General features: G+C 44.4%; 1 protein-coding gene and 1 long non-coding RNA gene across 9 annotated transcripts; one reads left to right on the forward strand and one right to left on the reverse strand.

The window, feature by feature from the left end:
* Window positions 1–509: 509 nt before the first annotated feature.
* Window positions 510–9,764, reverse strand: LOC103541931 (uncharacterized). 2 transcript variants are annotated; one of them, XR_542588.2, is made up of 5 exons: window positions 9,652–9,761; window positions 8,715–8,821; window positions 7,752–8,016; window positions 3,709–4,204; window positions 510–2,430 (listed from the first exon to the last, which is right to left on the reverse strand). It is a non-coding gene; the product is annotated as an uncharacterized lncRNA (long non-coding RNA). The 2 variants fall into 2 exon arrangements; XR_011531325.1 differs by lacking the exon at window positions 8,715–8,821 and having other exon boundaries at window positions 9,652–9,764.
* LOC103543644 (S-methyl-5'-thioadenosine phosphorylase) lies at window positions 9,144–57,435 on the forward strand. 7 transcript variants are annotated; one of them, XM_070589707.1, is made up of 9 exons: window positions 16,891–16,927; window positions 18,128–18,313; window positions 25,258–25,344; window positions 31,430–31,597; window positions 31,919–31,965; window positions 45,511–45,629; window positions 49,504–49,743; window positions 53,732–53,854; window positions 56,478–57,435. In XM_070589707.1, exons 6-9 carry the CDS (start codon window positions 45,537–45,539, stop codon window positions 56,514–56,516), a joined length of 495 nt encoding a protein of 164 aa, XP_070445808.1. In that variant the 5' UTR covers window positions 16,891–16,927; window positions 18,128–18,313; window positions 25,258–25,344; window positions 31,430–31,597; window positions 31,919–31,965; window positions 45,511–45,536; the 3' UTR covers window positions 56,517–57,435. The 7 variants fall into 7 exon arrangements, 4 of the variants coding, with proteins under 4 accessions (XP_070445806.1, XP_070445807.1, XP_070445808.1 ...); XM_070589706.1 differs by lacking the exons at window positions 16,891–16,927; window positions 18,128–18,313; window positions 25,258–25,344 and adding an exon at window positions 9,150–9,326; XR_011531322.1 differs by lacking the exons at window positions 16,891–16,927; window positions 45,511–45,629; window positions 53,732–53,854; window positions 56,478–57,435 and adding exons at window positions 9,156–9,326; window positions 41,207–41,382 and having other exon boundaries at window positions 49,504–49,712.
* The last annotated feature ends 220 nt before the right edge of the window (window positions 57,436–57,655 follow it).

Below are 57,655 nucleotides of genomic sequence, written 5' to 3' on the forward strand. Positions count from 1 at the left end.
ATTCTTCCTTTCTTGCAGACCCACGTCTCCATCCTCTGATACAGGACAATGCTCCTGTGAGTACTTATAATTCCATCCCCCTAAGATTCTCTGGGATCCTGCCCTCTTAGCTATCCCTCTCTATCAGTGTCTTCCATTTTTTCTTCAGTTTGAACTTCTTCCCCTCTGCTTACAGACATGTTCAAAGCTCTCCCATCATTAAAAGGAAGGGGGAGAAAATAACCATTGACTTTCTATCCTCTTCTTATCATGTCCCAACATCTTCTCGTTTTCCATCCAAACTTCATGAAGGAGGTGTCTGTTCTCTCTTTTCCTCACCTCCAGACTGTTCCTCATGCTCTTCAATCTGGCCAGAGTTTCTGCCCTTGGTGGAATAATCAATGTGAGTTTTTTAGTTTTATGTTTAATATTCCAGGAGTGAGGGCTCCGTATGTATAAAGAAGCGTTTAAAAGCTATTTGGTTTTAAACTTAATATTCAATTTATTAAGGTCATAAAGTCAAAAACAAGTTTTTCTTTCTTATCACTTTATTAAAAAATTAGAAACGTCAGAGAATATTCAGGTTTGTCAAGTAGGTATGAAGTCAGATTTCACCATTTTAAGATAGATACACTAAGGAGTTTGACTGTTAAAAGTTAAAAATCCTATCCCGATCATCTAGTACATATATACAGCCTGTGGAAAGTAACTTGACACTCCGTAATCCTGAATTTTCTTCTCTATAAAATGGGAACAATAATCTCTATCTTATAGATTTGTTTTGGAGATTAAATTAATAATACAATTGACATGTAATTGTAATGCAATTGACATGGTAGATATTATTTCAATAAAAGTCCTGTCAGATAATGAGTTTTCTTTCTAGTTCAAGTTATAAAGAATAGCTGACTATTTATGTAGAACTAGGATTTAAAATTGGGGTTTAAAGGGAAGTATTTACACATGTATCCATCTGTTAAATGTGTTTTCAGTTTAGAATATGGATCAAATCAAAACACTGAACTATGAATGGCCAACAGGCATCTAAGAAAAAGCTCAAAAATACAGGTCGTCAAATAATGCAAATTAACTACAAAATGGAATTTATATTTATAAATGTAATACTTATTATTGGTGAGTGTGTAGGAAATTGACAATTTCATTTTCTTCCCAGGTAGTGCAATGTGGCAGTAGTTCCCATAATTTGACTCAGTATAAATTGCCCATTCCTTTTGATTCCTCATCTCCACTTCTAGAAAATTATCTTTAGGAAAAAAATTCTATTTATACAAATACTCACATAAAACAGCTAGAAAAGACATGAACATCCAATGGAAAGAAATACTGATTGATTAAATGTACAAAATATACAATCTGATATTGTGTAAAAACTTATAGTCAAATTATCTTTGGCTTTTGGCTTCAAATCAAAATTAATTGCTCATTAAACTAGAATTACAAGGATAATCTGTGAAATTCTATGTATTTTTATATACTTTACAGAGTCTAAATAAGAAATACAGAGCTTTACCCTAAGCTTACCACAAAGGTATTAATACTATGCTTGCTTTATTTCATTTCTTTATTTAATTCAAAACTTTTTTAAGGTTGTAAGGCAATTACCAATGGTTACCATAAAATTTGTTTTCTAAACTGGGACACTTTTTTTTTTTTTTGAGGAAGACTAGCCCTGAGCTAACATCTGCTGCCAATCCTCCTGTTTTTGCTGAGGAAGACTGGCCCTAAGCTAACATCCGTGCCCATCTTCCTCTACTTTATATATGGGACGCTGACCACGGCATGGCCTGCCAAGCGGTACCATGTCCACACCCGGGATCCAGGCCAGCAAACCCTGGGTCACCGGAGCGGAACGTGAGAACTTAACCGCTGCACCACCTGGCTGGCCCCATAAACTGGGACACTTTTGAGATGGAAAGTGGGAACACTAACAATAATTCAAATGAGTTAGTTGATTTCTATCAGGGATCTCAGGATCGTCCACGCACACCAGACCACCTCATACCACCCCATACTTATCCCAGCACGGGGAGCAGTTTACAACTGGGGTGAGCAGAGCTTCCTGGGTCAGTGTCCGTGACCACAATATGACCATATAGGTCAGAGATTTCAGACCAGGTCCCAGGACCGGAGAATCCCCTGCTTCCTGAGTGAGTCCATCTGTGCTGGCGGTAGACCTGCGAGGTCCCTTTACAATTGCTGCGTCACCCAGGGACTTCAGGCTTATATCCTTCATAGGGATTTTGTGATTTATACCAACTGAGTTCTTACTGAATTCTTCCTTGCTTCCTTTTGTTGTCTGATTTGAGTAGATTGAATTCTCCACCACCAACATCCTGGATTCCTTTTAATGCTTCTGACCAGCCACAGCTCTGACGTCATTTTCATATCATCTCATTGGCTTTGGTATTTTTTTCACATTTTTTTCTGGCTCTGAAATGATAAATTTTTGTTCATGCTAAGGATAAAGGTCACCAACAACTTCCTAATAATCAAATCTGATCAATCATTTTTATTCCTAATTTTAATGGGCTACATCATGGTCAATTATCTGAACTACTCTCTCCAGCAACTTCAGTTTCCTTCATACATCTTCTCCCTCTATCTCTGTCAGACACACACACACACACACACACAGACACGCTGCTCAACTCCCTAACTTCTTGGCTCATCCCTTAAGACCCAGCTCAGATATCACTTTCTCCAGGAAGACCAGGAAACGTGCCCTGCTCTGTGTTTTCACAGTCCTGAGTGGCAGTCTCTAACCTCATGCTCAGCACACTTTCCTAACATCTGACTTCTCTTTCTGACTCCTCTCACCTGGGAGTTCCATATAGGCTCAGAGTGTATAGGCCATACATCTTTCTGTCTTCGGCACTTAGCTTGAGGCCCAGCACACCGTGGGAAGAACAGATAGTAATTAAGAGATCCGACTCTGTAGTTAAGACAGATTTAGGACTGAATCCCGATCACCCGAGTTACATAAGTTTGAGAAGACTTCAAATGTGCTGAGTCTCATGCAATAATAGTGATTATATCACCTACTATGCGCTTCTCAAGCATCACATTCCACCTTGAGTTTTATTATCTTAGTTTGTTTGCATCTCTGTAAAGTTCACGGACCCCTGGGAGAGGTAACATTTTAAGCTGATATTGGACATTTACAACTTGCAGGAATGAAAGGTTTGATTGATTTTTTTTGGTGGGGAGGAGAGAGGAAAGACCACAAGGGCCCAAAAAGACAAGGAAGCTTTTGAAAGAAGCAATAAGCACAAAAGAGAGGTGAGAAGGACTCAACTTCTCTTGGTCTGCTCATCAGAAAAACGGGGATTAGAGCGGCACCCGGGTGGAAAGGTGGCTGTAAGGGTTAAACGAAGAGTATATGGTTCTCAGTAAATACTAGCTATTTTTAATGTTGCTCTTGAAGATGCTCAGAAGACAACCATGACCCCATTCCCATTTATTTTTAAGTCTTTATTTGCAGACAACACATGGATTTAGCAAGGAAAGAAAGAAATGCTCTTACATTATTTCTTCTATTTTAATTTTTCTCTGCTGCCCACAGGTGTGCCTTAAGTTCTAACAGTAGAATGAGGAGCAGAGGCCACTCAAGGGCCTGTCTTACGAGTCTCTCAACGTCTTAGTCAGTTGGGGCTGCTATAAGAAAACACCACGGGCCAGGTGGCTTAACAGCAAGCCTTTATTTCTCACCGTTCTGGAGGCTGGAGTCCAAGATCAAGGTGCTGGCAGACGCAGCGTCTGGTGAAGGCCTTTTTCCTGGGTCGCAGACAGCGCTCCTCTCGCTGTGTCTTCACATGGCAGAAGGGGTGAGGGAGCTCTCTGGGGTCTCTTTCGTAAAAGCACGAACCCTATTTACGAGGGCTCCGCCTTCACGACCTGATCGCCTCCCAAGGGCCCCACCTCCTAATACCATGACGCTGCTGGTTAGAGTTTCAACACACGAATGTGGGAGGGACACAAACATTCCGTCCATGACACCATCACAGCTCAGTCCTGACGTACTGAGCAGAGCAGATTATGTTTCAACTGTAAAGTTAAAATACATCTGAGTATCTCTAACTTCTTGGTCCTTTTCTATACGGAGGACAGAAAGTGAGGCCCGTGTCTCCTTAGAGCAAGGCTGAACATTCTCCCTTCACCAAGGGAGGGGTGTGGGGTTTAGGCTTCATCTTGTAGTTTGCTTGTCCTATAATAGAAATAATAATATCTATTTCAAAGGATGTGAGGCTTCTAGGATTCCAGGAAAGATGGCCATTCTGTCAACCAGAATATCTTCTTAATGCACAGCATTGTTATAGGGAGAGTGGAAAGTTGGACAAGATTTTTCTTCACTGAATCTCAATACGGGGAATCTCCAACTATCTGGAGCTCACCACATTCAAAACAGATGGTCACAACCGACCCTGGTGATCTCAATTCAAAGCAAGTGGCTCTGCCCTCAACCAGAAATACAGATGCCACGTCATATTTTATTCTTGGACACTCCACTCTTATTAAAGGTTATATAAGGAATCGCCCTTAAAATTTGCTGTAAATATTTTTTGAGAAAGTTAACTTCTAATTCCCTCTATAAAGTACTCTGCAATAAATGTATTGCAAAAATTAGACTTAAGTAATGTTTTCTTTGATTATGACATTACTGTGGGTCTTTACTCCAGTAAGAGTAGATTGGAGCATTTTTCTTTTCTCTTTTTCTTATTTTCTTAAAATTTCAGTCTAAGTAATAATCACTTACTGAACTATAAGGCAAGTATAAGAAATTTAAGAAGGTCCAGTTAATTAGGCTTTCTGTGACAAAATAAACCCAATTCTCTAGTTACTAAAATGTTAATGTTAAATGATATTAGGCCTATACTGTATAGTGTCAGAAAAAACACACAGTTTTACTTTTTCAAAAACTAATAAAATAATTCATTAAGTTATTTACCACAATCAGGAGAGTTAAAGAACTTGGACTGTAGATAAATCTTTTATTTATTTACCAAATAATATTAATTTTTTTAACAGAAAGTTACCTTCAGGCTGGCCTGGTACATATTTTTATATCTTTTCTTCTCTATCCTAATAAACACCAGCCACTGTTTCCTTTTAAATCCATTTCTTTCCCCTAGAGGCAGGGTAAAGAGAAGTTACTTATTTTGACAACTTTCTGTAGAAAAATTTCTCTGGATACAATTTTATTAAGGTTTGTTGTGTCTATTTGGGAGTAATCTTTTTTCTAGTGACCACACTGTGTGCAATGATGCCAGTGAGGTTTTTGAACCTGGATTTACACCAGTGCAGACATCTCTGGGGTCTTTATGCCTTCCTGGGCTTGCCTGGCTAGGAATTTGAAGGGGGGAAACATTTTTTACATTTATTATTATTATTATTATTAACTTTCTTACTGTCCTCTTAAGATACTTTGTTGACAGTGTTCTGCTGTATCCAGAGTGGCTACTTGCTACCAGAACTTTCATCTTTTTCCCTAAGCTTCCAATGCCAGACTCTAATCCACTGACAAAGTAGTGGCCAAAATGTCCCTACTCACTGCGACTCCTGTGATACGGGAGTATCATAACAAGATCTGAGTCACACGCTATTGAGAATCTGCAAGGACCAGGTTGTTTAGAATTTTTATTTTGGCCCAAATTTCTATAAGGTGGTGTGGACTTATATGCATGACTTCAGCCATGACAACTCGACAGCTTTAACACACCTAGCTGAGGAGGGGTTACCAACCAGCTTGGGCTAACTTTGTAGCACCTGTCCAGGCCTGACACATTCAGGAGGAGAGACGGGACCACTCAGTGGGAAAGCTGATATGCTTGGCTGAGATGATACATTTCATACATTTGTATGAGTATTTCCTCTTGAATATTTGATGATCCTGGAATGATCTGGAGAAGCCTTCAAAATTAGCGTGCAATTTAGTCATGTTTAAAGACATAAATTATCGTAGGTTCTCCCCCTCCAAGGCAACTGTGGGACACTGATGGATCATTGCTTGAGACCTGAAACGGACAGCTATTGGCAACACCAGCTCAGCAGCTTGTTGGCTAGGAGCTGCAAGTTGGGGAGGTATGTATGAGGGATTATCTGAAAAAAGAGGAAGCGACTGAAATATCCATACAGTTTCATAATTAGAATTTTTGTAAGGTGGCCTGAGTCCTTTCTTAGAATTGTCTTCAGAAAAACAAGGGTACAGGTGATCAGAGGGAATGTATAGGGCAAGAACAGAAGGGAAGGGCAAGATGCTACTCTCAGAGAGAGACTCTAGATCCTTCTGTTGTCCTGTTGAAGATTCCTCAGACCAAGCAAAAAGGGAGACCACTGATTGTTAGAAAGTTTGTCCCCCTTTTATTCTAGGGCTTGCTATGAAAAAATTATCCAAAACTTGGAAATAAGCCAAAAAGACTATTGTCTGTCTTTTCAAAGACACATTAAAGCATTGTCCAACAAGGGTACCCAACAGCCATCTGATTCTGGAAGGAGAGTGGAAAACAATGGCCCATGTCCTCAGCCAAACCAGCTCTCCACCTGTTTCTTCAGAGCTTCAAACTAAGAATGGTTTTTACAGTCTTAAGTGGTTGGGAAAAAAATCTAAAGAAAATAAAATGTTTTCTCATGTGAGATTCAAGTTTTAGTGTCCATAAAGTTGTACTGGAATACAGCCACGCTCATTTGACTAGACATTGCCTACGTGCCCGAGCTTCACACACTCCTATGTTGTTGCCTCTTGGTAAGCAAGGTTTGCTGACCCCTTACCTAAGCTGTAACTTTTATTACTTCTTATTGAGAAGGGTTCAGACTCGGGCGTCAGATATCTTGTTTGAGAAGTTACGCATTTTTTTCACTGTTAAAGATGCACATGGTATCTGTTCACAGAAAAGACAACCAAAAGGGCTACAGTTTTATTGCCTTGTGAAACAAAAATCAGTTTTGCATCTAATTTTTCCATCTCATGCTAACATTCTTTTTTCTGGTATTTCGGCTTCTTACATCCTCTTTGAACCAGCTTGGCCATCCCGCTGGTGCCTTTACTGAGTTAAATACAGCTCTGACACAGGCTGACTGTATATTTGTTTGAATATTGTGTGTTTAAGTTTCCGAAAACTTATTTGGACACATTCTTCTAAAATGGACTCGTTAAGAGAACCCTGTAGGGGCTGTTGTGAGTTCGAATCCCTTATGGCTGGCCATGCCACGTGTCTAAGTATGTGTGTGCTTTTATTCACGATGCACAATGAAGGAAACTGCGAGAGTCCCCTTGGAGGTGGGTCAGTTGGTCTCGAAGGACACAGCCCATACAAAAGAACAAAATAATGCCTGACAGCAGCTGGTGGGTGGGTGTCTGGTTTCTCAGAAGAGGTTAGAAAATTGCTTAAATTTTGTCTGGAAATGCTTTGTCTGAAAATTTCTTTCCAGAAATGGCTGTCAATTACATCACTCAAAAAAACCAAACCAGACTTGGGAAAAGTTTCCCTTCAAACACATCACATAATCAAAACAAGTGCTTGATCCCTGACCTGAAGGTTATGGCAGAAAAGTCCAGAAGTCCAGTTTAGCCCCTTCTGAGTTCCCAACTCCTTCCAGCGTAGGGGTCTTCTAAGGCTCACAGGCTCTCACTTGTTACAGGGACTAACTTTTGGCAAGAGAACGTGCCGAGTAGAAACTGGACTTGCTGGTCACATCAAAGCATGTAAGTTGGTGAAGACCCCATAATTAGGAAGCGACAATAAAACTGAGGGTACCTGTGTCCTGCAGTGGTTCCCCTGTGAGTAACGGGTCTCCTGCTCCCCAACACAGCGATCAGCAGACCGGCTCCTAGAAAACCACGTCCCTGAAGGGCTTGCTGGTTGGCGCCTTTCCACCAGCCTGCGTGCAGCCTTGAAGCCTGAATTTCTTTTCCCTTGACTGTCTGGACTTTTCTCTTTAGTTTTCGTCTTCAGCCTGCATTTGGCCTAGTGAGGCTGGATCTTGATGTTTGGACCTTGACTTCCTGGGAAAGACAGCTCACTCACATAGTAAGGAGGGACAGAAAACCTGGTTAGTTTTAAACAACAGTTGATTACGTTGAATATGCCCAGACGCCGCTAGCAAAGCTCATCTCAAAGTTTGTGCTCTGGGGAAGATTTTTTAACTTTTTCCTTCTCATTTCACTTCCACAGCCATGCTCCCACCCCCAGAGTAATCCGCAACATTTCTGCATCTCAGAACATCACTCTCACCCATTCTGTTTAGGAGAGCTTAATCCATCAAAGGAGGGTAAATTGGATTATCCCAGTAGGGAAAGGATGGGCATTTTGAGAGTAAGGGATTATCCCAGCGGAGGGCTGGTGGTGGTGTTGGGGTGTGTGTCTGCGTGTGTGTGTGTGTGCGTGTGCGTGCGTTTGGGGCAGGGGGCGGGATGGTGGTGACCAGCCAGTGTTGAATGATGAAAATGTGACTCTGGATTCTGAACCTAGGTGTCTGGGCCGTTGTCCGAGGTGGGAGGGGTTCAGGATAGCCGGGGATGTGAGCGAGGCAGCGTCTCATGCCCTTTAAAAGCCTCCTCCCAAATTGAAGATGAGTAAGCCATAGTTGGTAAATCAAAAAGTTTACCCAGCAACATGTTACTCTATTTCCTTTTTGTCATTCCTGAGCCTCGGGTCAACCCCATTCCTGCTCTGTCCTCCAGGAATTCAGGCAAAGGAGCAAACCCCCGGTCGAATTACTGTGGTAGGAAGAGCAAACCGCGTCCCGCCCCGGGTTAGCAGCTGGAGGGAACCTTCGGGAACCGCCAGTTCCTTCTTCTGGAGGATTCTCCCTTCCGTGAGAACTTCTGGAAGGTAGATGTACCTGATTTTACAGACAAGACCTTGGACCCAGCTAATGCTGTAGGGTTCTCGTGAAAGTTAACAGGGCTGATCAAAGTGCAAAGCACAGAGTCTGGGACAACACAAGCGCTCAAGAAACCATCTCCGTTATTATCATCATTGACCCGTTAGTTATAACCGGGGGTGGGAAGAAACAGACAACGGAGAACCGGAAAAATCTGCCCAAGCAGCGGGACTTGGGAACCTGGAACTCGGAACGCAAAATTGAGGACGGGGGTGGCGGGGGCGATGCCACACAAGCAGCCAATCCAGCTGTCCCCGGAAGGAAGAGGAGGAGCCAGCGCCGTCCGGGGACTCCGCTTGGCTGTGTCCGGCGCTGCGGCCTTGGCCCCCCTGTGCTTCTCGGCCCCACGCGCACCCGCCACCGCAGCCTGCTCCTTGCGCCTGACGAGGCCACCGCGCCCTCCTAGCGCAGACATGGCCCCAGGTGCCAACTCCACGGCCGTGAAGGTGAGATTAGCGTTGCCGGCGGCTTCGGTCCGCCCTGCCCTGTGCTCTCTCGTTCCTGCCCCGGGGGATCGCGCCTCCGGGCCGTGCGCCGTCTGTGCGCCCTCGTCGCGGCGGGGAGGGTCTGGGGCACCGCATCCCGGGCCGGTTCCCGCCGGGGCGGGGAGCGAGGGGACAGGGAACGCTTGCAAAGTCGCACAGCTGCAGCCGCACCAGGCAGGGCGTGGGCTGGCCCTTTGGAGACGGCAGTCTGGGGGCTGCGCCCGGCCCCCAACCCTTCCCAGGCGCCACTCCCTTCCGGGGAGATGCGCCTGGCTGAGGCTAGTACCTGTGCCAGGTGAGGGGGGCCTGCAGCTGGTGAGACCCTCTCCCTGAGCGCTGCCAATTTCACGCTTCCGCTCTGCTAGGCTCCCTGCCCCGCGGACCACGTGGGAGAACTGCGTGCTTGCTCTTTTGCAAGCTTCCGCCTGTGTTTTTTTTCCTTCCCCAAGTAGCCCTTTTCTGTTCTGAGGTTTTCCCCTGCAGCGCAATGCTTTGGGGATTCTGAGATTTCTTTACAGCACCGAAGTGGAAGACAGTCCAGGGCTCCTCCCTGTTTGGAGGACTCTGGCTTTAAACTGCTTTGTTTGCAACCTGGAAAGTTAGAAGTCAGTTTTCTTGTGCCCTCGGACCTCAGAGGTCTGCGTACAAGGGATCGCCTGCGGTGGGAGCTTGGGCCAGAGGAGGGCGTGAGTCCCGAAGGGAGCCGCGCGCGAGCTTCCCTGGGGCTTTTAAACAAACACTTCTTTCCTGGTTGGTGCCTGGGAAGGAGTGAAGAGTCACAGAGCCAAGGAAAGAACTGGTGATCAATCTTCAGATCTTTTCTAGGCTGTTTGTGATTGGCTAAGAACCACCTTACTTCTTAAACTTGAGAAATTCTTGGCGGATGGGATAGGAAGGTCCACCGCCTTCTCGGGAATCTCTTGTGATTCCCCGCTTTGTGTTCACTTCTCCAGGGAGAAGACAAATCTCTGGGGTCAGCGTGTAATGAGCCAGAGGGATTCATTTATTAGGTCCTTGCAGCTCTTAATGAGACACTTATGAGGGGGAGAAGGGGGGGTCGCAGTCACACTTCCATATGAAACTCCTTTTGCCATTTTGAAAAGGATCTTGCATTCAACAGATATTGGTGGAACGCTGTTCCCTCACCAGTCACTGAGAACAAGGCAGAAAGCGTTTTTATGAAGCTCCTGTGCAAAGGAAGCGAGGTCCTTAGGTGCCCATCTGTAAGTGGGGGTTTTACCGTAGGGTTTGCTGGGACGTTTAGACTTGTGTTGTCTGCCCAGCACGTGGTTGAAACTTATTAAATGGTAGTGCTTCTAAGTGGGGGAGCTGAGAGTAATTTTGAATATCTTTTCTCCAACAATTGAATGATCATGATAGGTCTCATGAGCCCCCAGCCTTCAGTGGGCAAGCAGGAAACTCTGACCTGTCCCTTACGGGAATGCAGTTCAAGTGATATTGAAAACAGAGAGGGATGCTATTTATGACAGTGTCGCTTTAATCTGGTTCCTCATTCTCCCTGCACCCAGGGGCCCTGTGATATTGGGTTGGTGCACTAAGTGCAGAGTGGGCGCTGTGGTCGAGCCCCGAGGTGAATATTGAAGGAGGCAGATTTTTGGTCCTGGCGAGCCACTCACTATAAAGTTGAGGTCCACGTAGTGCCGGGCCTGCCTGCTGCTTTCTGTCTCTGAGGATGGGAAGGAGACTGCTTTGCTGTTGAGAATCCATGATGCCAACTGCAGTCCCCCGATGGCTGAGCCAACATCCCACGTAGAAAACATGAGGTGCCAGTGTCCAGAGCAAAGCAGGCTTATAGAAGCCATATCCTATCCTCAGATCGTGGAACGTAGAGCTGGAACGTTCCTTAGACCATATAGCCACACAAACCCCTTTTTGTGGACTTAAAGCTGAGGCCCAGATAGGTCGACTGAGGTGTCCAGACTTACACAGTTGGCCCTAGATAGTGACAGAATTGGGCCTAGAGCCTGGCGTTCCACCAGCTGGATGTTCTGAGGCATTTCTGAAATGTGACGTGTGGTCTCTGCTCTGTTTCGTTGTGGAGTAAGGAGATCCTGCAGCCTTAAGGCAGAGGGAGTGTGGAGTGAGGGCGTAAAGCAGGCTGCCTCCCTGTGCCCATGGGGCGCTCTCCCGTGGTGTTGAGAACAGCCGTTTTCTGGGTGGACCTCAGGGAGGCGTCGTCCTCATCAGCCATGGGCAGGTGGTGTGCTTCACTGCGCAGAAGGGTGAACCTATCCTTGGCATCCGGACAGGGCATTCTGAGGGTTCCTTCAATTGGCTATGGCTCCGCCAGGCAGCTGCCCATCTTTTGCTCTGGAGGATTAAAAACAAATACGATGTAATCCTGGTGCTGTGGCAAGGAGGGGATATGGTCCCCTCATCAGTGGGTAGGGGGCTCTCACGAAATGGTATTAAGGGGGAGGGGCAAGTCGTGGAGTCTAGACTCTGGAGAACAGGCCTTGTAAGGTCTTTTTTTGGCTGGCTGTCTGTAGCCAGCAAAGGCCTTCAGAATGAAAGTCCTTCAGTGACCCTCTGAACCTGGGGGACAACCCACAGGCCACAATTGGAAACCAGATGACCAATGAGCCTTCATCTTTTGCCTAGGGACACAATGGCATTTAGGGCAGGACCTTCCTCCTTCTGTAGGACTATCCTGAACCTTGCAGGATGGATGGTGCATCCTTGGCCCCTCCCCACAAAATGCCAGTAGCACTCCCCCAGTCGTGGTGGCAGCCAGAAATGTCCCCTGGGTTTCCAGACACCCCCAGGAGAGCTGATTCACGCTCAGGTGAGATCCCTGGCCTAAATCCCCGAGACAGAGACAGCCCGGAGAGGAGATGTTGGAGCAGCCAGGTTTGCGTGCTCACCAGCAGAAAAAAAAGAGATAAGGGGCGTTTTTTGTTGCTTTGAGGAAGTGCATTTTGATTTGGTTACGTTTTGCTGGAGGTGGGAGTGTGTACAGAAACAGTGACAGGTAATAATGCATTATGTCATTTGATGTTCACAATTCTCTGAATTAAGGAAAAATCTTCCCCTTCTAGGTGCAGATGAGGAAACAGGTGATAGAAACTTTTGTGTGCAATGGACTCCAGGTCCTTCACTGGGATTGTGATCGTGGCATTCTGGTCTGTGCCTCAGAAGCATCTACAGCGGTGGTTCTCCAAGCCCACCTGGGAATTTGTTAGAATGCAGATTCTCGGGCCCCGCCCCAGTCCTGCTGAATCAGAAATTCTGGGGCGTGGGGCCCAGGGTCTGGGTTTGAAAAAGAGCCTCAGTGGAGTCAGATGCCCATGGGAGCGTGACCCCCACTGACCATGGAGCTTTGAAAAGGCTGGGCGTCTGCATTTTCCCCCAGCTCCTCAGGGGAGCTCTAGTGTCCTAGTTGCCTGTGGCTACTGTAACAGTTACCACGGACTGGATGGCTTGAAACAGTGCAATGTCTCTCTTGCAGTTCTGGAGGGTGGACGTCTAGGATGAGTCCTACAGGGCTACAATCAGGTGTCAGCAGGGCAGGTCCTCTTGGATGATCTAACAGGGCATCCATTTCCTTGCCTTTTCCAGCTTCTAGAGGTCACCAGCATCCCCTTGTTCACAGCGTGCATCACGTTGCCTTACATCCCTCTGCTTCCAACATCACATCACCTTCTTCCTCATTTGACCTTCTTATGAGGACTTGTGATTACATTTAGGGCCCACCCCATAATCCAGGATAATTTGGACCTCACGATCCTTAACTTAATCACATAAGGTAATGTTCATAGGTTCTGCGGATTAGGATGCAGGTAAGACCTGTTTCAGGGGCCATTATTCAGCCTGTGAAACTTGGCTGGCCCAGATTTTAGAAATTTATGATCTGAGCCGTAGAGTGGGGGTGCTCCATTCTGGCTGCACATTGGAACCTCCTGGGGAGCTTGGAGAACATGAACCTTGCCTTTCCCCGTTAATGAGACTCTCTGGAATCTGGGCCCTGGGCTTTGGTTTTGACAGCATCCTGGGGGATTCTAGAATCCAGCAGAGGACCCAGGAGGAGCACTGGGAAGAATCATATCTTGCTTTTGCCAGAGGAGATTGGTTAAGTAAAAAACACAGACGTTCTGAGCCCTCAGTTATCTCTGAACAAAATGCAGTCATGCGTCACTTAATGATGGGGATGAATTGTGAGAAATGCGTCATTAGGTGTTTTGTTGTGTGAACGTCATAGCGTGCACGTACACAAACCTAGACGGCACAACCTACTACACACCTAGGCCGTATGGTGCTAACCTTAGGGGACCACCATGGTATACGTGGTCTGTGGTTGACTGAAACGTTGTTACGTGGCACACGACTGCATAGCATTACTGTATTAGTTTGCTGGGCTGCCATAAAGGACCACAGCTTGGGTAGCTTAAGCAACAGAAATTTATCCTCCTAGTTCTGGATGCTGGAAGTCTAAGATCAAGGTGTCGGTAGGGTTGGTTTCCCCTGAGGCCTCTCTCCTTGGCTTCCAGGTGGCTGTCTTCTTCCCGCGTCTTCACGCGGTCTTCCCTCTTTGTATGTCTGTGTCCTAATCTCCCTTTATAAGGACACTAGTCATTTTCAATTAGGGACCCTCTCATGACCTCATTTAACCTCAATTACCTCCTTAAAAACCCTATCTCCAGATATGGTCTCACTCTGAGGTATTGGGGGTTAGGACTTCAACATATGGATTTGGGGGAAGCAATTCAGCCCGTAACCATCACCTACCTGGGTGGCTTACAGAGGGGGAGTCATGTCAGAGATGGAGCCCCAGTTATCTCCGTGGACTTAGCAAGGGCATTTATTTTTTTGAGGAAGATGAGCCCTGAGCTAACATCTGCTGCCAATCCTCCTCTTTTGCTGAGGAAGACTGGCCCTGAGCTAACATCTCTGCCCATCTTCCTCCACTTTATATGTGGGACCCCTACCACAACATGGCTTGCCAAGCAGTGCCACGTCCGCACCTGGGATCCGAACCTGCGAACCCCGGGCCACCGAAGGGGAACCTGCGAACTTAACCGTTACGCCCCTGGGCCGGCCCCTCATTGTAGGTTTTGAACAGGGCTCCTAGACTGGATATTGGGCCACTCTGTCCCCATACAGCTGGACTTCCAGGGATTTTGCAAGGCCCTGGGAGGCCTCCAAGCCGGGTCGGCCCAAGAAGAAGGCCTTTTGTCTGTGTGCTTGCCAGACTTGTCAGTGGCAACCAGAGCCGAAGGACTGAGATGCTGAGATCAGGGAGTGCCGCCAGCTTGAGCTCTGGCTCCCTTGCCTCCTCGTGAGCTTGAGGCGCCCAGAGGCAGCCATCTCCCTGGCATGAGCTAGTCTCCACGGCTCAGGGGTGTGGGGTTTTGAGAATGCAGTCACAGAGTGCTGGGCTCCTTAAGGTAGTGTGTCCATGCCCCAAAGTGATGGTGAGTGGTTCCTGAAACCAGGTGAGGTATGTGAGATCCCCTGGGTCCAGGTACCAGTGGACATAGACGCAGGGGAGGGGTTAGTGTGAGCCCTTCGCCACTGCGGGAAGTACGCATTCTGGCCAGGTAAGCCAGCATTTAGACAAAATGCTTTCAGGTCTCAGAGAGGAAGGCAGACGCTCTCCTCTTTTTATGGAGATTGACTTGGTGCTCCGTCAGTGGAAAGTGTGGGATGGACCACTAATTGTTAAAATTTGCCACTGACCTTGATTGACCGGAGGTCCCTGTTTCAGAACTTTATCGTGTGCAATGAAGAAGTCCTGGCTGGGCAGAATTGGCCCAGAAATTCCATCTCGGTCCTCGAACACATTTCCTAGGCCTCCTAGGATTGCCTGGACTGAGGGCTGATGCTGCTGGCCCAGGAGGCCTGGTAAGGTCTTGTCATTGCTGCCTGAGTGTGGCTGACGTCACCGATGGAGACCCCCCTCTCCTCCAGGTTCACTTAGACGCCCAGAGTCATCGTTTCTGTGCTTGCTCTGTGACCTTGGTCCAGAACTTGACCTCTCTGAGCATCAGTTTCCTCAGTACATGGAGACAGTGAAACTTTTCTCATAGGGTCTGACGTTATAAAGGTCTCCAGGGGGTGTTGGGAGCTGGTCCATCATCGTGGGTGAGTGTGAAAGAGCTGGGTTCCTCTTCCAGCTTTGATGCTTATGATTTGTTCTTGGAGAAGTGTCTTGATTTGTATGCGTTCCTTCTCTGTAAAATGGGTGTAATACTGCAGGGCCTATCTTATAGGGCGGTTGAGAAGATCAGAGGAGGTGAGGCCGCTGAGGCGGTTAGCACAGTGCCTGTGACGTGTGGGTGCTGAGACCCAGTTCCTTTATTACCATGGCAGGGCCTGAGTTGACTGTTGAATTTGGAGGCTCGGGGTGGACAGAATTAGGCCATCCGTGCTTGGGAGTTTCGTCCTAGTCGTACTCTGCTATGGGCCAGCAGGTGGCGGCATTGCCACATCTTGGCACTGCTGGCCTCCCTCTGCAGCAGGAAAATGGTTAGAGGTCCCTGGTGAGGCGGTACTCAGTCGCTACACTTGTCCTGTATCCCTTGCTAGATACGGTTTTCCATAAACAAGCAGAGCCGTTTGGGTGACCAGATGTGCCCACCTGCAGATAATTCCAGAGCCGGAGACCCCACCCTGGCCTTTCTGGCGAGCAGGAGCAGCTCTTCTTTTCGTGGCCAGCACTCCATGTTCCTCGCTGAGGGCTGAGTACCAGCTTCTAATGCAGTCCTCGTGCAGCCAGCATGGTGTGGACTGAACCTTGGGGCCGTGAGGTTGGGCTCGACGGCCTGAACTTCGGCAGGACCCCTGGTCAGCATTTGTCACCCGCGGCTGTGATGCTTCCTGAACCGAGAGGGTGGTTTCAGAAGACGGTGTGGGCTGTGTTTCGTGTGTACAAGTCCGAGAGTTAGTGCTGAATCCGGAATGGGGGGGCCACGGCCCAGGGAGCATTCAGAATCAACCAAGTCAAAGTGGAAATAAGTAAACACAACAAAAAAACCAGAAGTTTTGATAAGCAACAGAATCCCAGATAATTTTAGAGTCAGCAGTTCGGTTCTGTGGTCTGGGCGATGCCATGGGCTGGACCGTTCATTAGGCCCCCCGTGATCTGTGGTGCTTCAGAGAATGTGAAATGGAGGATAAAACGGAGAAGCCAGCTAGAGGAAGGCTTAGGATTGCACAAAACAGTGTGTTTTTTTAAAAGAAATATCTACTGAATTGGCGTGATTTAAATGTACTGACTTAAGTGACCACTCTTGTTGATTTGAAAACTGATATTGGTTAGTCTTGGCCTATGGTGTTAAGGTGTAACAAGGCAGGAGAGAAATGTGGGCTTGGCCAGAACGCGCAACCTGCTGTGGTTTCAACGCTGTACCACAAGGTGGCACCAACTTCACAAGCGGCATTAGCCGCTTAAGGAACTTGTGGCGACACTTGAAGCTCTAAATCGTATAACCAGCAGCTCTTCAGTAAAATCTTACTAACATGCCCTTATTTTCTTCTTCTGTTGATATTTCTTTTTCCAGGAACTGAGGGCCAGAGAGGTAACCATTTTCCCACGTATTGAGGTAAATCAATTTGTGGAACCTGATGTGGAAATTATTTTATTCAGTTCAGTTAATTCTTAACTCTAGAATTTTTTCTCAAGGAGCTACTTTTTTCATCTAGTAGAAATTTTACTCAAGTGACAATAGATTTAAAGCTTTTCATTGAAAAAAAAAAAAAAAAGCTCAGTTCCCTTTCCATTAGATTTCCAGTACAGTGTCCTCTCTATAGCATGTTTAAAGTTAAACAGGAGAATTTAATTACTCTTTCTCCTTTAGGAAGCATCAGCCTAGGGAAACCTTCCTAATTTTAGCTATTTCATTTTTAGCTAACAGTTCAGTTAACATTTAATTATTTGTGTAATTGTTCTTGTTTGTGTTTCTTAGTCATCAAATTAGATTACTCTAGAGGGTGGTACTGAGTTTCTTTAACTCCAGTTAATCCCTGAAGACAAGGACTGTTAAATTAATCTCTGGAAAATGCACTACAACACTTGAACTTAAAAAAGAATTTAGAACAGGGGCCGGCTCAGTTGCAAAGCAGTTAAGTGCGCACGTTCTGCTTCGGTGGCCCGGGGTTTGCTGGTTGGATCCCAGGTGTGGACATGGCACGGCTTGGCAAGCCATGCTGTGGTAGGCATCCCACATAGAAAGTAGAGGAAGATGAGCATGGTTGTTAGTTCAGGGCCAGTCTTCCTCAGCAAAAGAGAAGGATTGGCAGCAGATGTTAGTTCAGGGCTAATCTTCCTCAAAAAAAAAAAGAAAATTTAGAACTCCCCTTGACTTAATTATTTATATTTACATGTGTGTATGAAGGACAGGTGGATTTCATAAATATACATGAGGCTAATGTTTCCTGCTATCCCAGATTGCTCTCTCTGTGATCCCTTACAACTCTGATTTTAGTGGCATAGGAAAGAAAAATCTGTTTTTTTATCAGATGAAGTAATGAGGAGAAATCATTACCAAATGAATATACTGAATATTTTCTATCATACCAGTCTTATAAAAATTCTTTATTCCATAGCCCATTATTAGAGAAAATAAAATTGGTAAGAAAGTAGTTTCCACACCATGTTTGTTTATTTTTAATGTTGGTTTTCTCACTTTAGCTAGATAAAGTACCTTTCTGTTCTGGGTTGTTATTCAAATAGTCAGCAATAGGGATCTCATCAAGATGGCTGTGTAGGCAGACTCTGAACTCACCTTCTCCCATAAACACAGGCAGGTTACAACTATTCTGGGAAAAATTACCCCAGAGAGAGAACTGAAAACTGGATAAAGATAACCCCCACAGCAAGGGACAGTCCTGACTGAGATGGAAGAGGCAGAAATTCCTCTCCAGAGAGAAAAAAGCCACCTTCACAAGCCACAGAGCTTCATAGCCAGTGGAATGGGAGCCACTCTAAGGTACGCAGCCCTCCCTGGAGAAGTGGGGACCTTACTGGGGGTGCGTTACATCTATAAGCATCCTTCAGACTCAGCATAACTGAGATGACTCATACTATCTGCCTTCTAGCTATTAACTACAACAGGGAATACCCCTAGAAAAGCTACTGGACATAAGCTGAAAAACCCAGCTGTTAAAGGGCCCACACACAAATTCACCCATCTCAGAGCAACTTAAAACCACCAGAAAGAGTGGGGCACAGTCCTTGGGTGAAAAGAGACTCACCTCGTAGGCTCTGGGTGCATCTCAGTGAGAGGCGAGCCCTTTCTGGAGACTGAGACATTGGCAGCAGCCATTGTTGTGACCTAGTACAGGCGTGCTTACACAAATGCCGGCAGATGCAATTGGAGTTCTTCCCCTGGCCTGTTAGCCCAGGGGTCTGCCACACCCACTAGAGTGCAGATTTAATCCAGCTCAGCCAGGGCAGGCAGTCCACCCTAGGGACTGGCCACTCCCAGTAGCAAGCCCTCAGGCTACGTGTTGGCCTGCATAGACTGGGTACCTCGATCCTCCACAAGCAGATGAATGTATCTGCCTCTGTGAGGCAGGGCCTGTGTGAAGACTAGGTGAACTGTGGGGGGTGTTGGTGGAGAGGTGGGGCCTCTGCAGTGGGGTGACTGGGTACACTCCAGGGGATCGAGAAGTGTGCACGGGCCAGGACTGTGTTGACAGTGTGTGTGGACCTGTGGGGGGTGGAGCTTATCAGTGGCAGAAGACTTGTGCTTCACAAACAACCACAAAGGGGATTGGCCCCACCTTCCAAAGCCTGAATCAAATGAGTACTCCCATGCCTGGGGCCAGCCCCACTTGGCTACAATCCTAAGAGAGCTAACAATAGCCTTGCAGGCCTGAGGCCTACAGTAATTATAATTTCCTGAGCAACCAGCCACACTGGGTGCCTACCCAATTAACAGGAAAACTGCAAAAGGAGTGTGCTATTAGACCTTGTAGCCACCAGTGCTAGGGCTGCCCAAACCTGACATATAAACAGCCAGCCAGGGAGAGAAAGCCTAGACTCCCTGGGTACCTGCAGTAAGAGCAACCCTGCCCCAGCAGAAGGACACATGTAGCCCACACAGGGGTCACTCCTGGAACATTTCAACTGGTGATGAGAGGGAAGCATACTGCTGGGCCTCAAAAGGCATCCCTTACATAAGGCCACTTCTCCAAGATCAAGAGACATAGCTGACTTACCTAATACATAGATATAAGCACAGAGAAAGAAGCATAATGAGGAGGCAAAGGAATACATTCCAAGCACGGGAACAGACCAGAACCCCAGAAAAAGAACTAAATGAAATGGAAATAAGCAATCTGCCTGACAAAAGAGTTCAAACAAAATCTCATAAGGGTGCTCACTGATTCTGCGAGAAGACTGGATGAACATGTGAGAATGTCAACAAAGAATTGGAAAATATAGAAAAGAACCAGTCAGAAATGAAGAATACAATACGGGAAATGAAAAATTCTCTAGAGGGACTAAATAGCAGAGTAGATGATACAGAAGAATGGATCAGCGAGCTGGATGAAAGACTAGAGGAAATCAGCCAAGCTGAACAGATAAAAGAAAAAAGAATTAGGCAGAATGAGAACAGTCTAAGGGAACTCTGGGACAATATCTAGTGCACTAATATCCATATTATAGGTGTCCCAGAAGGAGAAGAGAGAGACAAAGGGGCAGAGAATCTATCTGAAGAAATAATAGCTGAAAACTTTCCTAACCTAAGGAAGGAAATAGACATCCAAGTGCAGGAAGCACAGAGAGTACCAAACAAGATAAACCCAAAGAGGCCCGCCCCAAGACACATTATAATTAAAATGTCCAAAATTAAAGATAAAGAGAGAATCCTAAAAGTGGCAAGAGAAAAGGAGCAAGTGACATACAAAGGAAAGCCCATAAGGCTATTGGTGGACTTCTCAGGCGAAACCCTACAGGCTAGAAGAGAGTAGCATGACTTATTTAAAGTGCTGGAAGGAAAAAACCTACAGCTAAGAATACTCTATCCAGTAAAGTTATCATTCAGATTGGAAGGAGAGAAAGAGTTTCCCAGAGAAGCAAAAATTACAGCAGTTAATCACCACATAACCAGTTCTATGAGAAATGCTGAAGAGAGTTATTTAAGTGAGAAAGAGAAGACCAGAAATAGGGATAAGAAAAGTATCAAAAACAAAAACAAACCCCAAAACAGGCAATAAAATCACTCATAAAGGCAAAAATACAGTAAAGGTAGCAGATCAACCACATATGAAGATAATATGAATGTTAAAAGACAAAAGTACTAAAATTACATACTTGAAGGTAATTTCGTAGATACACACAAAATAAGAGATTAGATATGATTTCAAAAACATAAAATGTGGGAGGAGGGGAGTAAGAGTAAAGCTTTTAGAAAGAGGTCAAGCTAAACAGACTATCAACTCAATATAGATTGCTATACGCATAGAATATTATATGGGCACCTCACAGTAATCACAAACCAGAAAACTATAATAAATAAATAAGTAATAGGAAAGAGATCAAACATATTACTAAAGAAAGCCATCAAACCACAAGGGAAGAGAGCAAGAGAAGAACTACTAAAACACCCAGGAAAAAAAATAACAAGATGGCAATAGACACATATTTATCACTAGCTACTTCAAATGTCAGTGGACTAAATGCTCCAATCAAAAGGCATAGGGTGGCCAATTAGATAAAAAAACAAGACCCATATATATGTTGCATACGAGAGACACACTTCAGACCTAAAGGCACTCACAAACTGAAAGTGAAAGGATGGAAAAAGATACTCCATGTAATTGCAAAGAAAAGAAAGCAGGAGTAGCAATACATATATCAGACAAAATAAACTTTAAAACAAAAACTGTAACAAGAGACAAAGAAGGGCACTATGTAGTGACAAAGGTAACAATCCAATCCAACAAGAAGATATCTCACTTGTAAATATCTATGCTCCAAACACAGGAGCACCTAAATATATAAAGCAATTATTAACAGACATAAAAGGAGAAATAGACAGTAACACAATAACAGTAGGGGACTTTAACACTCCAGTTACAGCAATGGATAGATCATCCAAACAGAAGATCAATAAGGAAACATTGGCCTTAAACGAAACGTTAGACCAAATGGACTTAGTAGATATATATAGAACATTCTATCCAAAAATCGCAGAATACACATTCTTTTAAAATGCACATGGAACATTCTCCAGGGTTGATAACATATTAGGTCTCAAAACAAGTCTCAATAAATTTAAGAAGATTGAAATAATACCAATCATCTTTTCTGACCACAAAGATATGAAACTAGAAATCAGCTACAGGAAGAAAATCAGAAAAGCCACAAAAATGTGGAGATTAAACAAAATGCTACTGAACAACGAAGGAATCAATGAAGAAATCAAAGGAGAAATCAAAAAATACCTGGAGACAAAGGAAATTGAAAATACAGCATGCCAAAATCTATGGGATACAACAAAAGCAATTCAAAGAGGGAAGTTTATAGCAGTACAGGTGTACCTCAACCAACAAGAAAAATCCCAAATAAACAATCTAACAGTTCACCTAAAGGAACTGGAAAAAGAAGAACAAACAAAACCCAAAATCAGCAGAAGGAAGGAAATAGTAAAAATCAGAGCAGAAATAAATGAAATAGAGACTAAAAAAAAACAAGAGAAAAGATCAGTGAAATCAAGAGTTAGTTCTTTGAAAAGATAAACAAAATTGACAAACCTTTAGCTAGACTCACTAAGAAAAAGTGAGAGAAGGCTCACATAAGTAAAATCAGAAATAGGAGAAATTACAATGGACACCTCAGAAATACAAAAGATTATAAGAGTATACTAGGAAAAACTGTATGCCAACAAATTGGATAATCTAGTGGAAATGGATAAATTTTTAGAATCATAAAACCTTCCAAAACTGAATCAAGAAGAAATAGAGAATTTGAATAGACCAATCACCAGTAAGGAGATCGAAACAGTAATCAAACACCTCCAAAGAAAGAAAAGTCCAGGACCAGATGGCTTCCCTGGTGAATTCTACCAAATATTCAAAGAAGCCTTAATACCTATCCTTCTCAAACTCTTCCAAAAAATTGAAGAGGAGGGGAAGCTTCCTAACTCTCTATGAAGCCAGCATTACCCTGATGCCAAAAACAGACAAGGACAACATAAAAAAAGAAAATTACAGGCCACTATCACTGATGACCATTGATGGAAAAGTCCACAACAAAATACTAGCAAATTGGATACAACAATACGTTAAAAAGATCATACATCATGATCAAGTGGGATTTATTCCAGGGATACAGGGATGGTTCAACATCTGCAAATCAATCAGCATGACCCCAGATTAACAAAAGGAAGAATAAAAATCATATGGTCATCTCAAAAGACACAGAGAAAGCGTTTGACAAGATACAGCATCCATTTATGATAAAACTTCTAAATAAAATGGGTATAAAGGGAAAATACCTCAACATAATAAAAGCCGTATATGACAAACCCACAGTTAATATCATTTTGAACGGAGAAAAACTGAAAGCTATCCCTCTAAGAACAGGAAGCAGACATGGATGCCCACATTCACCCCTCTTATTTAACATGATATTGGAAGTCCTAGCCAGAGCAATCAGGCAAGGAAAAGAAATAAAAGGGATCCAAATTGAAAAGGAAGAAGTGAATCTGTCACTATTTGCAGATGAGATGATTTTATATATAGAAAACCCTGAAGAATTCACTAAAAAACTTTTAGAAATAATAAGTGAGTACAGTCAAGTTGCAGGTTACAAAATCAGCATACAAAAACCAGTTGCATTTCTACAAACTATTAATGAAGTAGCAAAAAGAGAGATTAAGAATATAATCCCATTTATAATTACAACAAAAAGAATGAAATACCTCCAGCAAACTTAACCAAAGAGGTGAAAGATCTATACACTGAAAACTATAAAACATTGTTGAAAGACATTGAAGAAGACACAAAGAAATGGAAAGATATTCCATGCTCTTGGATTGGAGGAATTAACATAGTTAAAATGTCCATACTGCCTAAAGCAATCTATAGATTCAGTGCAATCCCTCTCAAAGTTCCAAGAACATTTTTCACAGAAATAGAACAAAGAATCCTAAAATTTATATGAAACAACAAAAGACCTCAAATAGCCAAAGGAATCCTGAGAAAAAAGAACGAAACTGGAGGTATCACACTCCCTGATTTCAAAATATACTACAAAGCCATGGTAACCAAAATAGCATTGTACTGGCACAAAAACAGACTCAAGGATCAATGGAACAGAATCAAGAGCCGAGAAATAAATCCACGCATTTATGGACAACTAATTTTAGAGAAGGGAACCAAGAACATACAATGGAGAAAGGAAAATCTCTTCAATAAATGGTGTTGGGAACATTGGCCAGCCACATACAAAAGAAAGAAAGTAAACCATTATCTTACACCATGCACAAAAATCAACTCAAAATGGATGAAGGACTTGAATGTAAGATCTGAAACCATAAAACTTCTAGAAGAAAACATAGACAGTACCCTTTTCGACATTGGTCTTAGCAGCATTTTTTCAAATACCATGTCTGACCGGGCAAGGGAAAAAATAGAAAAAATAAACAAATGGGACTACATCAAACCAAAAAGCTTCTGCATAGGAAAGGAAACCATCAACAAAATGAAAAGACAATCTAACAATTGGGAGAAGATATTTGCAAACCGTATATCAGATAAGGGGTTAATATCCAAAATATACAAAGAACTCATAGATCTCAACAACAGAAAAACCCAACAACCCAATTGAAAAATGGGTGAAAGATCTCAACAGAGATTTCTCCAAAGAAGATATGCAGATGGCCAACAGGCATATGAAAAGATGTTCAACATCATTAGCTATCAGGGAAATGCAAATCAAAACTACAATGAGATATCACCTCACTCCCTTCAGAATGTCTGTAATGAAGAAGACAGGAAACAGTAAGTGTTGGAGAGGATGTGGAGAGAAGGGAAACCCTCATACACTGCTGATGGGAGTGCAAACTGGTGCAGCCACTATGGAAAACAGTATGTAGATTTCTCAGAAAATTAAGAATAGGTCTACCATATGATCCAGCTATTCCACTGCTGGGTATTTATCCAAAGAACTTGAAAACAAGAATGCGTAAAGATACATGCGCCCCTATGTTCATTGCAGCATTATTCACTATAGCTAAGACTTGGAAGCAGCCTAGGTGCCCATCAAGGGACAAATGGATAAAGGAGATGTGGTATAAATACACAATGGAACACTACTCAGCCATAAGAAGTGATGAAATCTGGCCATTTGTGACAACATGGATGGACCTTGAGGGTATTAGGCTAAGTGAAATAAGTCAGAGGGAGAAAGTCAAATACCATATGATCTCACTCATAAGTGGAAGATAAAAACAGTGACAAACAAACACATAGCAACAGAGATTGGATTAGTGGTTACCAGAGGGGAAGGGTGGAGGGAGGAGGGCGAAAGAGGTGATTAGGTACATGCATGTGGGTATGGTTTGTAATTAGTCTTTGGCTGGTGAACATGATGTAATCTACACAGAATTCAAAATATATTACTATCTACACCTGAAAGTTATATAGTGTTATAAACCAATGTTACTGCAATTAAAAAAAATAGCAGTAAGTGCGATGAGTCCACTAAACCCATACTTTGGTTATTACTGGAATACAGAGGCCCTTCAAATGTTTCTTGAATGAATAATTGTTTTTCAGTAGTGCTCAGATTTTTTAAAAAACAGGGCTTAGCAAGAATGGAGAAGAGCATTTAGTATGAATAAATGAATTCACTTAAAATAATTATTTTGTTTCTAATGAAAAATGATCAAATATGGTATCTTTTTCTTGTCTCCCCTAGATTGGAATCATTAGTGGAACAGGCCTGGATGATTCAGAAATCTTAGAAGGAAGAACCGAAAAATATGTGGATACTCCGTTTGGCAAGGTTAATCTCCAGTTAGTGGAGAGAAGCTTTTTCCTTTCTCCTTGCTGGCTTGGTTTTAAGTTTAAAATTAAAAAAAAAAAAATCATAACTGCTATTGTGTTGGCAGCCCAGGGCTGCCTCCCCCAGGCTGAGACGGGCCGGAGTCCTGGCACTGGGTCCCACCAGCTGAGACAGTGGCCCTGAGGGTGCCTGGGGCATACGGGAGAGAACGTGGCTTTTGAACGTGTGCACTAACTTCTCAACTTCTGTCCCTGGAAGCCAGATGCTCATGCAGACACAGCAACGGTACTTTTCAGGTCTCTGCATCCAAATCAGCTTCTAATTTGGGGCCCATATGTCACACCACACTAATTTAGCAGATAGACTGATTACAGATGGGAGGAAATGTCATTGCCAAGTGGCCTTTCCTTAGGAAGCCCTGCCCAAAGGGGGGTTTCTCGGGGATCCACCACATGATTGCATAACTGAACTGGAAATAAAACTCCTCCTTTCTGTTAAAAGGAGGCTGTTTGTTCTTCCAGCCCACATGTCACCCAGCCAGGGCGCGGGAGTCTCCCTCCTCCTGATTCCATAGTGCTCCTTCCAGACATGGCAGCTCCTCTCATCCTCCCGCGAGGATCCTGCATCTGGCAGTCCCAACTAAACTCTCTCCTTTTCATCCAAGTCCTTAGATGGACCTCATGTCCTCCAAGTCCTGCGGTCAGCTCGGCTTACTTCTTCCCCTCACGTTGTCTTCACCTCCTCGGTTCTCAGGACCTCACCCTCCAAGACCTCAGCTCACCGCATGGCCATCTTAGACCTGGGTAACATGGCACACACTTCCAGTGCTGAGTTCCTGAATTCCATGACAAGGGCCTCCTGTCCTTCCCACGTTTCACTTTCACACCTGTTCTTGAACCTGCCAGATACCCTTGACACATGTGTACTTGACGATCGTATCATCAGAGTGCCCTGGAGTGCTTGCTACAAAGAGCTCTTACTAAAGGGGACCTCCCCACGCACCAGGGCAGCCTTCTGGCGACTCTCTGTGCTCAGAGAGGGCTCAGTGAGGACTGATGGGGTGATCAAGTTGATCCTCAAATCCAGACTCTTTACTTCTTTGAAGTATGTCTTTAGACTCCAAGTTTCCATGAATCCTGTTGTGGTGGAACCGTTGAAATGGCAGCTTTTTAATCGTTCATATGTATGTTTTCAACTCACTGAGTTGTAACCATTTTTCATTATGTGCAGCCTTCTGATGCCTTAATTTTGGGGAAGATAAAGAACATTGATTGTGTCCTCCTTGCAAGCTAAGTTATTTTAAAGCGTTTTGAATGTTACTAAAGGAGAATTTAAAGTTAAGTTAAATTCTAGAAAGAGTAGTGATGCAGGTATGAGATTTTATGCGTTGCTGGAGCCAGGGCATCTTAGTCACCGTGATTGACCACTTAGGGTTTGGGGAAGTTTTATTGACTTTTGAGATCAAGACCCACCCCCCATGCCACCCCCCAGCTTAGGGTGAGAAAGTGGTTAGAATAATCCAGTGAGTGATAAGATGAGTCTGACTACAGTTGAAGCTCTGGTTTCAGTTCTAGCTACAAGAAGAAATGTTTTCTTCTGTTTCTCTTTCCTTCTTCTTTTTCCAATTAACAAGATAAAAGCAAAACTGCTTCATTCATGACCCCTTGCGTGGCAATAGTTCTAAGTTTTCAGAGAGTGGCTTTCTGGTCCCTGAAATGGATTCCCTGTGGTGTCCACACCCTTGTTTTCTTGACAAGGCTAGTGCTGTTCCGTATTATAGAGGAGGCAAATTATTTTTATCACACAGAAATTAGTCAGACTTACATGTTTCAGCTTTCTATTGCGGCATAAAAATTATGACAAATTTAGCAGCTTAAAATAGTATACATTGTCGCACAGTTTCCAGGTGAACAAGAGTGTGGTTACAGCTTAGCTGAGTCCTCTGTTCAAGGTCACACAACATCATTCAAGAGCTTGTTCTCATCTTGAGCTCCAGGTCCTCGTTCAGTGGCAGAATTCAGTTCCTTGGGGTTATAGGACTGAGGCCTTCAGCTCCCAGAGGCTGTCCACTTTCTCTGCCATGTGGCCCTCTCCGTGGGCAGTTTACATGACAACAGCTTGCTTCTCTAAGGCCAGCAGGAAGTCTCTTGTGTGTGCAGGCCAGGTGGAGCCTGACTATGGGAGGACTCCCAGCACATTTGCTGTATTCTATTGGTTGGAAGTGAGTCTTGGGTCCCCCTGCAGTTGAGGAGGAGGAGTTATTCAGAGCATGAAAATTGGGAACCACCCTAGGCTCTCTCTTCCACACTGCGTTTTTGAAACAGAAATGGCTTCGCTGATTCTGCAAGTGAAAGGAAACTGAACAAAATGAAAAGACAGCCCACCAACTAGGAGAAAATATTTGCAAATCATCTACCTGACAAGCGGTTGATTTCCAAAATATATAAAGAACTCAGAGAACTCAACAAAATAAGAGCAAAGAATTCAATTCAAAAAATGGGCAGAGGATATGAATAGAGATTTTTCCAAAGAAGATATACAAGTGGCCAACAGGCACATGAAAAGATGTTCAATATCACTAATTATTAGGGAAATGCAAATCAAAACCACAAGGAGGTTTCACCCTAAACCAGTCAGAATGGCTATAGTTGGCAAGAAATAACAAATGTTGGAGAGGTTGTGGATAAAAAGGATCACTTAAACACTGCTAGTGGGAATGCAAACTGTTGCAGCCACTATGGAAAGCACTATGGAGATTTCTCAAAAAATTAAAAGTAGAAATACCATATGACTCAGCTATCTCACTCCAGGGTATTTATCCAGAGAACATGAAATCAATAATATGAAGAGATTTATGCACTGCCGTGTTCATTGCAGCATTATTCACAGTATCCAAGACTTGGAAGCAGCCCAAGTCCCCATCAACTGATGAATGGATAAAGATGTAGTGTAGATATACAATGGAATACTACTCAGCCATAACAAAAGAAAAATCATGCCATTGTGACCACATGGATGGACCTTGAGGGTGTTATGTTAGGCGAGATAAGCCAGACAGAGAAAGACCATATGATTTCACTCATATGTGGAAGATAAACAAACACATGGAAAAAGAGAACAGATGAGTGGTTACCAGAGGGGAATGGGGTGGGAGGAGGGAGAAAGGGATAAAGGGGCTGATATGTATAGTGATGGATAAAAATTTAACTGTTGTTGGTGAGCACAATGCAGTCTATCCAGAAACTGATATATAATCATGCACACCTGAAGTTTACACAGTGTTAGGCCAGGATGACCTCAAGAAAAACAAAAAGCTCAGCTGAATGCCGTAAAACTAAATTTTAGTTTCAGATGGTCACACGGGGTCAGTTTCAGGCAACCTTCTTTGTTGGTCTGTGGTCATTGCTGGAGAGTCACTTAATTTTTTCCAGACTCTATGAGGAAACAGTTGGTGGGGTGGCCCTGGCCCCATGAGGAGAGTTTGATACTCCTGCCAACTGGATGGAAGCGTGTTGCCCCGTGAACTGTTTGAGCCTTTAACGCAGTTGTTCTTACCTACTTTTGATGTTTGAATTTCTTTTGAAAATCTAATCTGACTTTTAGAGTCCAGTCTTAGAAAAATGAATGTGCTTTCTGGATGTTCCTAGGCCTCCACCTTCTGAGAGGACGTCTGTGATCTCAGGGTAAAAAGTGTGAAATTATGTACAAATTATTATTGTTATTTTTTTTTTTGAGGAAGACTGGCCCTGAGCTAACATCCGTGCCCATCTTCCTCTGCTTTATGCTTGGGACGCCTCCCACAGCATGGCTTTTGCCAAGCGGTGCCATGTCCTCACCCGGGATCCGAACTGGCGAATTCCGGGCTTCCGAGAAGTGGAACGTGCTAATGTAACCGCTGTGCCACTGGCCCGGCCCCTATACAAATTATTTCAGTGTTTTTAATAATTTTGTTGTCAGTGACCAGAAAAGACATTAAAGTTTCTTTTAAAATATGTCTATAGGGGCCGGCCCCATTGCCGAGTGGTTAAGTTTGCACACTCTGCTTCAGGGGCCCAGGGTTTCGCCAGTTCGGATCCTGGGCTCAGACATGACACCACTCATCAAGCCATGCTGGGGCGCTGTCCCACATGCCACAGCTGGAAGGACCCACAACTAAAAAAAAACTTACAACTGTGTACTGGGGGGCTTTGGAGAGAAGAAGGAGAAAGAAAATCTAAAAAGAAAAGAAACGTATCTATGGGATGATACAAGGGATATTTAAACACAACCCTGTGGTGCAGGTATTTTTATTATGCGTTTTACAGATGAAAAAAAAATTGAGACGAGAGAGCTGAGTGGCTTTGATGAGGTCACACGGCTAGTAGGTGGCAGAACTGGGGTTTGAACCCAGGCACTGTTACTCCAAAGCCCACACTTTTAATCATCATTGTACACAGTGAGATTTTTCTGTGTTCAGTTACTTCCTTGAACCTGTTTCCACGTTACCCACATGCGAAGGACGCTGGACTCTTGACACGTGGCCTGCCTGTGCTAGAACAGCATGTGTGATATTTGTAGTTTGTGAAGCAGCCAAGAATAATTTTAACTCTTTGTGAAATACTGCTTGTGAGTAACCATCTAACATGTGTGAATTTTAGAAATAATCTTAGAAATTGGGTTCCCTTTACTGGCTGTTTACTGATGCTCTGGGTGTACGTGTGTGTGTTTAAGTGCTCAAAGAATTGCCACCAAACACATTTGTTTGTCCAGAAAATTGAGCTACACATGGCAGCTCCTGTTCGAGGTACCAGCAAGGAGACAGACAGGGGCTTCACCCTCTCGGGGCTGATTCTAGTGGGAAAGACGGACACTGAAAAGGAAAAGTTTCAGTTGCTGATGGATGCTAGAAAGAAAAACAAGGTCATGGGATAGTGGTGTGACTTACACGCAGTGGTCATGGAAAGCGCTTCTCTGAGGAGGTGACACTGGAGCTGTGACATGAGGAGGCCTGAGCAGGAATGAGCATGGATGAGCAGCGAGAAGCCAGTGAGCTGAGTTGGGACAGGAAGGGATAAAAACGGGCCGAGGTGCCATTAGTAGACTGGTGCCCACATGGCGTGAGGGCCGTGGGTGTAGGATGTTTGGATTTTATTTGAAGTGTGACAGGAATCATTGGTGGTTTCATTAGCTTTTCCGAAGCTGCCATTATAAAGGAGCACAGGCTGGTTGGAAAGAAGTTGTTTCCTCACAGTTCTGGAGGCCGGAAGCCCATGACGAAGGTGTCAGCAGCCTGCATCCTTCTGAGGGCCGGAGCGAAGATGTGTCCCGGGCCTGCCTCTTTGGCTCGCAGATGGCCATCTTCTCCCTGTGTCTCCACGTGTCCTTCCCTCTGTGTGTGTCCAGATTTCCTCCTCTACTGAAGACACCATTGGTGTTGGGGTGGGGCCCACCCTAATAAGCTCATTTTAACTTAATTACCTCTTTCAAGACCCCGTCTCCGAATACAGTCACATTCTGATGCACTGGGGTTCAGGACTTCACCGTAGGAGTTTGGGGGGACACAGTTCAGCCCATAACAGTGGTCACGCGTGAGGTGATCGGCTTTTCGACAAAACCTTCTAATGTCATCATAAACAACTGGGGACTCTAATGTTTTAAATGAATCGTTAACTTAGTTAGGTGATCAGACAGAAAGGAATGGAGAGATTCAGCTGGAAACTTGAGTTTCTGTTTCTATTTTGTATCTTTCTTCAGTGGCATGTCTTGTTGTTTCATGGCTCGTGTGAGGCCAGATGCCCCAGATTCTGGGGTGTTTGGTGCCCCCCAGGACAGAGACAGCACATCTTCCTGGAGAGTGAATTCTGATTAAGTTATTACCTACTCTTGACAGGAAAATAAATCCGTAGAATGTACAGCTGGCGTGCGCCTAAGACCGAGTAGTTTCTACTCACAGTGGGCTAGTCATTGCCCGACCTTCTCATTCTTCCTCTGCCAGTGGAAGTGCTTTGGCTGAAGGGCCGGAAGGCACTGCTGTAGGTTAATTTTCTTCTCTAACAGTGTTAAAATGCCCTCTCACTCCCTACCATATTTCCTGTCCCTCCCACAGGCACGGGAGGCAGCATAGCATCATGCCCTCAGAAGTCAACTACCGGGCGAACATCTGGGCTATGAAGGAGGAAGGCTGCACTCACGTCATCGTCACCACCGCCTGCGGTTCCTTGAGGGAGGAGATTCGGCCCGGAGACATCGTCATTATCGACCAGTTCATCGACAGGTGAGCAGTCATCTGAGAGGCTTGAGGCTCCTGGAAGAGCATCCCCAGCTCCGATGGGCGATGTGTGGGCACCTGGGGGAGGGGGCAGACCCAGAGAGCTGCTTTAAGTTTGTTACTGTGGGAGTATTTTAACATACACAGAATAAAAATCTCAAGTTCCTAATTCCCAGCTTTAACATTTATCAGTTCACTGCAGTTTGTAACTTTAAAATATAAGAACTCTTTAAAAACAAGCAAATTACTTAGTGTTTCCTTAGTATTGGGGGTCTAGGCAGCTCTGTCCTTTTCCATGTTGTCTCACAGACTTTTTTTTATTTACAGTTGCTTTGTTCAGATGAGAGTCCAGAGGAGATCCACTCATTATACATGTGAGCTTATTAATAAGCCTTTTCGAAAAGTCTGGACGTTTCTACCCCCTTTTTTTCTTTTTGTCCTGTAGAGTCCCCACATTCTGGATTTTACTGACTGCATCCTTCAGTGTCATTTTGGGTCTTCCCTTGTCCTCAGTGTTTGCTGTAAGCCAGTGGTCAGCTCTGGAGGCTTGAGCAGAACCAGCTTTGAATTCTTGGCAGACGTCCTCCCTTCTGCATCGTATCAGGAGGCACAGAATGCCTGGGTGTCTTTTCATGATGTTAAGATCTGTCAGTAGATTTAGGAGCAAGGGATGTTTTGTTAATTAATTGCACAGGTAATATATTAATGTTCCTTTACCAAAAACTTCAACAGTAATAGACTGCCAAGATCCTGGGCTTTTTCTGTAGTTGAAGAAATCACAAGGGAAAGTGGTAGTTATAATTTTTAGTTCATCAGGAGTGTCCTTGATCATTGCCCAGTGGAATGAAACTATTCAGTTGAACCATGTGAAATTGCCCATTCTGTATGTCAAGAAGTGGTTCAGCAATTTCATGTGGTTCAATCTAATAAATAATGGGCTTAGACGAAAAGCATTACAACCCTCCCACCTATCATTTTTCCTGTTATTTTTTAGCACTTGATGCTACATATGTGTTATCCCTCTTCCCCTCTAGAATACAAGCCATGTGGAGGCAAAGACCCTCTCTGTCCTATTCGTCACTTTGTCCCTAACACCCATGACAAGGTCTGGCCTCTGGTTGCTCAGTCAGTAGTTTTTGAGTGATTGAATGAACGTGATTGTTCAAAGGGAGAGGGAGGTTGGAGTTCTTGATGTAATCTCTATGGCTGTCAAAGTCCATATGTTTGGAGATAACAACTTAAGAAAATGGCTTTCAGGGCTGGCCCAGTGGCGCAGAAGTTAAGTTCACACGTTCCTCTTCGGCACCCCGGGGTTCGCTGGTTTGGATCCTGGGTGTGGACCTACACACTGCTTGTCAACTCATGCTGGAGCAGGCGTCCCACATATAAAGTAGGGGAAGATGGGCATGGATGTTAACTCAGGGCCAGTATCCTCTGGCAAAAGAGGAGGATTGGCAGCAGATGTTAGCTCAGGGCTAATCTTCCTCAAAAAGAAAGAAAATGGTTTTAATATGGTTGTTTAATAAAGTAGAGTACAGAACTCCATATTCAGAATGATCAGATTTGTAAAGTGTTATATACGATACCAGAAAGAAAATCTGATTGGGTCCTAAGCCTGGGATTAATTCGTTACTTATGTGGTATAACTGTACATTGTTGCATTTCCCTGATCTTTCTCACGTGTAGTAAATGTAGATGGTTCACGTGCTGGCGCTTTCAAGAAAGCAGTTGGGGCAGAAAGATGTTGACTAGAAGGAGCACGGGTGTGGCCCACAGATCTGGATTCATTCTGTCTTGGCACTTCACAGCTGTGGGACCTTCAACTCCTGCAGTTTCTGTTTTCTCTTATGTGCTGTGTGGATAAGCTGCCTCTTTCATCTTGTGTGGGGAGTTAAGAGTCTCTAGCAAGTACCTTTCTGCGATCTAGTAAGTGTAACCCGCCCAATAAATGGGTGCCATTGTTTTCAATTTGGACATGTTGGCCAGAGGGGTGCAGTAGTTAACATCATTTGGTAACAACAGAAGAAAAGATCTGTTAAAAGGAGGATCCCTCAGGGAATACTATTTAGAATGAAATCTCATATTTTATGTTGGTTACAAAGTGCAGTGATAACATTTTGGATGTGTTAGGTTAGATGAAATATTAAAGCCAATTTTACCTGTTTCTCATACTTTTTTAATGTGGCTGCTAGAAAATTTAAAATTACGTATGTGTCTCATGTCCTATTGCTAATGGACAGCGTCTTCTAAATGAGACTGCCACTGGTTGAGCCGCATGTTTTGCAGTTAACCAGGCTTGGGCACGTACGTGATTCACCGTGAGTATGTTGAATGGCTCAGGGGAGAGGAGAATCAGCTTTTTGCCTTGTGAGTAATGCCCTACATGTGGTATACTGATGGCACATTTTTGAACAAAGTGCGTCTCGGTGTGTGGAGATGGGCACCAGGTCCATGCACTTGGTGCCCTCACCGGGCCTGGGATGGTGAGCTCCAGAGGCTGTATGGTTTGTAGCCCGAGGACCCGGCCACCCCCACGGCTTCAGCGTGTCTGATAGAATTGCAGTGGTCTGCCAAGCTGCCCAGGGGGTTACGGCCACAGGGCAGGGGCACTGGATCAGGAGGTTTTGTCCTGGGCCTGTTTGGCCTCAGGCAAGTCTCTTGACCTGTGTGGGCCTCGGTCCCCTCTTCAGAATCAAGTTGAACTGCAATGTCTCTCTGCCCCCTCTTCTCTGTGCTACCTCTGGATTCTTCTCCAGCCACGGATCTGGAAACACACATCTGCCTGTCGCTCTAACTGCCAGCATCATCTTAGGGAAAAATCCTTGTCCGAAAGTGGCCTTCAAATGCTAGAGGGATTGTTTTAATCTCTCTGCCAGAAATCTGTGATAAGGAATCAGAATGGAATAATATGGTTCTTTATTTAATAGATGACAGGACTAAAGCCTGTCGCTCTCTCCACCCTTAGTGCCCAGCGCAGAGGAAAGGACACCAACCGGGTGCATCAGCCATGCCGAGCGTACCTTAGAGGTCGTTAAGATTCAGAGTGACAGGAGGCTCTAATTTTTATGGTTGTTTTCAAAAACGTTAGATTTCTACTCTAAAAATGAAATGTACCCTTGAAGGAATCTGACAGGCTGGAAAGCTCTCTTAAGAAAATGAGGTCATTCTCTTCTGAAAATCATTTTTTTCTTTCATGCCACTTCCGTCCTGTGAAAAGTTGAAAGCCTGGCCGAGGACAGGGGGATCCTGGGTGTGACTGACCTGGAGAGAGCGGGACAGCAGACAGGTGGGGAGGGCGCGGTTCCAGGTACTTCTGGGTGTGTGCAGTCAGTCCTGGCATCTGTTTCTCAGATGTGCAAAGAAATGCCTTAGCTAATATTTAAAGTGAAAATAACCTTCGTTTGTTTGTGATTAGAGCAGCTGTGGAAAGCAAAATAGGTCTCGATCTAGAATTTAAACACCAAAAGCATGTGCCGCTTTTGTCGCTTTCCCGTTCTTATCGCACAGTGACAGGTTTCTTGACTTCCCTCGCCCTGGGTCCTGGGCTCCATGTGCTGTGTTATTCACCAACCAGAAGTTAAAAATACAATTCCTATCAAGAACGTGCTGGAGGATCGTCCACAGTGAGTTTCTTCAGTGCCGTACACCTCCTGCTGTAATGGGTTTAATTAATCTGTTTCTTCTGCCTTGGTGGACGTCCCCATTGTCAGAGCCACAAGGCATTTGGCAACTGATGTTGGAACGTGGTTAAGAATGGGACTTGTTCTACTTCTTGACAGTCATTCTACGGTCCATGTGAGCTTGGGAAAGAATTTGTCTGCCCTTTCGTCTGTCCTATTGTTGTGGGCTATTTATACTTGAAAAGGATCTCATAAGGGAGACACTGCAAGATTCATAACTTGGGGTTTCTTCTCCCGTGGTACACACCCTTGTGTGTGCAGGCTACACCTGGCACTCACAGTGTCGCCTGTGGGGAAGTGAAGCAAGACGGTGAATGGGGGAGAAAGAAAGACCTCATAAGGGAGTCAAAGTCGATTTCCCTCCCCAGCCTTAGCTTTGCCACGTGAAATGGAGCCAGCATTCTGAAAGCTCAGCTGCTCTCAGGTCCCATAAGGCTTTTTAGGTTGTTATTCTCTTGGGTTGTATATCTGCTTCCATCTCGTGCCTTCTGGTCTTCCATGCCTGACTATTTGCCGCCGTCCAGGGAGCAGCTGGGAGAGCCGCCTGTCTCCTTATGTGCTGGGTGGTTGCTGTTACCTCCTCTCCCAGTGGTGACTCTTCTTTCTGCAAAAGGCTCTGAGGAAGCACATCCCTGCCTGTGGCATGGTGAGGGCCCTGGGGAAGCCTCACCCAATTCTGAGGCAAGACTTGGGAAAGTTAGAAGCAGGACATTGCAGTCACTTGGCTTCTGTTTTGTTTTTACTTTTCAGCCTTGCAGCTGGAAGGTGTGACTGTCTCTCACATCAGATACCCACCCCACTCTTAGAGCCTGACCTTAGTGATGCAGTATCCAGTGGAGCGTACAAGTGATTTCTGATGAGAACTTTGCAGCGGGAGCAAGACGCCTGTTTCCCCACCAGCTGCTTTTTCACAGCATGAGGCACGTTGTCTCCTCCCGTTTTCCTTCCTTGCACACACCCTGCATTGTTGAACCCAGTTACTGTCAGATACTTGTAGGGAGTCATTTGTCTGTGTGAGAGGACTGACTGTATGGCATTTCTTTCACCCCAAACCACTAACTGTCCATGTCATGCAAGGCACACGTGGGCAGGGGATTCCAGCCATTTCCACACGTGACCTTTCTCCTCTTCAACATCATTCCTGATGACTATCATTGAAAGGAATTCAATTCACCATATTTATCATGCATGTATTGAAAGGAACAACTAGATCTGTGACCTGATTGGGAAGACGCCCACATTATATTAAGTTAAAAACAAGATAGAGACTAGTATGATCTCTCAAACTGCTTCTGTCACTATCAGAAATATCTCAAGGTGAGGCTAGCTAACATCATCTGTAAGGACAAGAATGAGATTCTTACTTTTTAATAATGCCCTTTATCAGGAATTTTTTGTAGATAAAGGTTTTGTGTTATTTTTACAATGAGAAAAATATGACCAAAAAATTAAGATTAAGAAAGCAGGTGTAATTCCTAATGCCAGGTGTTTTCTTCAAAGTGCGGTTGACACGTTGGCCTGTTGTGCCTGGGCCCGGGTTAGGTTCTGCTTGGAGAATGCAGCAGAGGAAGCCCCAGCTTGGAAGTGAGGACGTCCACAATGCTTTCCTGGCTCTGCCCCCAAATTCCTTTGTCGCTTAGTCTCTCATCTGCTAAATGAGGGGTTGGATTGATTCCTGAGATGAACTCTTAGGAATTCACCCTCTTGAGAGAATTAGTGTCTTGCTAGAATTGGGAGAGTGGGGGGGTTGGGGTGAGCTTCGGCTGCTGATGTGGGCTTACTCATCAGGAAAGTCCCGCTGTAAACACGGTGGTGAGGGATTATGTCAGTGTTTGCCCCTTGCAAAGGCACTGCCCTGCTTCGGGCTTCCCCCGCCTTGTTTGGTGCAAAGTTCCCCTCCCCCACCCCTTTCAAGGACTGGCCTCAGAGCTCCAGATGTGCTCTGATGACACTTCTGTCCTCATCAGTCTTTTAATGTTTTGGGCAGAGGATGGATTCTTATCATGGAAATGGAGGTTTATGGTAAAGAATTGCACAGGAAGCCTGTGCTTAGCTTTCTCCCATTCCTGTCGGCAGCTGTTTGAAAACCTGAGTGCTCTCTCACAGCTTCCTGCCCGTCTCCTTCGCTCTTCGTTGAGTCTGTTGCTCTTGACAAGACAACACACTATTAGGCGTGGACTCACCTTCTTCCTCCTCCCTCCCTTTGACCAGTTACATGCATTCCTGTCCTTTGTCATCCTCCTGTATTTATCTGTCCCAGAAGTGGGGGCAGCTACCTCCCGTGTGAGGTTGACTCTTCCTGTGGTCTGTTCCCCAGGCTGTTCTGTTGTCACCTCTTCACCGCATATCCTTAGTGTCATTCAAAATGCTCATAAGCTCCCAGTTTTTGAGTTCCTACTAGGTGCCACAAATCAGTCAATCCCATTCACAGCATCAAGGATGGTTTTTCCAGTTTATAGTTGAGGAAACTTAATCACAGAAATATTGATCATTTGCTAGTAAGTGAGACCTGTGGGGTCTGAATTCGGGTTAGTCTGTGACCTCAGCCACGCCTCACATGTAGACTTCCAGCTCCATGTGCCCCTCGAGACCCACACTGGCTACAAGATAGAGGACAAGGTCCCAAGGATACCTCACACTTTGTCTTCAGGATTAAATTATCCTCTTAGTTGTCCTCTAACCCCCTCCCCCCAGCTCCTCCTCCTCTCTTTGGTAACTTGCTCAGTTGGTAATTCCGAGGCACTGCCATCAACCTGGTGGTCATTGCTGTGGATCCGTGTCGTCCCTACATCCAGAGTCTCTCCACGTCATGCCTGCACGTGCCTTGAATCCACCCTCTCTTCTCTATCCCCACAGCCCTCATCCATGTCACTTCTTCACTTAACGCTCCTCTCCAGCTTGTCTCCCCTCAAAGCTGGTTTCCATACTGCTCCCTGAAAATGTAACAGAAACGAAGATACGGGCACAAGAGTGCTGGAAAGCAAGTATGTGCTGCCCTCTGGGGGGACTCGCCCCGGAATCTGCCCCTCGGGTTGTATCTGAGCAGGGATCAGCATCAACTCGCACCCAGACTTCCAAACTAGCAGCTCAGTCCGGGGAGAAGGGATGTGCTAACATGCTGTCTGCGCCGAGACCTCAGCTCCTCCTGGAACTGGATGAATGCTTTCCAAGTTCCTCCTGTCACTGATGCTGAGGATCTTTGACACGTACTTAAAAATATCTTCTTGCCTTTGTGGTGGTTTCTTCCATTGCTTCTGTTCTGAGTATCCCTGCTCATTTCCTTCTCCCCAGGGAAATACTCAAGTTTACTATCTGGCCACATCTGGTCTTCTGGACATGAAGTCAAGTTGTTTCTGGATAATTCTGAAGTGAAAGAGAATATTGAGCTCTTTCAAAGTGTCAGATACTGTTAGGCCCTGGATAATTAACACTCACATACCTATTGCTCGAAGAGATGGTTAGAACCCCCTTTTTAGACACTGACACGTTATGGAAGTTTAAAATACACATGCCTCTCCAACCAGCCTTCTGCTTTTGCGGTTCAGAATCCTAAGAATAAAAGCACCAAACAGTGCATTTTTCTAGACACGTGTGCATAGTGTTTCCTGGATGAGCAGCCTAAGGCAGTGGTTGAACAAGCATCCCGTGGGATGTCATGAAGCTGTGACAGGATTTGTTAAAGCTCTGTATGTTGCCGTGGAGCACTGTCCATGATACTCTACTGTGGGAACAAAGCTGCGTAAGAAACTAGTAAGTGCTTTTATAGTCCTTTATCACAGCACTAGGAGGCATCCCACATACCTTATTATCCCCTTTCCTGATGAGAAAACTGAGGCCCAAAGACACTGTGACCACCTGTGTCAGAGCTGGGACGTTGTTCTTGTATGACCGCTCTTCATGCTGTGTTGAGCGAGACCTCATGAAAAAGAATAGAAAATAAGAAGGGAACACTGTGTTCCCTGTTTATTGAGCAGTGTTGCCTGGTTGGGATATCAGCACCAATTGGTTTTTCTCTATTCGTTTGGCATCACAGGCAGTTAGGGGGACTCCTTAGATCGGAGCAGTGGGAGGATCCTAATGATGATGGTCCAAATTCGTAACCTTTCGGTCGTTCTGGTTAATAGAAAAGACTCATTCCATTTCTTAATTTGTTGCTGTTCACATCAAAACTTCCTCTACTTCTCCCTACCATAGTTTTAAACTCTCTCTCTTCCTTTCCCTGGCTAAGTGCCCACCTTCCTCCTCTAGATGAGGACCCTTTGTGCCTGACTCCGTGACCCAAATCTTCCAGGATTTGACCTTTCATTTATAAACGTACTCACGACAGCACTGTCCGTAAATATGTGTGTGCATAACCCCACACACACATACACCTAGGGATTTAGGGAGCTCATCGTTAATCCTGTTAACCTTGAAAGTTTGCAGATTGCCTAGGGTATAAATAGCCTTTTGATCTAACCAGTCGGTGATTTGGCCCTAAATATTTATGCCATCTCCATCCAATTGTTTCCTTTCTTTTACTTGTCTTTGGTGTTCTAATGTATGCTAAAACTAGCATGCTATCCAATGTGCATATCTGTGTTTCAAAGTGTTTAAATAGTAATTGATGTTTGTAATAAAATAAACTGTAAATCATGTTGGAGGGTATATGGTGAAAAGCAAAACCCTCCTATGTTGCAGGAGGGGCTGGGCCTTGCTGCTGGCCTTCAAAGGGCAATTTGGTGATCTCTGTCAGACTTTAAAATGTGCCTGTCCATTAACCCACACGGCTCCTTCTTTTGGTTTCTTGAGAGCCCCATGCACCAGGGAGCTCATGCAGAGACACTGGTGGGAGCATGTTCAATTACCCATTCGTTGTGTGATAACTAAATATTCTGGTCTATCCACGGGATTCTGTGCAGCATTTTAAACAAATTGAGTAGATTTGTTATGTGCTGATCTAGAAGAGTCTCCAAGCTGTCTCAATAACTCAATCAAGCACCTCATGAAACAGTCTATGGTGTATACTGTTTATATATTTTTAACACAAAGAAAATCTGTGTTTGTGTGCCTATATATAAATTCTAGAAGAAGAACGATTTGTCCTTTTATTCTGTACTAGTTTACAACTTGCCTTCCCTTTTAGTCATAGCTCTTAGCTTCCCATCCCTGTGGTCAGACACCCATCGCATCCTTGCTGACAGCCCCACACTGCTCCATGGTTGGGGATGGGATTGATTTAAGCAGCCTGCCCAGTGGGGAGTTTGGTTGTTTTCAGTTTCTGGTTTGTATGAACCGTACTCCGGTCACATCTGGGGGCCCTGTTATCTGTGTGTGGACGAACATCCCTGGAGGGTAAATTGTAGCTGTAGGACTAACGTGTCCAGGTGGCTGTGACAGACTTGCTCCTTAGGGCCCCTCCTCTTTCCCTCAGAGCTCAGGCTTTAAGGAAAAGGTGGCGTGGGAGAACCTTTTAGTTTGGTTTCCCAAAATTGTCCCTGTCCATGCACGTTCCTGTTTGGGTAGTTTTTAAGTGGTGCGAGCAGAATCAGTTCCCCTAAACCACACTCCTTAGGAGCAGCCGTCGGCCCTGCCCTGCCAGTGAACTGACTCACGTTCCTGCACGCTGGGGCTGGTGTGGACTTGCGCCGGGCTCCTCGGAGGCCAGCTTCTCCTGGGGGACGGGTGTTTTCCCTCAATTTCTTTGCAACTCAACATTTCCTCAAAGGAAAAATATTAGCAAATGGCTGTCTTTGAGCCGATTTAAGGATCTTGATCCAGAAACAACCCACCAGCCTTTCTTTCTCTGGGCTTTCCTCCTGTCTGTGTCTGAAAGGCCCAGTGTTCTCTCCTTGACTGTCTTGACCTCCTTTCTCTTGACAGTTCACAGCATGATTTTGTCTCCTTCACTCTTCCTTGGCAGTTTTTTGTTGATTTGTACACTATCTTTTCTTAGCACATATCCCTGTTGGACAACCGCACGCAGTTTTTGGGGTCCCCTTGAGGCCCGTACACGGGTCCTGCTCCACGGTTGGCAGCTGAGGCACAGAAGCAGGTTTCCATGAACGGTCGTTCCTAGTGCTGGGCACTTGCTTCATGTGTTCTCATTCAGTCTTCACATGACCATATAAGGTAGGTGGCATTATTCTTCATTTTCAATAGGAGAAAACTGGTATAAACTGAGGTGTAGAGAGATCAGTGACTTTCCCAGAGGCACACAGCTAGAGAGTGAGTGATAGAACCAGCCAGATGAGTCAGTCCAGGAAGTCTGTTTTCCAGTGGGTGTCCCAGGCCATTGGGGAGATGATATTAGCAGTCCCCTGGCCTAGCTGGGAGGGTTTGCTGATTGAAGCAAGAGTTGCGCAGACCTTTGGCATCAGTTCTTTATTACTGCAGAAAGCATGATGGGGTTAACTGTAGCTTAAACCATGTAAGCACGTGTATTAGTTTCCTATAGCTCCTGTAACAAATGACCACAAACTTAGTGGCTTGAACAACACAAATTATCTAGTTCTGTTGCTTAGGAGACGAACGTGGGTCTCACGGGGCTAAAATCAAGGTGTCAGCAGGCCTTCATTCTTTTCTGGAGGCTCGGGAGAATCCTTGTCCTTGCTCTTTGCTGCCTGCATTCCTTGGCTCATGGCCCCCTTCCAGCTTCAACACCAGCAATGGCGGGCCGAGTCCTTGTCACGTTTCATCGCTTTGACACTGACTCTTCTGCCTCCCTCTTCCACACTGAGGACTCCTGGGATGACACTGGGCCCACCTGGTTAATCCAGGATAATCTTTCTTTTTTAAGGGTAGCTGGTTAGCAACTGCAATTCTATCTGCAACCTTAGTTCCCTTTGCCATACAAGGTTACATCTCCACAGGCTCTGGGCACTAGACTGTGGATATCCTGGGCGGGTGGGGAGGCAGGGCATTATGCTGCCTGCCACAACGTGCCACTTCTACAATTCAGTAGGACGGAGCTGCCATTCCTAAACTCTCTTGTCCTTGGTCTAGGTTGCTTCTGGGAGGTGTGTGTTCCTTCCCGTTCTTCTCAGCCACAAGCTGGAACACGATTCCCATCGGGTCCAGCCAGTTTGACATCGTTGAGACTAATTTTATTCTCTGCCTCAGGAATAGATTTCACTTCCATCTCTTGGTGGAAGGGAGGACAGATTCCAGTAAGGACCCCTTTATCAGGAAAGGTGCTCACCTGGGTACTGTTGCAGACCTAGTTTCTCCCCGCAGGAAACTACCTGCAGGTGTCGTCCATTAACCTGCTCCATCTGCTCACTTCTGCTGCAGCTGCATCTGTCTACAAGGTGATCTGAGTGACTGCTGTGTGCCAGCTGCTGGGTCTGTTACCTTGTCAATCCTCAAGGCAATAGTAGTAGTAGCACTTTGCATCAACTGTTATTCATCCCGAAACTCACACATTTGACATATAAAATGAGGATGTTATTGCCTGAAAGTCTACTGGGATGTAGCCGCTGGTGGTTTCCGCAGCCCTGTTTTCGTATTTAAGCAAGGGTATGAGTGCGCATGTTGCTCACACTCGCCTGATGAAGAAAGAGCTCAGGGAGGTTAGGTCATTTGCTCACAACCACACACAAATTCTAGTAATAAGATTCGAATCCAGGCGCACAAGTACGTTTCCTGTCTTTTCCCCATGTCAGTCTGAGGGCGAACTCCTACTCTGTCTGGAGAAGAGCTGTTGTGGTGGGAATTGGAGGTGACGGGCAGGCCCCGTGATACAGGCTCAGTGGGGGAACAGTCCCCGCTGTACCGGCAGGTTCACCCTGGCTTCCTTCTGAGCTGTCAGAGCTCACTTCTCTGATAAACACCCGCAGAGGGAGGAGAGGAGCTCTTAAACTACACATATTGTCATTCTAGAATTTCCCTTGGGTCATGTCCCCCACCCGCCTCACCTGGGATTGTAAACCCCACTGCTCTTGGTCTGGATTCCATTCAGCATTAATCGTGCTCATCATTTTATGCTCTACAGAAGTATTGCTGTTTGTAGTGACGTCAGTCTACATCACTCAACGCTTCATTGACTGCACCGGCGCTTAGTTATGCGGAACGCCACACGTCGGTGGGCAGGCTGTGTGAGGGGCTGTTTCCATCTGCACCGTCCTTTCCAGGATCTCCACAGTGGAGCCCTGAAACCATTAGAAACAGTGGGTTTACAGTCCTCATTTCTTCCCTGGGGCTCCCCACTTCGCTCACCCCTCACGAGGTGGAGTGTTCTGAGACCCTGTCCTCAGCCACAGCCTCTCCTTGTGCTGACTCCCAGTTCTGTCCCCAGCCAGATCGCACTCTGAGCTGCTCTGAGATGTCTGTGCCTCCTGGTGGACTTACTCCTCGTAATGCCTTTATAAATGGCTGGGTGAACACTACGTTTTATCCTGGGGAAATGGAGAATCAAAAAGATACAGCAATTTGCTGTGAGCCATACGGCCAGTAGTTAGGGAGCTTTGTTTAAAGAGAAAAACGTAACGTGTTCCACTTGAGAGGGAATTAAAACTGCTGTCAATAAGTGTCACATGTGCATAGCATAACTTAAAGCCTAACTAAGACATGTTATGATGTAAGGTAAAAGTTCAGACAAAGAGAGGAGTGATGAGGCAGAGAAGGATGGAGAGAGAAGAGAGAGGGACGGAGATCGCTGAGATGGGGATGCTCTTGCCTGGCCGTCTGTTGGGGGACAGCCGCTGAATGTTTCTGTGGCCCTGTTTTCATATTTAATCACAGCTGTAAATGGGGATGTTGCTAATACGTGACTCATTGAAGGCCGAAAGCGAGCCAGAGCCTGGAGTACGTGGCACCACTTGGTTGGTCAGTTTTACAAAGAGAGAAAAGCCTGTTTATCCAGGCTGGAACAGTCATTTGACCCGTTCTTAACCCCATTTGCAACTGCTTTGAGGTTAACTTAGCATTTCCCTTAAGACACATGTGACAGAGGCTTGGGAGGCACGGACTGGGTTTTCATTCCTGCAGAGCACAGAGGCCTCATCTCTGAGTGAGTTGGCGTTGGTGCCAGCTCGTGTCACTGTTTGTATGTGACGGGGTGGAGGTCACAGGTTAATTTTGGTGGGTGGACGTGCCAGCTGTGGGACCTGAAGCAGCACATTTCTCCACGCTCTTCCCCACCCTCCCACCCTGGGAGTAGACGTTACATGATCTGCCTGCCCCTGTTTTCTCGCGCCCTGGCCCTCCGCTGCTGTCCCCTCTGTAGGACAGAAGAGGACTCTCTTTCCTGTGTTACTCACGAGTTTACGTTTAGAACAATGTGATGGACGTGAAAAGTGGTTTATTCTGAAAACTTCTGCTGAGAAATTGCTGGGTGACTGGGCACTGGGTTAATTGTAGCCCCTCTATTGTGGGTTCAAAAATATTTTATTAAAAAAATTGACCAAAGAGACTTTAGAATGAATTATGGCAGGTAAAGGGACAAGCTAAACAGGGCAGCAAGAGACAGATTCCCAAATGTGGAGCAGGACAAACAGCTGCTTTCTTCAATGGGTCAAAGGCATGAAAAAATAAGATTGGGGCAGAGGGCAGGAATTACTCTCAATTTAGAGACATGACAATCAAATACAAGGTAAGGACCTTGTTTGGACCTGACACTATCAAAGCAACTGTTTTAAAAAAAAAAAGAAGACATTTTTGAGGCCAGCAGGGAAATTTGCATATGGCCTTTGTATTGGGTGATGCTGAGGAATTGATGTTATTTCTATCAGATGTGATAATGACATTGCAGTGGGAAATAATCCACATATTTTGGTCCATCCAAGGTAGGGATAAAATGAGGATGGCTGCTTTTGCAACCCTGGAAATTCTAACAGATAAGCACATTTGACAAAGTTTTGGAAATGGTTGAGTCTAGGTGATGGGTGTATATGGCGTTCACTGTACAAGCCTCTACATCTGCGATGACTGAAAGTTTCCTATTGACTTCTGAAGTGCGTCACCTGCCCTCCTGAGCCCGCAGATGATTTGTCCCTACAGTCCAGTGTGGTTATCGCGTCACAGCCGCCAGACCACAGACATTTTAATTCCCATTGGAAAGCATGTAGCCATCGACCCAGAGCCAGACAAGCTGAATACCATCTCGGAGCTGCTTTTCTTACTGTTGTCTTCAACTTGTTCAGAGCTGTTGATTCTGGAGTGAGGACCGACAGCTTGGCCTGGATGCAGTTGATTCACCAGCGCACAGAGGATGGAGAGATGGCTTAAAAAAAACCAGAAACCTTTCACTTTGCTTTGTAGGACCACCAAGAGACCTCAGACCTTCTATGTCAAAAGTTCCTCCTGTGCCAGAGGAGTGTGCCATTCCAGCGGCTGACCCGTTCTGCCCCATAACGAGACAGGCGCATAGACTTCTGGAAGGTGCACCACAATAAATCATAAGGGCTTGGGGTGGCATCTAGAGTTAGATGAATTGGCTAAGCACGTGGTCCTTCTTCCCTCTCTAGTTTGTTTCTCATGCAAGGTTTAACGAAGAGCTGTTTCCCTTTGCTAATAATGCCTCTGCTACTCTCAATCATTTGTAAGCTGACTCTCAAAGTTGTAACCTACTCTTTTAATAAATTTAGATGTTGTTGTCAGGATACCTTCTAAATAATCTAGTATAAGATAGTATATTAGTCAAGAGAATGGTATCTGGAACCAGATTACTTGGGATCAAGTCTCTGCTCTTCAGCTTAATACCTGTGATCATTGGACGAGTTACTTAACACCTCTGGGCTTACGTTTCCTCATTTGTAAAATCAAGGTGATGATAACATGTACCTCTAGGACTGTGTGACAGAGAAAAGAGTTAATACTTACAAAATACTTGGAACAGATTCTGTCAGTTGTGAGATAGCCAATGACTGGTTACTTCTTTTATGAATTAGATTATTATTGATAATCTGTAAATTGTCAGATTGGCATCATTTGCCTTGAGCTGAGTTCGGCCATTACTGTCCAGCCTCCCCTCCAGGATTATAGTAAAAGCTCAGACAGAGGGGCGGCCCTACAAAGGCCAGTGGTGGTGGAAGGGGCGGAAGCGCAGCCTCAGCTCTCAGAGGATGAAAATGGTACCACGACTCAGCGTCTGTCACTCGGTCCACAATGGTGCTTGTCTGATAATCCCAGATTATCAGTCAGGTGGGACCCAACAGATCAGAAGTATTGTCAGAGGAAAACTGCCTGGTCAAATCTGCTTTATAAATTAGCTTAGAGAATATAAATACCTAAACATGTTCATCATTCACATAATCTTATCACCTGCCTATGGAAAGTAGAAGGTTTAGTTTAGCTTTTCTGTTTAGCCTGCGTAATCCTGTGCCACTGGTTTCCTTCTAGTTCACAGCAGGGCACCTCACTCTGGTCTCCAACGAAAATCTGGAATCCAAAGCCAGGAGTTGGGGGGCCGTTTCATATAGAGCACTGCATGTTGATTCTCTGACTTCTGTGAAGTCCTTTTTTTACTTGTTTAAAATAATGGCAGGTTCAGTCTGTGTGAATCTGTGTATTTAGATGTATGTGTTTCTGGGTGGTTATCAGCAGAACGTATCAGGATGTGCTGCTGGCCTTCCCCCTGAAACCCTGATCTGTCCAGGTAATAAATCTGCTCTCTGGGGGAAATTAGATGTGTATAAAATTCTCGTCCATTTCAAAATGGGGGCAGCTTGGTAACGAATGGGCTAGGGAGAGAAAATCCATGTTAGTGTGAGATCTGAGATCTTCTCCCAGGCAGAAAACGGTGATCTATGTCACCAGGAGTAGAGGTGGCGGAGGGAGTGCTCATGCTGTATGCTGAGCCTATGTAAATGTGGTGGCTGGTGACTATTTCCAGTAATACAGTTGGCCTCCCTTGAGACCGAATTAATTCAGCCATTAGTTGTCTAGCCAAGCCAAGGACCCCCACGTAAAAACTAGAGTACTGTGGAAGGCAATTTAAGAAAGTGGTAAAAATAAGCCTCCAGAATATTCCTTTATTCTTATGTACTCTAAAAGAGATATTTAGAGTCCAAAATGTGAAGAGTAGATGATGCAGCCCTTGGTAATTATCACTTTCACTGTCACCATTCACTTGATCCTTCGTGTACTCATGAGGAAGGACTGTCAGTTCAGTCGTCAGGTGGCAAGCAAGATGCACAGCGGTTGGCCCATACCTACTATTTGTGTTAAATATGTGTATATATAAAGAGATTAATATGAACATATTTGCATGTAAATAAAGTCTTTCTGGGAAGTTGACCAAAACACTGGTAACTGGTTTCCCTTGGGGAGATGAACTGGGTTACTTGTCACAGAATAATATCCTTTTGTACTGTTTATGTTTTGGGCACTGTGCAAGTGTTACCTATTCCCAGAATAGTGTCACTTCTAGTCACTTTAGGAGGGCATCTGAAACAAACTCTGGAAATTCTGACACATTAAATATGTTTAGCCTGGTGATATAATATTGCCAATAGCGCATTTGTGACAATGGTAATAGATTCAGAAATTCCATTATGATTACTCAAGACATGGAAGTGAAAGCATCTTAGCCTCAGACCCAGAGATGTCTCAGCCTGTGGTTTGTATTTCTGGTTCCTTGGGATGGCATTAGCGGTTCTCATGGGGGTGCAAGGTACTGGTTCAGGTGGCACCGCCCCAGGGTCTGTCTGTGGCTGGTCCACATCCACAGCCTCCACCTGCTCCTCCTCCCCATCATGGTACCCACCTCCCAGGGTGATGGGTGGACTTAGGTGCCGCAGGCCAGTGGCACGCGGTAGTTGGGATCTTCCCTCACACATCTCTGGAAGCACTCAGAAGTGTGGCCGAGACATGCAGCTTGGTTATTTGGGATTTTTAAAGACATTTAATGAAGACAGGACTGAGCTGGTTATATCTTAATATTGAAGAAAGAAAGGCGGGGTTCAGGGGAGGAAGGAGTGGTTTAGGTCCTTGCATGTGTAACCTGTGTTCTTTGGGGAAAAGTTGTGACTAAGCATAATCTTATCTTGAGTGTCTATAGGATAAATCAGCCTGATGTAGCATCAGCTGTTCATTGTCTGTGACTTGTCATGGTTCTAAATTTGGAGTTGCCAAGGCGCTTGTTAAAATTCTTTCTCCCAACGCCATAGCACAGAACGAGTTATTTTTAAGGACCTAGGTTAATTCGCTTATGTGGTTCAGACATGTGCAGGCGAGACTTTGGCCTAGATTGCAGCCTTCTGTTGACTTTGAGTCACTCCTTTTTATATATGTAGTATCCCAGGAACCTTTGCCAATTATTAGGTAAACATTTTAGAAGCTGCCGGTGTTAGTAATCGTTAGGAGACCAGTTTAGCATTTATATAGTGTTGACGCTGTGCCCGACATGATTCTCTACTGTATATTCCTTAGCTTATTTAATTTTCACAATATCTCTGAGTTTTACAATATTAGTCCCATTTTACAGATGAGAAAACTAAGTCATATAAAGGTTAAGTGAGTTTTCAGCAGTATTTAAGTAGGTTAACAGTTAAGTTTAAAAGACTAGGTTTTTTTTTAATTGAAAAACAGTGTTGAAGAACACGCAAAGAAAAAAGTGAAATTAACTAATAACTTGAATATTAGAAATGCATTATTAATTAGACACTGGAAAAAGTGATCAAACTTTTAAATAATTTTTCTAAAACCCCTGCATGGCCTTGCCACTAAAGGAATGCCAAGATAAGTTTATCCTGGAAAGAAAAAAATCAGCGCGGCCTCATTCTGTTTTGACCATACATCCCTGGAGAGGCAGCAGACAAAGGAGATTATGAGGAAATCAGTTTCTAACCAAAAAAGCTTTGACAAAAGTCTTCAGATTTTGTGTAAAAGGGCAATGAGTGTAATTTCTCAGGTGCTGGCAAGCAGTTCTCAGCGCGTCTCTCTGAGATGTGGGTGAGCAGCGGCCCCTGAGCTCAGCCTTGGAGGTGAAGAGCTCAGATCCAAGTTCACGTTCACAGCCCAGCTGAGTCTCTTCAAGCTGTTAAGAAGTCACTGAGATTCCAGTATGTCTACAAATGCCTGGTGGATAGAAAAAGCTCGCTGTTTGCTCTTGTAGCCGTGAGCTGTCTGCAGGGGCTCGGGAACAGGGTTAGGTAAGTGGCTGAGCGTCTAGGAAGCACCCTTCTGTGATTTCCCAGGTTCTCTCTGAGGACCTGCGGGTACTAGGCACTCACTGTAAAAGACATTAACTAAGGAATTATTAAACCTCAGGGAAAAAATAAAATTTTGAGTTTGTGGTTGTTTCTTTTCTAGGTCCTCTTAGAGAATGCTAAGAAGCTAGGACTCCGGTGCCACTCAAAAGGGACAATGGTCACAATCGAGGGACCTCGTTTTAGCTCCCGGGCAGAAAGCTTCGTGTTCCGCGCCTGGGGGGCGGATGTTATCAACATGACCACAGTTCCAGAGGCGGTCCTTGCTAAGGAGGCTGGAATTTGCTATGCCAGCATCGCCTTGGCAACAGATTATGATTGCTGGAAGGAGAATGAGGAAGAGGTAGGTGGAATTCTCTTCTGGACGAGTATGGCCTGGGTTTCCAGGTGCCATGAGAGCCATTAAGAGAGTGTCTTAACTATTTGTCTCTCTCGCACTAGTTCCAGAAAGTGTCCTTCTACCAGGTTGTAAAGTCAGTTTTTCATACATTGCCACATACTTTCTGTAGTTCCCACTGGAAGTTAAGAACAAAGATCTTCATAGGGAAGAAAAAGACACTGTTATCCAAGGGTCAGCAGTGAACAGTACATTGTAGGCATGTTGGGGATCATACTGAGACTTGGGCCTTATTTTAAGGATAAAGGGTCTTTTGGTGATAATTTCCTTATGCTGTGCTGCTGTTTATTATGTTTGTTTTCAAAGGGAGAAACCTATTACGTCTTCCTGGTAAGAGGACTCTGTATTCATACCTGTCTGTTTAACTTACCCTGACTGGATACCATCCTTGGTGTAGGAACACGACAGCAAACAGACAAGTCCCTAAGGGGCTAATGCTTTGGTTTTGGGGAGGGGCGAGGGGTAAAGGTTATGCAAACCAGTGTGAGAAAGCTCAGAGTTATAAAGAAATAGTTTGATGAGATACAGGAGTATGTATCCAATTGACCCAGCAGATATTTGGAGTCTGGGAAGCTGTCCTTGTTGAAGTGTGGTAGGAAAGATGGGCATGCTTGAGTGGAGAGGGCGGAGGGAGCAAGAGGGGGGCGGGGCCACATAGACCATAGAAGGATTTTGGATGGGAGGGCAGTGAGGGGTTTAGGCAGGAAAGATGTCAGGGTCCAGCTAGTGTTTGAGGACACTGGACCACTGAGGTCAGGCTTCCAGAACAAGTACTTTCGTTGTGGAAAACTTCAAACCTCCACAAAAGTAGAGAGTCTAGTTTAATGAACACTGAGTTACCCATCACTCAGCTTTCCACCGTTATCACCCATGGCCCATCCCTGTGTCACGTATGAGTCCCTACCCACTTCTCTCTCCCCCTGCCCTAGTATTTTTGAAGGAAATATTTTTCTAAAAGGCCTCTTTTTAAAAATAAAGTAATAAAAATAAGCACAACACCATTATTGACCAAAAAATATTGATATTAATTCTTTAATATAATCAAATATACAGAATGTTCACATTTTCCCTCATCTCAGTTTTTCACCATTCAATTCAGGGTCCCTTATAATCTATACATTATGTTTGAATAACATCTCTAAGTCACTCTCTCTCTCTTTCTTTTTTTGTTGTTGTTGTTGAGAAAGATTCACCCTAAGCCAACATCTGTTGCCAGTCTTCCTCTTTTTTTTTTTTAATGTCAGCTGCAGCCATAGCATGGCCACTGACAGATGAGTGGTATGGTTCCACACCCGGGAACTGAGACAAGGCTGCCGACGTGGAGTGCACTGAACTTTGACCACTAGGCCATTGGGGCTGGCCCTTAAGTCTCTTTTACTCTCATGTTCCCCTCCCTCTGTTTTCATTCTATGCATTTTACTTGAAGAAACCTGATCGTTTGTCTTATCATTTGTCTTACTTTAAGGTAGAGAAAGGGACAGAAGCACACTCCAGGAGTGTTGACGTTAGGGAGGGGTGCGGGCTGGCTGTTGTGAGCACATTTAGGAGAGGTGGCATCTTACCCAGGGGGTTTTCTGAATCACTGTCTCAGAGCTGCTGGTTTCACCATCCAATTCCATGTGACGCAGGTTCAGAGACTTGCTGTCTGTCCGTCCAGGTACAGGGAGTTTGGGTCGTAGAGGAGCCCGGGTTCTTTGTTTGGCATGAACACCTTATCCTCACTCCTCAGTGTAATACACTCTTGCTAACTTCTAGGATGCTTTTATGTAAGAAATTTGCAAATCCTGGCACAACCTAATCTCTCACTGGGCAGCTTTGGTCACCTAAGGGGCAGCTCAGCCTCATGGTGTTGAGAAGCCGCTTCCAACGAATAGGAGGGTCCAGCCCCTGTCACGTCCCGAAAGCAGATTGCTTCCTGCCTTGGCTTTCTGCTCAGCCTGGTGACGTTTGTCTCCTCCTCTGCAGAGCTAACGCTGCTTCCCTTTAATTGGCCACAGGAGGGCTGGGAAGCAGACAGTTGGAGCCACTTGAGTTAAAAGCAGAGAAGCTGAACCCTGTGTAAGTGGTAAGGCATGAAAGCAAATACTGTTAAATGTTACAAGGAAGGCAGAGTCCAAGATGGCATCATCTCAGCCAGCCATGTGTGTCACTGTGCTTCAAACCAGATGTGCAGCCTGGCATGGGGAGAAGGTTTTCCGGTTGCCTAAACTCATCTTCACATTCCTGTTGCTCTGTTTACTTGAGACACTGGGCCCATTATTTATCCCATTACTCTTCTCTAGGATGGAGCCGGGGCTTGGGGGTGACGGGTGTGAGTTGTTCAGTTGCAATTCTGACCTTGCAGGGTAACTAGGAGAGTTAAACCAAATGATATATGCTGAGCAACTGGAATAGTGCTGGTTCCTAGGAGAGTGGTCCTCATATGGGAGCTAGGATGGAGTTGGGGGTGGGGAGACCAAAAACAAGTTTGTGAAGAAGGAAACTTTTGAGATCTGAGCTGGACCCTGAACAGAGGATTGGATTTGAATGTGAGGAGGTTAGTAGAAAGGGCATTTTGGGTGGAGCCCAAGAGCAGGAACAAAGAAGAGGAAAGAGAGGACCGATTCTTTATGAAATATCAGTCACAGGAGAAGAGTAAATGTAGGGTAGATGTCTTGGATGCTTTATGACTGCATTCAGACTCCACTTAAGACATGCATGTACTTGTAGCTGGCAGGCACCCAAGTTGTCACTGCTTTGTGTTCCCACAGTAGTGGGCCCTTCCCTCTGCTACGGTGCTCGTCATTTTTTTCTAAACACATTTTGTTGTTTGTGGAAGGAGTCTGGACTTTATACTCCAGGAAACAGAAAGAAAAGTACATTCATGGTGCCCCTGAATCTCAGATTTCTTCTAAGCGTAGTGAAGTGCGACAAGTTCTCTACCTCTCATTGTCCATTTTATAATCACAACTTCTTCCAGCTTTTCCTTGTGAGGCAATTTTAGTCATGTACACAGTAGGCAATAGCATGAGCTTCCATGACTCCCGAATCCAGCTTCAACCATTATCATATCAGCTTACAGTGAATTACATTTCATTTACACTCTCATTCATAATATTATCCATAAACATGTCAGGAGATATTTAACGTAACTTCATTATCATTAGCACATTCCCCCAATAATTCCTTAATATAACCAAGCAAAGTTTAAGTTTCTAGTTATCTGAAGTATCATAAATGATTTTTTTCTTCCTGGTTTTCTAAAAAGAAATCAGGTTATTTGTCGTTTAGAGTTTCCCACGGTCTAAATTGCTGAAATCATCTCCTTAGGGTAGGTTAGCAGGTTGCTCTGTCCTCTGTTGTTTTCTGTAAATTGGCAGCTGGATCTACAGGTTTGATCAGATTCAGGTGTCATATGTAGTGATTTGTTTTTCCATCAGGAAGCACATTAAAATGAGTTGTTCATTTGGTTTTAGGTATTTTTGTTTTGTGATCTTAGCCATCCATTCATTAATTCATTGGGAGCTGTAACATGAAAAATGATGATCCATTGATTCCATCATTCTTCGTTATTGGAAGACTTCTCTAAAGGGAAATGTGCTGATCTTCTGACTGGTTATCTAGTTTGGCAACAGTCTTAAGACTAGAATTCATTCTCTGGACATGGGGAGAATAGACACAGCTTTCCAGAGCATGCTCGCACATTATACATCTGAGGAAGATCCTCAGACACCATATTGAAAGCCAGCGGTGCTTTTCAGAAATATCATTGAGTTACTCCAAGACCTCCCTACTGGGACCAAAGACCATCTTGATAAATGCCCAGCTTGCAGGGCTCCAGATTGAAACTGGGGTAAACTGACCACGCAGGTCAGGTAGGAGCTCAGGAAAACATTCCATGAACAGCAGTGGAATTTTTAATTTCTGGCAACATCCTGTGCCGTTGTTTCTCTAGGTTTCAGTGGACCGGATTTTAAAGACCCTGAAAGAAAATGCCAATAAAGCCACAAGTTTACTCCTCAGTACCATACCCCAGATAGGGTCCATGGAATGGTCAGAGACTCTTCGTACTCTGAAGGTGAGTATCCTCAGCCATCTGCAAGCAGACGCTTCCATAGGCCCTCAGCTGCCTTTTCCTCTTATTTGCACTTCAAGCTTGGTCCCTCTACTCATGTATTTTATACTAGCCTAGAGGTTTTCTACAAATTTTCATGCCATTTACTACCATACTAACTGTTTGTGAAACTGAGTAGTCATATATTCTGGCTAGTAATGCAAGACCATTGGAAGTTGATGTGGGGAGAGTTTTCTTAGCTAGTTTGCCAGGTTATTGATGCTGACCTGCTCTACAGTGTGTCTCTACGTCTTCCAAAAGATTTGATAGTGCCTGCTCTGCATGTGGCTTACATTATTCACAAGGCTGCTTTCTCTTTGGCAGATCCACACCAAGTTTCGGCAGCCTTTAAAGCTGAGACACTGACATAGCAATACCAAAATGGTGCTGGGGACTGTCTGCTTACGGTTAATGTTGCATCACATGAAGACAGTAATTCATGATGAACGTCAGATGGGCTGCATATTGGTAGCTTTTCAGCTCCAGTGTAGTCGTGTGCTGCATAATGACATTTTGATCAACAGTGGACTGCATATATGACCGTGATCCCATAAGATTAGTACCATATAGCCTGGGTGTGTGGTAGGCTATACTATCTAGGTTTGTGGAGGTACCCTCCGTGGTGTTCGCACAACAACGAAATCACCTAACCACGCATTTCTTAGAACATATCCCCCTTGTTATGTGAAGCATGACTGTATTGATTCCCGGAATATAATTTAAATCAACTGCCAAGCTCAGAGATGCATGATTTTTATTTGGACATTTTATAACTCTCTTGATCAACCACATTGCATAAGGAGTTGCCTCAAATTGGTCAGATATCACATTGACCTGGTATCCAGAGAGGGTAGCCAGCATATCCTGAGGTCTCCTAGAACACGCCTCTGCTTTTGGGTCTCATGGCAGTAGTTGAGAGAGAATGTGAAAGGTTGATGTAAGCTCTTCCTACACTGCTGAATTACCACTCAGGAGCCCTGCACTGAGAGTGACAGTTTTAGTGTGATGACGTGATATGATAGTAAATGATTGACAGCTGATGGGCGTGGAGGAGCCATGATTCCTAGTGTTTGCTGATTTACGTGGTGTAAATTCTCCAGCACAGCTGATTTCAAGCTACCAACATGAAGCCCCTCATAAGCTGGGAAGTGATACACATTGTTCTTGCAAGCTGGTACAAGCCGGCTGCCGCACACCGGTGTAACTAGGATGCCTCTCAGCGTTTAGGACTGCAGAGTCAGGGACACTGGAATTTGTAATCTGTCTTCCCTAGTAGACTTCAAGTCCCTAAGGGACAGGAAACACGTATGCTGGTTGCAACCTGTATACCTAGGAGATAAATGTTCATTAATGAATAAATGACAGCCCGTTTCTCCCATGAAGTGTGCCATCATAACTGAAGTACAGGAAGCCCTTAGAATTGTGAACAAAAAGAAAACAGAATATAAATTCTAAGAATTGGAGAATGTCAGTTTAAACTAGAAACAGTTACATTCAGATGCATATAATGCAATAGACAAGCCTCGCTTTAGTTTGTCTAAATAAGCATGCCATCGATTGGTGGGAAATGTGACAGATACTTTGTGCTGCTGAGGCTAATGTTACCTGCAAGGTGTGGTCGGTTTTTTTCTTTCTTTTTAAGTTTCCTCATTGACCCCATTTTGACCATAGTCTCTTGAGCTTGAAGATAATTTCTCAAGCAATAAATTTATACTTCAGCTTCATTTTTAAGTAAAAATGCTCAGAAGGTAGAAATCAGTGTTGTCTTTTCCTTCTAGGAAGCTTCTGAAAGTGTGTGTAAAATTGTGTGGTTTTGGATGTCTGCATTTTTAGAAAGTGTTAGTATGTGTAGCTTTCCTCAGATTCTCCAAGTGGGATGTATGACCTAAAAAGAGAAAATGAAGAATTGCTGCTCTAGACACAGTTGAGAATTGTGGCCTCCATTCTCTAGCATGAAGGAACACCTAATCCCTTATTCTGGGGTAGTGTTTCTAGTCCTTCCAACACTGAAATGTATATCATTCATTCACTCACGAATTCATTCCAGAAACACTCAGTGAGCACCCCCTGTAAGTCCAGCTGTGGTTTGCAAAGATATATGAGACTTGCAGTGATGAAGAAGACCCTATTCTCTTTGGACATACTACATATTAAAATTTCAGTGGACTTTTTTCCAGCAGGATAAGGTGAAAGATGGGGGTTCCATAAACGATAATCCAGGCCGAGGGTTGGCGTATAAAATGTGTCCTGGTGGATGTGAAAGGGGACGGAGATAAGTGAGAATCAGAACAGTCCTCTAGATAAGTGTGATGGACGTCACTTTACAGGAAAGGAGAGTGAGGGACCAAGAGTTCAGAGCGATGCTGGAAGTCCCACATCTGGTTAGTGATTTTCAAACTTTGGTGAATATGAGAATATTCTGGAGAGTGTGTTAAAAGTGTATGTCCCCTGAAACCTCACTCCATAAAATAAAAATCTGATTTTTAACAAGCACTCCAGGTGATTATCATGCTCACACATCTGTAAACCCACTGCCTGTGGTAAGTGCTTGGCTGATTGTAATCTGTGCCTGCTTTCTTCCTTTCAGGATATGGCCCGGTTTTCTGTTTTATTACCAAAACATTAAAATAGCATGGCGGGCCAGAAGAGAAGATTTTCTAATTCTACACATTTGGGAAATTGCTGCCTAACTTTGAAAAACATGGAAAAGACATGCAGCTTTCATGCCCTTGCCCGCTAAGGAGGAACATGTATGACAAGACATTGCACGAGTCAGAGATGCCTTGTGTCAGACGTGGACTGCTTCACAAAACAGAAGGAAAGCAAATGACCAGCAAGTGTCTGGAAAAGTCTTACACTTTAGCAAAAAAGACAGGAAGACATCATTTACCCTCCCCCATTAAATTTGTAACAGTAAAGAGTGGGAGGTGACATCCAATTTCCTGTGTTGCCAAGGAATAAGAAGAAGAAATGGGACTCTTAGGCCATTTATTGGTGTGACTGTAAATTGATACAATCTTTTTGGAGGGCAGTTTGGTAAAATGTATCAAAACGCTTACAAAATACACCCTTTGTGCTCGTTACTCCTAGGAATTTATCTTTAAAAAATTATTGGAGATACGTACAAAGAATTAGGTATGAAGAAAGATGTCCAATAGAGTGTTAGTTGTAATAGCAAATATTCAAACGAATCTGAATATCCAAAAATTGGAGGTAAATTATAATTTAGCTATAATTAGATTGTGAAGCTGCCAAGTGAAGATCGTGTTTTCACATAATGGTTAATGTCCTAAAGAAATGGTGACTTTGTAATATGAAATGAAAAACGCATATGTAAGCATTTTACAGTATTGATTTTATTTTAAAATTAACTGTACAAAAAGTCTAGGAAGAGATATATATATATATATTTTTTTTTTTTTTTTTACTGTATTTGAGGCATGGATATTGGAAAATTTTAGTTTTCTTGCTATTTTTCTGTCTCTTCACATTTTTCTACAATGAATATAATCAAATAAAAATAAAGCTGTTTTAAAATATAAAAATGGACTTAGAAAGATCCAGTTCTTGAAAACACCCTGTTTCTGGTAATGAAGCCAAATTTAAAGTAGTAATAAGAGCAGTTCTGTATGAGTTTCATCTTTATTTTGTTAAAAAAGAAGGTCATTAATGACTATACAGTCAGAACGATATTTGTGTTTACAACAACTTCAGAAAAGCTGGGCATTTAATACAGAATATTAAAGGCAAACTATTTAAGAAATC

This window comes from Equus przewalskii, chromosome 22 (assembly GCF_037783145.1).
Source record: "Equus przewalskii isolate Varuska chromosome 22, EquPr2, whole genome shotgun sequence".
Classification (NCBI taxonomy): domain Eukaryota; kingdom Metazoa; phylum Chordata; class Mammalia; order Perissodactyla; family Equidae; genus Equus; species Equus przewalskii.

What these genes read in the sequence shown, in the direction of transcription:
- LOC103543644 (XM_070589705.1), top strand. Translation starts at nt 45,537, where the DNA reads ATGTCAAAAGTTCCTCCTGTGCCAGAGGAGTGTGCCATTCCAGCGGCT. An exon ending in AGGCGCATAGACTTCTGGAA is followed by an intron (nt 45,630 to 49,503) that starts GGTGCACCACAA and finishes TTTCTTTTCTAG; the next exon opens with GTCCTCTTAGAGAATGCTAA. An exon ending in GGAAGGAGAATGAGGAAGAG is followed by an intron (nt 49,744 to 53,731) that starts GTAGGTGGAATT and finishes TTGTTTCTCTAG; the next exon opens with GTTTCAGTGGACCGGATTTT.